The 72089-nt window shown below is 34.3% G+C and overlaps 3 protein-coding genes across 3 annotated transcripts; all 3 read left to right on the top strand.

Moving 5' to 3' along the window:
- Nucleotides 1-7609: 7609 nt before the first annotated feature.
- On the top strand, nt 7610-10860 carry LOC149418632 (glutathione S-transferase 1-like). The gene is made up of 5 exons (XM_089639133.1): nt 7610-7735; nt 8219-8277; nt 8910-9051; nt 9847-10040; nt 10740-10860. The coding sequence occupies exons 1-5, from the start codon at nt 7610-7612 to the stop codon at nt 10858-10860; spliced, it is 642 nt and encodes a 213-aa protein (XP_089495259.1).
- An 8701-nt stretch (nt 10861-19561) lies between these two features.
- On the top strand, nt 19562-38964 carry LOC149418631 (glutathione S-transferase 1-like). Its single transcript, XM_089638894.1, has 6 exons — nt 19562-19687; nt 24162-24302; nt 27100-27158; nt 29703-29844; nt 31845-32038; nt 38743-38964. The coding sequence occupies exons 2-6, from the start codon at nt 24162-24164 to the stop codon at nt 38861-38863; spliced, it is 657 nt and encodes a 218-aa protein (XP_089495020.1). The 5' UTR covers nt 19562-19687; the 3' UTR covers nt 38864-38964.
- Nucleotides 38965-42734: 3770 nt separating this feature from the next.
- On the top strand, nt 42735-62827 carry LOC149418630 (glutathione S-transferase 1-like). The gene is made up of 6 exons (XM_089638897.1): nt 42735-42793; nt 50937-51077; nt 55073-55131; nt 56716-56857; nt 60512-60705; nt 62604-62827. Exons 2-6 carry the CDS (start codon nt 50937-50939, stop codon nt 62722-62724), a joined length of 657 nt encoding a protein of 218 aa, XP_089495023.1. The 5' UTR covers nt 42735-42793; the 3' UTR covers nt 62725-62827.
- Nucleotides 62828-72089: the final 9262 nt, after the last annotated feature.

Below are 72089 nucleotides of genomic sequence, written 5' to 3'. Positions count from 1 at the left end.
CGCGCCTATAAACCATTCCAGTTATCCTAAACTGAACCCATGGTAGAATCGACGGTTATAGACGGCTTGAAACTGCTCTCGCAGTTCACGATCCGCACTCCTGTTCGACAACACTAAACAAAGGTAGGCTGACACACTAATCATAAATAATATACTTGAATTTATAGTCACTATGTCATTAATAAGATGCATAATTAAGTAGCTCAATAAGACACATATTCATATGCGTACGAGAATCGCCATTGATTTTGACAATTTGCGAATGTCGTTTATTTTAATTATTATTTATTGTTTTTTAACGCCCTTTACACATGAATAATAAAAAAATATAGAATACATACTTATCATAGATAACTAATTATGATTTCGAATCAATAACCAAACTGCCTCAGTAACAATCTTTTGTATTTTTAAATGATAAATTAAAGATGCCCATTGACTTGATGTAATTATTTCACTATAAGTATTCTGGGCAACGATAAATACATATGGTAGCTAATCCCAGAATTTTTGCATTGAAATAAATCCAGACTTTTAGTATTACGTAGTGGAATCGCTTATCAATTCAAGCAATCCTGGGCTATCAAATACATAATTTAGAAAATTATATTGAAATACTAAGTCAGTGAGTATCTTTCTGTCCAAAATTTAGGCATATTCATTTAATTTACTACAACGTTCAATGAAATTGCTGGAATACACATTTCAAGACACATGACATTATTTTAGATTTTTTTAAACATTATTATCGTTAGGATTTATTTCAGTGCAGAAATTCTAGGACTAACTACCATATGTATTCCTCTTTGCCCAGAATACTAATGAAAGGAAACAATTATACCATGTCAGTGGTCATCTTCAATTTATCTTCAAACAAATTTAAAATGTTGTTAATGAAGCAATTTAGTAATGTACAATAAATAATTTATATTCTTAATATTCATATGCAAAAGCCCCGAAAAATGGCGTTAATCAATAAATAAATAAATGAATATTGTAATATGGGTTCCAGGCGGGTGAATCTTATTCAAGTTGACTTCTAACAAAGGCAAAATATAACTGTTTAAGCACTTGAAGTGAAATGACACCAAACTGCGATATATAAATGCCATGTTTTTATTATTACTAAGGACAGGTTGTTTCGGAGAATTTGAACAATTCATCAAATTACAACGTTCATTTTCGGGTTATGTGAAAGTCCTATTCAAGTTATATTATTACATTATTATTATTATGTTTAATTAGGTTTAATTATGTTATGTTATTTTGGGCTTACATTAATTATGTCATTATAGGCTAGTTGCTTGAAAGAACTTAAATAATAACAGAACTTGAAAAAATCTTTCACAGAACTTGATTAACTATGAATTTGAAGAATTGTTCAAATTTTCCGAAACAACCTGTCCTTAATGTTATTGAAATTTTTAGTTTACCTGGCAATAAATAGCAACATGTGTAAGCCATTGTTAGTGATTTCCGTTATGTGGTCAACAAAAGGAAGATTTGATTGAAAAGTTATGACTAAGTCAGTCATAACTTTAAACATAACATAGTCTTTCGGACCTTAAATAAACGCCCGGGTTGCCGGCACTGAAACTGAAGTCTATAATTTGTGTTCATGTCTCAATAGCATTTTTATGAATGTTTTTTTTTAAATTATTTCTTTTTATTTAGGAAGCAAACAGTCGTACAGTAAAAAAATATAACTATAAACATTCATATATTCTAGACCAATTAAGTTCCATTGAGTTAAATGTTGATTTAGTATTTTTTACCTACACAACATATTAAATGGCAAAAAATAAACATAATAAAAAAATACATAAAATTAAAAACAAATAGAAAAAATACAACTTTTCGCATAGCTATACTATTCACTACGGGTGATAATAATGTAATTTTCACAACAAAAAAATCGAATAAAATAAAAGTATTTTAATTTATTAATTTATTAAACTAAATTTTATATGATATCAAGTTATGGTTGAAAATGTCTACATCTCTAGAGGCATTGTGAGTTTCACAGATACGTACTATTACAGAGTTTTGCGCGTATTTGTATTACAATGTGGTATTCTAAATAAATCGTTCGATCGGGTGTTTTGCTTGGGGCAACGAAATGCAATCCTTTCGTTAGATTCATCATATCTGTTAAGATATGATGAATCAACAAGACAGTTCACGATTTTGTGTAAGAATAATGCATCAGAGATTTTTCTGCGTTCATATAAAGTAACAGGGTGTTTCATAAATTTGTTCTGAATATTTTCAATGCGATCAATATATGTTTGATATTGAGGATTCCAAATTACTGAGGCGAATTCTAGTTGTGACCGTACATATGACATATTTAACAGAATTGGGGTGTGTGCTACCGTAAAAGGCTTTGTGATTCTATATTCGAAAAATCTGACTATTTGACATTTTTAGATATTATAATGATAAATATTTTGAGTAATTTAAAAAAAGTTAGGTTCTCAGCAAAAAGTATGATAAATACATCATGAAATACTTTTGTAAAATCATTTATAAACATGATTGGACCAATGTGTGAACCCTGTGGGACTCCATTTGTTGCATTTTTTTCTGACTGGGAGGATTTTATTCAAAAAAAGTTCTTATCTACTAGAAAGATAGCTCTTAAACCAGGCTAATATGTTGCTTCGTTTCCAAGCTTTTCTTTCCCTTTTAATTTCCAAATAAGAATTTTACGGAAAACTGTTTGAAGGCTTTTTCTAAAATCATTTTAAACAGAGTCTACTTGTTTTTTTTTTCTTTTAAAGCATTAGTTATAACATTTTGATAGGAAAGAGTACTTCTAACTGACATAAATCCAAACTGGTGAGGTAAAATTACATGTTATATGTGTGTAATTAGTGTGTCCAGTATAAGGCATTAAAAGAGTTTAGTCTGATTTTCCACTATTCAGGAACAATTCCACAAGATAAAGAGCTATTAAAAATTCTGGTTAATGGAAGAGCAATTACTTTGATAAATATTGAAGGGATATTAATGTTGCCTTATTATCGCGAACAACCGCAATCAAATTTGAGTTTTCCGCGATTGCGTTATTATTATAGACTCCAGATCAAAGATAACCTATTGTGGACTGCGGTGGACTGGGAATATCTTTGAATTAATAAAGCAATACATATCCATTTTGTATTGTCTGTTAGTAAGTGCCACTCAACAGTTTGGCATTTCATCTGTCTGTAAATTTGTTTATGTGTTCCGTTTCCGTTCTCGAAAATCTGCTGCATCCACTTTAAAAGTCAACCCCCACTCACAGCAATCCATGCTTTGACTAGGTGAACTTTGACTATGGTTCAGTAAAGATCCTTTTTAAAATCGTGGTGTTAATTTGGAATTTCTTGTTTTCAATATTTTTTTTTCAATATTCTGGTAAAAGAAAATTTTAAAAAAGAATAGTCACTAAGATAGTGACGTTTCTTCGGAAAAATTGCATAATAATTCGTAATTTGAAATAAAAAAGGTAAATAAACAATGTGCTTCATAATTAAGTTGGTAGGTATTTAAGTACCCACTTACAAATCACATGATCTGTGAAGAAATTTTGTGTTTTTTTTAAATAAGAGAAAATTAGCAATATTATATTTTGGACGAGAAGTTTCAACTCGCTAACCGAATATTGGTTTGTTCTAGAGAACATTATTTTAACGAAATTGACTTTTTATATAAAACTAATGTTAAGTATTGCTTTTTTCAACAGAAACTGTCAAATTTAAAAAAAAAATAAGAAAATTAATTTTATCTAGTACCTCACATCTTATTAAAAATGTCTTGTACTGGAAAAGATACGTTGATGATGTTTTGTGTATATGGACAGGGGGACTAAGCGTCAACTGAATTCCTTCCTCAAACTTATAAACTCTTTTCATAATAAGATTAAATTCACATTAGGAATAGGCATAAATTCAACCTTAAATTTTTTAGACCTTACCTTATCGATCGTTAATAACAGAATTAATTTTAACATTTTTCGTAAACCCTCCTATACTGACGTTGTCATACACAGCACCTCCAATCACCCTATTTCACATAAGCACTCCGCATTCCATTCAATGGTCCATCGTTTAGTCACAATTCCAATGTCCGATAGTAATTTTGATAGTGAACTAAAACTAATTAAAAACATAGCAGTAAATAATGGCTATGAATCAAATTTTATAGATTTAATCTTAAATAAAAAGCTAAAACAAATAGCCATTAATCGCTTCCTCTTTGCTAGTCCTTGTCCTCAAATCAATGATAATAATATTAATTATCAATGGCGGCGAATTTTATTTATTAATCACTTTTCTACCTTAAGTGTAAAAAACCTTCCTTCTGAAGTCAAACCGGCCTTTTATACTAATAACAATATAGGTAAATTTCTAATTAATTCTAAAGATAAGGACGATAAATTAAGTCATTCGGGGATTTATAAATTAAATTGCAATAATTGTTCGGCTTTCTATATCGGTAAGACATCACGTAATGTTAATATTAGGATAAAGGAGCATCTTCGTTGCCTCAATAATAACGGGTTTTCCGAATTCGCAAATCATTTGATCGATAAAGATCATACATTCTGTCATAGCACCGGTGCTAACATCTTACATAAAAACGGGCATGGTAACAGACTAAACAACTTAGAGGCACTAGAAATTAAAAAAGCTGTAAAAACCAAAAGTCAGATACTTAATAATCAATTAGACATATCAAGTAGTCCAATATTAGGTCTGTTTCCAATAAACCCATAAAAAAATCCCAGTTCTCCTTACCTCCTTACCACCATGCCAGTTGATGCTTTGTTTCTCCCGATTTATTGATATAATCCATTAGTCTACATAATTATCTAGCGGTTTTTCCATTACTTGTGCACTTATGTTAATGTATTTTATGACCGTCTTTGTGTTGCTTATATTTGTATCATGTTGTCTCCCTCTATATTTTGTTATATATATACACACATTATGTACTTCTTGTTTAGTATTAATTTGTACCCTGATGATGCTTAAGTAAAGCGAAACCGGTCGGTTCTTAAATTAATAAATATCGTGGTTTTAAAACAAAAAAGTATTTTATTTTATTAAAAAAATTAAGAGTTTTTGTTCCAAATTCACAAAAAAACACATATTGTGTTCGTTTGTTCAATATCCGTAAGCAGAACAAAACAATACTAATAATTTACCATAAAATCTCCATTCCCTATTTTCTTTCGTTTTGGGTTGTTCCACATCCTTTTTGATCAATGACACCGAGTCGTTCACCTAGAACATTGTGGACCATAAATAAACCACTCACTAGATCGATAACTTCGGACTTTTTGTATGAAACAAATTGGACCTAAAAAACCATAGATATGGCAATATATAGACAACAAAACTCTAATTCGGAGCCTACTTATTATACTATACACAAATGAAAAACTCTGAAAGTTTATTCCATAGATTTTCAGAGTGTATTATTGAGTATATAGTTAGGCAATTTTATAACGTCACAATATTTCGGTTCCAATTTTCGATCGGAGTTATACCACCCTTGTGGACGAGGAACAAAGCAATACTCAGTTCTTGTCACAAAAAAAAGTATTCAGTTTGTTCTATGTCAATAATATTGTTGTACGTCCACAAAAGTGGAAAATAGTATGGCGTTATATGGATTGGAAATATAAAATGACGCAATAAAATCAAAACGGCGTCGTACAAACATCGTGTTAATTTAGTATTTATGAAATATATTGATGAAAATAAAGATATCCTAACAGAAAATATTCTTAACCAAACGATAGTGATAGCGATGATCAAAACATGTTCTTTCCCGCAACTTGTTAAAATGATCTAAAATCAAAAGAAATTATTTTCAGGTGGCAAAATTGTTCACAGAACTACTAGTAATATAACGTTTTTATTTTCTCTGTTTTTGTAACTGTAAAGTACACTTCACCACTTCCATAAATATAAATATTTTTCAAATACCAAATGTTATTTCATAAAATTATTTTTAAATTTTTTCAGGGCCTTTTACGATATTTTTAAAATACAAACAGAAAACGCGATATTCTCTTTTTCTAACACTGTTTGAATCATATTTTTATGCTAAAAAATTTCATTTTCTTTTTTAATCTAAATAATGTCAGGAATCACTGGTCAAAGTACGGTAAGTCAAGTACGTCCCTTAACACCCTGTATATCTCTCAAAAAGACTCAAAGGGTTAAAACGGGCTTTTTGTAATTCAGTTTTTCACTAAACTCTTATGAGGTCTGCCGGGCTAATGTGTAATAACATAATGCATAATTGTTGTTTAAGCTTTTGACATGCATTTATCTGGAATATTATTTGATAGGAGGTGATCACTTATCAAAACACTTTCCCGATAAACTAATGGGCACTTACAAATAATTTAAAAAGTATAGATACTTATCTCACTTATCTACAACACAATTCCACTCTCATTCAAATCAATTTTATAACATTTAAATCTCAAATAAAAAGCTGGAAATATAACATATGAGAAGATTTGAATTAGAAAATATTTATACTGACACCAAATGTAAACTGATGCCGAAACCACTCAACTGCACTAAAACACCATGTAATAATATATTTATAATTATTTCAGGAAAAAAACACTAAACAGGTGTCACAGGATTACAGGGACATACTTTAAACAGTCATTCCTGACATTGGGGTTAAAAATTTTGGTCGACGGTGAATTTTTCAAATGTTTTTTTTGTTTTTGTTTTAATAAAATATATATAAAATCAGCAGGAATTGGACAGCTAGACTAAACATGAGAGGTCGGCGGTTACTCGACTTAGTGACCAGTGACGTGGAAGAATTTTACAATAATAATTGCTTTAAAAAAAAAAAAAAAAAACTCACTGGAGACTGATTTTTAGTATTTGTACTTTGTATTTCTGTATTATATTATTATTTTTCAAGAAATAATTATTAGCCTGAAACACTCATCCACATTGAAAAATCTCCTGATAAAAGATACATGACGCCAACGGGACTTGAACCCGTGTCCTTTCGATTTCCGGTTCGTGTGGATGAGTGTTTCAGGCTAATAATTATTGCTTAAAAAATAATTGTTACCCTTTGTGCTATGCATAAAAAAATCTTGTCTTAAACATTAATTTACCAAAAAAAAAAAAATTTGTATTATATTATTTTAAATATTTTTTTTTTATAATATTCATTACAATTTAGGCAAGGAAGCTTTTGACTGTCCAACTAGGAAGTTTCCCGTTTTAGGACAGTCAAATTATCCTAGAGGAATTCAGGATTTAAGAATAGAGAAAATAAGTATGTAAAAGCGAAGATTCAACTAGACGTTCGTGATGAATAATTATCAAATTACATTTTTATTAATATTTCGGAATCAGTCCTGCCTAGATCTAATAACCATTTTGTAATTTTTGGACCAAAGGATGACAATTCACACAGTTTCAGCTGTGAGGGGATTTTTTTGTATATTTTAGGATATGAGAATAGTTTTTGATAAGTCGCTTTGTTGCTTGGTGGAACGGAACGGTCATTATTACTTCTGGTTTGATGTTTGTCTTCGGCTTAAAATTAAAGTAATATTTATGTTCAATAGATGGCACCCACGTTGTACGTAAGCGAAACTAGCCCTCCTTCTCGGGCTGTTATGATGGTGGCTGCGGCCCTCAACGTGGAAGTCGACCTCTTCAAGAAGGAGAACTTGAACCCTGAGTTCGTAAAGGTATTTTGTTTGCCGCCATTATTATTTTACTATGATATATATTTATTTAAATTAAAATAGTACATTTGTACGGTGGTACATAATATATTATAGCAATGAAGTTAATAACTAAGTTCATTTGGTATTTAAAATTACAAATTAAACTACACAAAATTTAAGAATTTAAGATAACACATTTTCCTCTTCTTTTATATTGATCGGAAAATCTTCACCGCTCTATACAGGATGAAACAACACCTACCCCAAAAATTTTGACCAGCGATTTCCAAGCATATTTGGTGTAAAAACATGATTTTTTTTTCAACAAATTTTTTATTTATTTAGAAACAAGTTCTGTTGTGTAATTATTATTACGCGTGACTAATATTTCACAATCTGAAGGCGTTATCAAACTGTCGTAATGAATAATATAAAAAAAGTTGTGTACATTAACTTATATTATAAGATTTAATTTCTTTATAAATAAATAATTTTCGCTTCCAGAAAAATCCAGAGCACACCATCCCCATGCTGGAAGATGGAGACTTTTTACTTGGAGACAGGTATTAATATATATAATAACAATATATTAGCCCTTTCATACCAAATTTCAATCTAAAAATAATACCGCCCAAGAGCAATTATAATTTATACAGCTAACCATCAATTTTGGATGCCTCCCTTCGAAAGCTCAGATATGAATGCAATTTCCCCACACTATAAAACAGAGCACAAAGTTATTGCTCAAATCTCATGATGTAATACTTATTAATTTATCTCGCGCGTTTATATTAAAATCGATGATAAACTTGCAAGAGATTTCCTTACATTAATAAATCAATGCTATAAATAATATATTCGTATATTATTTACGGCGAAATTCAAAACAATTGGGTCAAAGTCTATATGAGATTTCGAAAAACCATCCCCATCCTCTTTTGCCCCCACTTAAAACAGAATTTTAAAACTTCTTGATGAAATTTTGCACACTTCGCGTTCAATATATGAGTCCCTCCCATCCCACAAAGTTTACTCTTTACATATTAATTAAATAACCCCACGACCTGCAGCTGCTAGCCGAGAGCCTTACCCAGGGACCACGGAAGCCCATTATAATTTAGTAGTTCTATAGATTACAGTACATGCTTATGAGATTTATGAAAAATAATATATTACTTTCTCGTGTGTTTTGCAGTCACGCTATCGTAGCATACCTGTCCAATGCCTACGCCAAGGACGACTCGCTGTACCCCAAGGACGCCAAGAAGCGTGCCGTCGTCGATAGCAGACTGCACTTCGACAACAGCACTCTCTTCCCCCGCTTCAAGACCATTATCGTAAGTATAAATAAAGACTGCACTTTTCTAATAAGTGGCATGCAAATTAGCAGCATGTTTCTGACATATTGCATGTACTTCTCATATGTGAACTGTCATAAATAAATATTTTTGCATTACATTCGATTACAGATAAATTCTCCATTTTTGAACGTAGGTACGCGTATTTTGTTTCAAAACAAAATACTGTTTTTCAAATCAGATTTCTTTCAAATTTTACTATTACAAATCGACATACAACAAAATTTGGTATTCCAAAAACATTTGCAAACCTTGATAAATATTTTTGAAATACTAAATATTGTTTCGTAAATGACTTAGTCCTAGTGAGGTTGATTTTTATGAGAAATAACATGATTTATGTACAGTGAGATGCAATAAATATATATAATATGCAAACTGAAAGCGCTATATTCTCTCTATCTAACACTGTTTAAATCATTATAATTCACCGTAATACGAAATGAGATAGCTTAACTTTTATGAAATCAGGCTGGAAGATATATCTCCCAAAAAGGCTTTACGGGTGTTTGTTGTCTGTGAAGAATATCTCCCGAAACGCCCAGGGGGGTTTAAAGTAGTGTGGCTGTTTTCTACACATCTTTAATGGTAGATTTTGTGTTCAGTCATTATTTCAATACGCATTTATTTGATTATTTTAAGAAGAGAGGGAGGATGTTCAGCTGAACAAGGAAAAAACTATCATAAAAATATAGTGAGCACAATATATTTTTTTTCCTTTTTTGAACTGACTCACAACTACCCTCATGTTTAATAGTGAATATCTTCTTGCAGCGTCCATTATTGTTCTTGGGAGAGACAGATATTCCCAAGGGGAAGGTGGAAGACATTGTGGAGGCCTACTGTATTTTGGAAGCGTTCCTGGATACCAACAAGTGGATTGCTGGTGATCAGCCCTCCATCGCAGACTATTGCTGTATCACCTCAGTCGGGTCCCTCGACATACTCATTCCTGTCAGCAATACAGAGTAAGAACCTACAACCGTCCTATTGTGTTGACCGGACAAATGCCTCGAATTAAGCTAACAAACTATCTTCTGCAGTAGCGTTTTTTATCGGAGGTAATCTCTGCGCCAAGCAATTGCCTGCACAGTTTTTATAGAGGGGAATAGCAAATGTACCGTCAGTCACGGTCACCTCATGCATTCCTTTGACCCTTTCTCGCAGACGAGTGCAGCTGCTTTAGGGAAGCGAGTGTTCGTTTCTTCTGGACTCTTCCCTCGATCAGTCCGGAAGAAGCAAAGTGTGTTTGTTTCTTGAGAGGCTAAATGCGGATCGAATAAATGTATGGTTTTATTCGTAACCGATGGCGATCGAATTCGTTATGCTTTCTTATAAATCTGCAAATAATTGCTTGTCACAGGGAATATATTCTGGTGTGGAATTACTGGACGATGCTGTTAAAAAGGCGCTCGAATACACTATTAGCCACAATCGATTTCGTCCAAGTGTTTTTCCTTTTTGACTGATTGATCCAATTATTTATTCAATTATTGGTTCTATGCAGGCATATGATGTAGGGTGCGCTGTGCCAATCTGCGACAGCCTGGACGAGAGTATATTACTCACTATTACTTATGCAGTAAAGGGCCGTTAATTCGTTTACTGTTATATATATACACATAGTTTATTGTTATATTTTAAATCACTTTTATTTCCTTTTCCAGGTACCCTAAATTGGCAGCTTGGATCAAGAGATGTTACGGTCTTCCTTTCTACATGGAGCTGAATGTGCCTGCAGAGAACAAAATGCGGGATTTGGTAGAGAGTAAAACAAACAGAACCTAACTAACTAACTAACATACCTATTTGGTCGATGTATCATACATATTTATTGTATAATTTCAATCTAACAACATCAACCAATCAGAACAAACAAATAAAATATAACACTTTTTTTTAAAAAAGAATTAAAATTCTTATAAAAAACCAAAATAAGAATTCTGGCTCCCTTATCAGGTACAAAAGTTCCTCTTTCCTGATAAGGTATACATGACCAATAATTTTCCCTAAATATAATATCTCTAAAAATATATTCGTATAATGTAACCCATATTCTTTATATTACGATAGAAGTTTTTTAAAGCCATCTACAAATGTTTTAAAATTCATTTGATATTCATATTAAAGTTAGGCTTTTTACTTACCAAGTAACATAAAAATTACAGTTTATATATATATATATATATATATATATATTGTAATGTTTCTGCATTGTAGCGGGAATCGAACCCTGGTTTATAAGCGGTCCTGTAATTGTAATGACTGATTCGGTTGGACAATAAAAATGTTGGACAATCTCCTTGATTGTCCAACAGGAATTTCTAAGTTACCACGTGATCTAGATCGGTTACTTATTTTTGTAGAAATTGTTGAATTGAAATGGTCTTTATGAATTTGTAACAGTGCATTCTTTTTAAAAATTTTGATTAAGCTAAGAACCCTAAACGAGTCAAACAGCTCCGTGGTTGGAAATATCGATGGTTTTCTTAGGATGACTTTCAAAATTAACCTCTGAACCTTTTCTACAGGTGAAAGGTTAGTTTTGAAAGTCCCTCCCCAACCGATTATACCATATTGTAATATGGATTGGGCAAGAGAAAAATATATAATTTTAATCATATTATATGAAAGGATGTTTCTCAATCTAATGAATAAGTAAATAAGTTTTCTTACTCTGGTTGCCGTATTTTGGACTTGTTCGTTCCATTTTAATTGTCTATCTACTATGATACCCAGATACTTTATACTATTTTTGCATATTATTGGTAAACAATTTACATTACCGCATTCTTTTTTATTTTCACATTGTGATGAATGGATTTTAATGGTAATATTGTTTTCAAAATTTTTTTCCTGCAAAGAGAATGGGATGAAATATGTTTTCTCGGTATTTAGTGAGAGACAATTTAGGTCGAACCATGTTTTGAGTATGTTTATATTGATATTGGCTATCCTCATTGTTTCCTCCCATGATTTTCCTTTTGTGATAACTACAGTGTCGTCTGCGTAAAATATGATATCTCCAACAATGGGAAGAGTGAACATTTGATTTACATATATAATTAAAAGGATTGGACCGATGACAGTTCCTTGCGGTATGCCAAAAGATGAGGTTTTGGGTTCACTAAGGGTATTATTGATTTTGACATATTGGAATCTCTCTTTTAGGTAACTTTGGAACCATGATAGTACTATTCCGTCCAATCCAATTTGTTTTAGTTTCTCAGTGAGTTTTGAGTGTGATATGCTATCAAATGCTTTGCGGAGATCAATGAAGATTCCAAGACACTTTACTCTCCATTATCTAATTTTTGCATTATTTTTGATGTCAATTTAGCAATCGCATCCTGTGTGCTGAGATTGTCCCTAAATCCGAACTGGTTTGGGCTCATTATCTTCTTATCTTTTATGTAGTTGTTGAGTTGTTTTTTTAACAATTTTTTCATAGATTTTTGCTATATTTGATGTGAGTGCTGTGGGACGGTAGTTAGAAGTGTTTTTTTCGTCACCAGTTTTAAAAAGAGGGGTCACAAGAGTCTTCTTATAGATGTTCGGGAATATGCCCTTCTTCAGACTAACATTTATTATATGAGCAATTGGTTTGCTGATTATCTCACGTACAGTTTTTAATGTTTTTACAGTTATGTTGTCGTAGCCAGGGCTCGCTGATCCTCGTAGACTTATTATAGCGTTTTCAACTTCTTTATCAGTTACTGAAGCAAATGTGTGGAAACCTTCTTCAAAAGTTGGGTTTAGCTCTGGTTGTTGAGTTTGTTTTTTGTCTAGGATAATATTACTAGCAAGATTAGCGCCGACATTAACAAAATAATCGTTAAAGATATCACCACAAAGTTTTGGGTTTTTTTCTGTGTCAGTATTGATTCCTTGATGAGTAACTTCTTTTGGAAATTTTTGTTTTATGCTTTTGTTGGTTATTGTTTTGATAATTTTCCAGAACTCTTTGCTGTCTTGACCAGCATTTTTTAATTTATCACGAAAATACTTTTCTTTAGTCAGTCTAATTAAAAGCGTAAGTTTGTTTCGATATTTCTTGAAGAAAGTAGCGATTTTTTCGTCGTTAGGGAATTTTTTAGACTTTTTAGACTATAAAATAATATATGACGTGTATGGGACATTAAATTACATGACGACATTTGGTAAATCAAAATTGAATTTACGTGAATAAACGGACCCTGTAATTTGAGGGAGACATTTTTTTTATTGATTCTTTTTTTCCTTGAAGTGGTGAATCATTTAAATTTACTGGATTTAAAGTTATTGAAATTTTAGAACGGCGTCATTGCGCCTCATAATTTTTACCTCACATGGGTGTTTGAAATGTTATCTGGCTACTATAGACCTTGCATTTTCTCGGTAGGGTAAAATATTTTACCTCAAAAACCCTACTAAAATTGCATGTTTTGGAGCATTCTGAGGAAGGCGTGTTCTACAACCCAGACCCCGAAACCTTGGGATACCGTGCCACCGGCACATTTTCACGTTTTTTTTTCAAAATACAAAAATAGATGTAATTTCTAATGAATGTTACGTGCAACATCAATAACAGATTCTGAATCACTAAATATCGTCTAAATAGCCAACCTAACTCTTCACCCGGACTCCTCAGACAAGGAACTGACCACAACTAAGGAACTGCCTCAATATTTACGTTGTTTCCCCACCACTTTCTACCAGATGAAATACGGCTTATAACTTCTATTGGCCCAAAACCCACAGCCAATCACAGCATACTGATATAACTAGTAAATAAAATAATAGCCTGAAAACCAACATCTATCTGTATTTTCCTGACTTAGAAAAAATGTTGAGCATTAAAGATAATGGTCGAGGTGAGTTGAACTGACTGGGATAGCACTATTTTTGCAATCCTGGCTGAAAAATATAGCATTCAATAAAAAAATACCTAACTAGACCAGTCAGTGACTGAGTCGGCATTGCGTTTAGGTCCCACCCAGGCGTAGTGTTTTCAATTTCTTTGCTGGCTAAGTCCTCCATCACAACACAAGCAACATTTTCCGCTTACTGTGGTGGTAGTAGGAGATTTTCAAATATTGTCAGATTATTCGTAACCCGGAAATATTTGTCTTTCTTAAAAAAAAACATTTTTATATCAGCTCAAAAATCTCCACTAAAGGAGTAATAACTCACCTAAAAATCAAGCCTCCACGTTGAAATATTTACCAGTGTTTTATTTAGTAGTACATTCAGTTTTTCCCTGTTTAAAATCAGGTATTTAAAATTAGTGTATTTAAATATAAAGTGTATTAAAATATACCAGTGTATTTAAAATCAGTTGCCCAGTAGTAACTCATATTTCAATCCAGATCTCGAATTTATTTTCTGTCTGCGATTGACTTAGATTCACTTCTCTTCTCTGCATAACTCCCTGAAAAGTTCTTTGCGTAACAATTGTCATCGTTTGTGAAATACAGGGTTTTCCAATAAGAGGTGTTATTTTGATATTCAATCGTAAAAGATCAATGGTTTCGTTGCTTGTGTGGCACGTAGTGCCGTCTTGTTGAAAGTAATCGTTGTCTAAATTAATACCATCCAATTCCGGCCATAAAAATTCATTAATCATCTCTCGATAGCGCAATCCATTCACCGTAACTGTTGCTCCAGCCTCATTTTCGAAAAAGTAAGGTCCAATGACTCCGCCGGACCATACACCGCACCAAACAGTCACACGTTGAGGATAGAGAGGCTTTTCAACAATAACTCTTGGGTTTTCCGAGCCCCAGATAAAAAATGACAGCTTCAAAAGTAACATCTACTGAAATAGCGGGCTATTCAAAATAACACCTCTTATTGGAAAACACTTTACATTATTTATACAAATGCCACCAATCGTCTCGTACATATAGCAAACTGAATTTAGTATATTTTGTAATTCTGTGTTTGTCTCACAAACTCTTTAAAAAAAATTACGAGGTCGATAAAATACTTTGGACTTTATTATTGATAGACGCAATTATATACGTAAATGTTAAATTTGAGATGTGTCACTGCTCCAACTTACATTCGTGCGAGGAATCTCGTTAGCTTACTACTTAGCGAGACACATATGTATATGTATGATATAGTGGACATGTATGTACCATGAAATTATGCTATTCTTACTACCATGCTCCATACTATACAGGGTGTATCGGCACGTACCCGACAAACTTTAACCAGCTATTCCTTAGCATATTTGGAGTAAAAAATCTTATGTGCACTTTGCTGTCCGGTAACGTTTTTTTTAAATAAAAAAATTATTATTCATATTTTCACCACATGTCACCACTGTTTTATCCTTTGTCAAAGTTTGAAAACCCATCTGGCAAATATTTTATTCGAATTCCGTTGAATAATGCCCGTGTGTACCTATATTGGCGCACTTTTACAATCACAACGAAATGGCAAGGGAACAGTCGTCTCATTTTTAACTATTATCATTTAGTGTGTGCGAAAGAGCGAAGACGCTTTTTGACATACTTGCTTATAACAGCTGTTGAACACGAAACGCAATGCCAATGACAGTGATGTAGTGTGGAAATTTTTTTTTTTTTGTTTTTAATTGAAAAAAAAAATGCTACCGGACAGCAAAGTGCTCATAACATTTTTTACTCCAAATGTGCTAAGGAATAGCTGGTTAAAGTTTGTCGGGTTAGTGCCGATACACCCTGTATAATAAGCCAACAACTTAAACTGGTTGAGAACTAGACTGAAAATGTTAGTCAATAAAACAGATGCAGAACCTTGCGTCTTATTTATTTGATATTATAGAAAAAACAGTAGGGACATTGGTTTACAGTGATGAAATAATTTACTGAAATTAAGTATTTCATGTAGGATATCGATTATATGTTTTCTTTTAATGTTTTGTATGTGGCGTGTATATCAGAGTAGAGAGGTCAAGTATGGAGGTTTTTTTCATAATATCTTTTTGCGCCATATTTTTTACTTTCGTTTTACACTTTTAGGGGTCAATTTTTTTTTTTTATTCTTATATATAATTTTTAGAAATTCAGGTGATTGTAAAGTTTTCTCGAAAGTCCGTTTACGGGTTAGATGTTCAAATATTGATGAATAGTGCACTTTTTTGGAACAAAGGCTTCAATAAATCACTTAATTCTGAGAAAATAAAAAAGAGTTGCTTAAAAATCACATTGTCATTTAATTTTAATTTTATAGAGAAAGGGACCACCAGCAATAGAAAAATGAAAAAAAAAAGTTTAACACTTTGCATTCACAGTTTTTTTGGTTTAAAATTATAATTCAATAGTTTTGGCCAACTTTCACGATAAAATACCCCACTGTGCGCCGTACGAAACATTACTTTTGCGAAAAAATAGAAAATAATCATGAAACAGATTTGTCGCACCACCAGCGCGATAATTTCTCAATTGGTTAGACCTTGATACAGGACTGAGATAATACCCGTGGGATGGCCAACCAGCAAGAACAACTACCCTACTTTATCTCCATTGTGCAAAGCTAAGAGTATGTTCCATGGTGCAAACATTTTGGTGGCGGATACCCCATGCGTGCTTTCTATTAATTGCTTGTGACTGGTTTCTTTGATTTTGTGCTTAGGGCTTAAAGCCTTACTAATAAACAACCTACGATACATCAATGGTTGTTATTCAGTTGTGTAAAATTTAAAACACATTTATTAATAAGGCCCTTAGAGTACATATTGGATCTCACAGCGCTATCTGCCTCAATGAATATTGGAATATGTTGTAGGAAATAAATTTAATTCATGAATGGTGGAAGAAGCCGGGACGCCCGAGGAAGACATGGCACGATCAAGTAAATCATATACTTGAGTCGGACCACGTTAAGAGTCAGAATTATAGAAGAGTATGTATGATACGATTTATCTAATATGAATGAAGCAAGGAGTGTATGCCAAAACCGAGTTGCTCTCCGGCGTGATCGTTAGTTAGTTAATTTCATCCCTGGAATTGGTTATTTTTTAAATGAACCTATAACACGATAAATACATAAAAAAATAAAACAATTGGTCAAGACAAAGTATTTTTTTTACTGTAATACATCTATTTTTAATAATATGTATTTTTTTTTTTTCGTTTGTGTGATGTCTGTAAGAATGTGGATGAGTGCAAGCGAGATGAAATGCTTGCAAGATCTTATAAAAGGCGATGCACGTTAGTTGTGCGCCCTCTTCTGTTACAAGCAGCTCCCTGATAAATAAAAGTACGGTGCTGCCAAGGTTTGTTGTCTATGTGAGGATGTTGTGTCGGCGCTCTTTATTGGCAGCAGACACATGTCAGCGCTATATTGGCGGCAGACACATGCCTGAACGGATGAAGAACCTCGTGCTGGCACAGTTGGTCTAAATAACAAATGTAGATCCTAGGAAATAAATTGTACAGCGCCCTTGAGGTGATTTTTCACAAAAACGGCGCTCTACAAATTATCCAATTATTATTATTATTATTATTATTATTATAGATCACCTAAGAGTATTATTGCATACTACCCGACACGATATAATATAGGCACGATAATACTCCATACATTACAGTTTGTCTGAGGATTGAATTTTTCCTCACCGGGGAGTGACTAAAATAAGTGAACCATTCTATCACTTGAGCCAAATCCTGATTGGATTGTACCGAAATTTATGTCGTAAATTAACTGCTGTAAATTTGTATAATTAAATGTCATCCATTAATGCCACCAAAGTTTGAATGCATTGTCATCGATAACGAGTCTATCTGCCGAAATTAAGCTTGATCGGGTGTCGGGAAAGGGGTTAATTTCCATTTCCAAGATTGCGTTAATTTCAACTTCATTGGGTCATTTAATCACGAAAACAAAATTCAAATTTAAATTGATGTGTTAAAAAAGATAGTGGCCTACAAAATTGGAATATTACATTGTGTGTGATATAATATGAATTATGTAGACGCGTTAGTATCTTCTGGTGACATTTATATGGGATTCGCCGGCCTGATGAGACACTGGGTCACTGGAGCCAGGATGTGGCTAATGGCCTCCGCCAACACAGCAGTGACCGCAACTAACCAGCACCAAGCGCCACTCCTGAGCGAGCGCTGGGCCCAAGCTCACTCAAGGCCACGCCCTTCATAATTATTCTTAATCGCATATTTTTATTTATTTATAGATTTTCTTGTATGTCTAAAAGTTCTTTGGATTCATGTAATTATTGTTTATTCTATGTGTTGTTAGATTTTCTCGTATTTTTTTAAAATTGTTTTATTCACAGAATTACTGTTTATTTTTACGAATCTTCGGAATAACTTTTTAAATTTACAGGTCAACTCACCAGAGATCAAAGGGGAAAATAATTCACCGACTCCAGATATTTTCATATCAGAGGGTTCGGCTCGGTAGAACTCCTAACAGGGCCTATAAATCCTACTGATCCCTCAACATAAATATTTAAAAAATCTTTCGTTATCCTACATGTAAATATATATATATATATATATATATATATATATATATATATATATGTTCACATATCTATTATACAATACATAACTATTATATACATATGTTTGAAAAACGAATGAGCACTAGAGACTATTCACATATAAAATCTTTTAACATGCTATTAACCTGTTCAATTTTTACCTACTGACATAAGAAGCAGGCAAACCAAAATTTCCTTTAAAACTTCAATCATTGATACCCTCCAATAAACATATACATTATAAGTAATTCATAACATTTTTAATTGTGCCTACAACCGTGGTGACCGGATATTGACAACTCAACACACCTATAAAAAGTGTTCAAGAGAGTCATTAAAATTGATGAAACAAAAACCAGGTAAAATAGTAACATATGTAACTTATCTAACCTAGTTTTTTTTCATCATTTTTCATAACTTTCATAACATGTATGTTCATTTGACTAAAATTTCACCAGCTTTTTTCTTATCATTTATCCAATATACCTTTTTGTCAAACAGAAATTTAATTATTTATTTACTTAAAATTATGATAGCTTTGTCTTAATCTTCTACATTCATACTTGAATTGTATAATTTAAAAAAATGCTGATTTTATATTATCTGTCATTTTCATAACATTGTGTAAACAAAAGCCTAGCTTATAAACACTCTGTAAATTGCCATCTCAACACAGCCGTTTCACACCTATTAAGATGGCAATACATCATTATTGTAATTAAATGTAGTATTAAAATAATGAAATTAATAAAGAATTAAAAATCAATATGGTATACCTATATGGGACGTGTCGGATTGCACTAATCTCCCCACATCCTGGAATAAAACTTATTATTTTCATTATTAACAATTATTTTTGCAACATATTTAAGCATGTTTTATAAATTTTCCGCTTAGAAATAAATTATCCTCTAAATATAACATCTCAAACAGTTAGAGATAAACGGAGAGAAATAATTTATCTCGCATTTAGACCAACGGTTATCATCAACTGAACAGTGTACACCCATAGATAGGCAAGTGGAATCAACGGTTACATCACGATTCACGACGCTCGAAACTCTTCACTTCGACTAGTCATTCTGCTCAGAGCTCCAGCAGTTTGCGATCCACACTCCTGTTCGACATCACACAACAAAGGTAGGCTGAAACACTACTCATAAATAATATTCTCGTACTTGTAGTCAAGATACATATATTACTAAGTATAATTAAAATGCTCAACAAAATTCATATTATTATGCATACGAGAATCGCCAGGTAGCCATTGATTATATCTCTATGCAGTTACCACGTTCGATTAGCGAATTTTATGTATCTCGAACAAACCCATTGAAATTAACGTTTTCTGCGATTAGGTTATTATCATAGACTTCAGATCAAAGGTATATCGTGGATTGTGGTAAGCAAATTTATGTTTGAATCAAAAAAAATCAATTCATATATATTTTTATAGTTTTTAGGTAAGTACATTAACACATTAAGGCCCAGTATATCGGTTGATTTAAAACCAGGCTTGATTGGAATGTCAAGCTTAGCGCGGCTTTAAATATAATATAACGTATAGTTGCGCGAGAGGTTTTAATTGAATAGCCTTAAAGGTGTACCCTTCACCCCTTTACTTCCTGTCCCGTTTCCTGCTAATCCGGGCCAAACGACAAGGAATATTATCTTTTGCATTTTCGGTCACCGCGAAGAATCGTCGTGTCATTGTGACTACCAGCAAATGTTGAACTCGGCTGTGAATTTTTGGAATATCGCATCGTCAAGTGAAACATTTAACCCGCCTCAGTGAACATCACTGTTTTATATTAAGTGAACAAAGGGTCAAAAGGAATTGCCTTAATCATATTTGAACTGATCTGTGTAAAAGGAACCAGAAGACCAGACCGAAGGGGAGAGTCTTAGGCCTTTCCCAATCTTTCTTCTCCTGTAAACAATATAAGGCAAATTCAATTCGTCCGCAACCCCATCTCCGTACAACTGCGAGCGAAAGATTTGCGCACCACCAACGTGTACAGTAATATTACAAGTGTTATCTTTGATTTCAATGGATGAATTTATTTATTTATTCATAAAACAGTTTTTAACATAAAAAAAACATATTCTGCACATCTCACTAGGTCATTCCTGTATCAATATTTCTATGTAAAACATTCCTGTATTAATATTTTTATGTAAAACCAAATCACTGTCTACGAGTGTGGTACATCTGTGCTCTCTACTGTCATCGGGAGATCGAGAGATGTCAAAAAATCTATTGTTTTATGGGACATTAATTTGGAAGTTGATTTTTTGAGAAAGTTCCTCGTTTCAATTCTGAAAATGAAAAATCCCTTGATGCCTTAGTAAACTATTTGGCTATTTTTGATTAATTATCAATTAATAACATCAGCATTCCTCATCATGCGATGAATATAATAGTCCATACTGATAGAATCTGGCAATTTACATGTATTTCGGTTAAATTTCGTTTACGTAAAAAATGTCAAGTTTGACATTTGTTCCTGCTAGCACCTCGAAGTCTAAAATAAGAACTATTCAACGGCTTACCAAGGCGTAAGCGGCCGTTTTAGCCCACTTAAATTTGAGTGAGGAGTGTGGCACATAGCGAGGATACGGACCGATTTCTATATAGGGCCTTACTGTTTTTCAGTTTTATTTTTGTGAGTGTTTTTACGATATCTTTATAGGATTTTCACGGATTTTTTTTTTCGATATATCTGTTTAAGCCACTTTACTTTTATTTTATTTAGCATGATTCACTGAGCGTAGCGAAGTCATTTTTTAACTCGACAGCTTGGCATTTAATTTATCTATAAATTTGTTTGTGTGTTCCACAAACACATTCCTTTTTCGAAAATCTGCGGCATCCACTTTATTAAATAATTATAAGCAATAATTAGGCTACATTTATTTTTACACGGAAGATATTTTCAATTTGTATTGATATATCAGGTGACTAATTATTGCTTATAATTATTTGTTATCCCTTATGATATGCATAAAACCATGTCTTATAAACATTAGTTTATCATTAAAAAATAATCCACTTTATTATTAAAGCGAGCCATTCTTTAACTAGGTTGCTAACTTTTATTATTACGTCGGGTATGGATAATCAACACCCCTGCCGTAGGTCATCCCAAGTGGTTCGCTACGTTTGCTTACTTAGCAGGGGTGTCCGGGTTCATGGGGTGAGGTTTGTCTAGGTCTTGGTGGCGGATACGTTTACCCACCTACTGCGTGGCGGGTCGGATCGGGAGAGACTGGTTGAGAGAGACCTTTTGACCTCTCCAGCCGGGCTCTTTCTCGACCCATCGCCTTGCACTTCAGTAGGAGGGATGTTTATCACTCTTGGACGCAATGACCCTAAACGGAAAAAAGTTACGGAATATGAATATTCATTCGGACAAGGCCACCTGCGTGAACACGTGTTCAGATATATTCTGAATGACTAATATTTTATAAGGAAATGATCATGCAGTCACCTTTTAACGGTAGTTTGATAAAAAAAGCCGTTCTCATTTTTCTCAGTGAAGATTCCTACCACCCCTCTTTTTTTAAATTTTCATACACGTCAGCTAGTACTCGTATGTTAATAAAAGGTAGTAAAACATTGATTTGCTTGAAAAATATTTTAGTAAGGGATAAAAGTTGGAATTTCGAAAAAAAAAAATTTTAAATCTTTTTTCTTCTACCATCATTTAGAATCACTTCCCGAAGTTGGCGCACTTTACCACCGGACACCCTGTACAAAAATTGTTGTTACGCTTTTGACATGCGTTATTATCTGGAATATTATTCCGTGAGAGGTTATCAAAACTCTTTACCGATAAACTAATTTACATAATAATAATAACTTAGAGAATATTTTTTTGCCAAATAGTACAATGATATTATTGTGGTTATTTAAAAGAATATGAATTCTTATCTATAAAAATATTATTCAATTTAATTTCACCTTCCGAACACGCATCGAACACGCTTCAAAATATTATAAAATAATTACGAAATGAAATTTACAAAACTCCTGACATCTTACAAGGTGCAACCTCATCATAATAAAAACCAGGGGGTTTGACAACATTATAATGTCAGATAGGCGTAACTACAGAAGATTTTATACCGATCCATAAAGCACTTAATATGACATTGACGAAATCCGTCATCTATAAAAATACATCACAGTAAAAATATGATACTGAGAGTCGGAGACAAAAGCCTCTGCTTTTAGCGAGGCCTCCAAGGTGTCGGAGAAGCTGTCGCTGTGATAATGTCGTTCGTTATGCGAAATAACTAGATAATTGATCAATGGAGATGAACTAACTAATCCCTTAGAGAAAATAAATCGTATATACGATCCATGGATGATTGAAACGCGATCAATTGATTCTGTTCCAACTTGGAAACACAAAAGTAATTTTTTGTCAATTAATGTCAGATGGCTAAAAGTTAAAGTTAAAAATACTAATAAATTGACAATATCGAATTGAAATAATAACATTAATACAGATTGGCAGTCCGCGTGTACTTTTTCACACTAAAAAGGGAGTTAATTAAATTAATGAGGTCTTTATTCTCAACCCAGTGAATTGGTCAATGAGATATTTAGTCATATTATACGAAATATACAGGATTTTCCAATAAGAGGTGTTATTTTAAATAGCCCGCTATTTCGGTAGATGTTACTTTTAAAGGTGTCATTTTTTAACATTTGACAAGTAGAAACTACGCCATTAATAAAAATGGAACGATACACGCTTCAACAACGCATTCAAATTATTAAAATTTACTTGAGTGAATCAAATGCAAATCATCTTGAGTGATGAGGCCCATTTCCACCTCGGTGGCTTCGTCAACAAGCAAAATTGTCGCATCTGGGACTCGGAAAACCCAAGAGTTATTGTTGAAAAGCCTTTTTATCCTCAACGTGTGACTTTTTGGTGCGGTGGAGTCATTGGACCTTACTTTTTCAAAAATGAGGCTGGAGCAACAGTTACGGCAAATGGATTGCACTATCGAGATATAATTAATGATTTTTTATGAAAATTGGATGGTATTGAGACGACGCTACGTGCCACAAAAGCAACGAAACCATTGATCTTTTACGATTAAATATCAAAATAACACCTCTTATTGGAAAACCCTGTACAAAACAATTGTCTGAATTTCGTCTCTCCAAGTTCGAACGGATTTAATTGGTTGCATAAATGACGCCTTTCAATTCTACGAGCTTACAATCTTCCTCCGTTAGTTAATAAACTATTAATTTTGGATAAAGAACGATATAATTAAAAATAGTTGCTTATTTCAATAGTCACCCAAATTTAACTTTAACAGCCAAGGAGCCGCGTTAGATTTTGCGGGCTTTTTTAGTCTATTGTCGTAATTTCTTATCAATCGTTGACAGTGCTATGGAATATTGCTAACTGACATACGAGTAGATCACGAATTTAGTCAATATCGTATTGACACATGGCTTTATCGATAGACCTCCTACAACCTTGATATGATGACCATATTTAAGCGTGGAGCGATACACTGATTTTTAATATTTGTACACTTTGTTTTATATTATTATAAATAATTGAAGTATTATTATGTTCATCAGATGGCACCCAAGTTGTACGGAACGGAATCTAGCCCCCCTGCCCGGGCTGTGATGATGGTGGCTGCTGCCCTCAAGGTAGAGATCTTCAACGTAGAAATCGACCTCTCGAAGAAGGAGCACTTTAGTCCCGAGTTCGTCAAGGTATTATCATTTTATTAAAGCCTACCATACAAATACAGAATATTTCCCCCCCCTGTACCGCGAACTTTAGGGATTAAGAAATTATAACACTAGACACGACTCTAATAATGAAAAATACACTTTTATACTAATTTTCACACTTTTTTACTATGAATTAACTGATGTTTTGATTAGGCCTTTTTATTTAAAGACAGGCAAAATTGTACCTACCGAATCAGTTTCTCATCAGCGCAGGAGACAATAATGAATTCTTTACTGACATAATTCGAGTTCTACCTTTTACCGATTCTTGTTTGTCATTTACTTTTTAATATTTAGCTAATTAATTTTGTTGCTATTTTTGTCATTACTATGTTTTTATTTATTTAAAAACAAACAAGTATTGATATATTTAGCATAAACAGCAATTATTTACAATATTAGACCAATAATGTTCCCTTAATTCTAGTCGTTGATTCAATATTTGCACCTATACAATATGTTTATAAATAACAAAGAAATATAAGAAAAAACATTCCAATGAATTACAAAATGTTATAAAAACAATTAAAGACAGTTAGTAATAATACAGATTTATAATAAAAAACAATAAAATAAACTAAGATGATAGGATTATTTCATAAAATAAAAAATTAATCAAATAATTATCAGTTTAGCAAGTCACACTTGAAAATGTCTACATCTCGTAAGGCATTGTGAGTTTTACAGAAAAGTCATATTAAAGAGTTTCGCGCATATTTGGCTTTACAGTGTGATGTTCTAAATAAGTCGTTCGATCTGGTGTTGTGTTCAGGGCAACGAAATGCAATCTTTTCTAGCAGATATGATGAATCAACAAGACTGTTCACGATTTTGTATAAGAATAGGGCATCAGAAATTTTTCGGCGTTTATATAAAGCGGTAGTTTCAAACCGTTGATCGCTAAAGCGATACGATGGGTGTTTAATAAATTTGGATTGGATATTTTCAATACGATCAATGTATGTTTGATATTGAGGATTCCAAATGACTGAGGCAAACTCGAGTTGTGACCTTGCATATGACATATATAGCAGAATTAATGTGTGTGCTATAGTGAAAGGCTTTGTAATGCGTATAATAAATTCCAATTTTTTATAAGCTTTTTCTAAAATATGTTCAATATGGTCCTTAAATAACATTTTAGAATCTAGCAGTACTCCAAGATTTTTGATTGATTCTACTCGTTGTAGGGGTACATGGTTTAATTTGTTAGTATAATTAATTGGCTATTTTTTACGTGTAAATGTAATAACGTTACACTTTTCTTCAGTTAGATAAAGTTGATAGATATCGCAATATTGTTTAATTCTTCATCTTCTTGTAACAGGTTGCAGTCATCTGTGGAGTCAATAAGTTTATAGTGTAAAATAGGAAAGAAGAATGACTAATAGCACTTTTGTGTCGTTTATATATAATGTAAACAAGAGACGCCCTAAATGGGAACCTTGAGGTACCCATTGGAGTATTAAAACATGTTAGGGAATCATGCCTGTTTTATGTACTTAAATAATAAACGATTTACGTATAACTTAAAATATTACATTTGTACGGTGGAATTTAATATTAAATTGTTTAGTTATTTTTTTTTTAATTTGAACACTTTTTTCTCTTCTTTGTATATATTTTTTTCAATTTAAAAAAATGTCATCACACAGTAAAATTACATCTTCATGTTTTACTTCAAATATGCCCAGAAATCGACCGTTAGAATCCTTCGGGTACTTGCTGTTACACCTTGTATACAGTTTCGGACGAGAAAATACTCTAAAATAAAGCCATAATCTTAACTACGTAAGTGAAGCAGCCGTGCACAAAATATGCGACGCGCGGCCCTGGTGTATTGGACAGACCTGTGGTTGAATTCGCCAACAAATCTTTAAAATAAAGTGTGATTCTTAACGAAATAAGTGATGAAGTCGTGTGTAAACAATATTCGGCATGCGGCCTGGCGTAATGGATGGACCTACGGTTGACTTTTCTGTAGCAGGCCTAGAGAATCGATCTTTTCATCGGGTTTTATTTTAATTATTTCCGATGAACGTATTACTAAATTCTCAAATGTTTCTAGAGGCATCCCTCGGAATTTACGTTTTCATCGTCTAGAAAAATAAAATCTATTGCTTACCTCTAATTGTATAGTTGAAAAACGTTTATAAAGTTTTCAAACCGTTTTACATAAAATATTTCAAGGTTAAGTTCCTATTTTTTTAAATTATAAATATAAATTACTTTCATCCGTAGGCATCCCTCTGGAAACATTTGAGAATTTAGTAAAACGTTCATCAGAAATAATTAAAATGTGACCTTCGAGCAAACCTAAGATCGTGTTAATTAACAGGATTCTTCACTGATTCTAATATCTTCTTCTCACGAGTAGGTATGTCTTAACAGGTTTGTATTCGAATAGGAAACAAACAAACTTTTTTTAAAATTTATCTCTATCTTTGTTAATTAAATGTGAGGTGGATCAACTTAAATTGACTATCAATTCTCAATCAGTGGCATTTTGAATTTTCGTTATTAATTGTTGGGTTACTATGCCGTATTGCGGTTCCTCCTTATTTATCCAACGTTTCATCGCCCTGGTGCAAGAGCACCATTCAGAATTGAAACGTCTTTAGCCGTGTTTGGTGGCCAGATCTGAAAGGCCAGGTACTTTCCCACCTTTTCTTCCCCGTCTCGTCCCCCTTCCTATTATTTTCAGCCCGCAGCATTCCCAAATCGGGAATGACTTAGTCTCACTGACTTTCATAATAGTAAATCATTTTTCTTTCAGAAAAATCCAGAGCACACCATTCCCATACTAGAAGATGGAGACTTCTACATTGCAGACAGGTATTAACTTATTTCTAGTGGTTTTGTGTCTGAATGTGGTTATGGTGGTTTAGTGGTTTTAATTGTATCCGTCTACAAAATAACTTAAACAGGTTAATTAATTGGTCCACTCAAAAAACAATCATTTGATCAACTTAATGACAATAAACAACGACTTTTAGCATTTATGAATTAAAAAAATATTGAAATTTAATAATATTTACGTAAATAATAATTTACGATAAAATTTCTCATTTTTTATTTGACTTTTTACAACAAGTATGAGTAGACTTACATTTTATTGGTAATGATTTAAAAGATATGATATTAAAGCCTTTTTGTACCTAGCTTCTGTGCAGTTAAACAGATCCGCTACATCTGCGTACCTATTACTAACTTCATGTAATTTAGGTACAAGCGAGTGTTTGAAATGCTCAGTCTTAGAATTGTTACAATTAAACAGGGTTTTAGAACGAGTATCTCTTATGGGTACATGAAATTCAATGAGGTTAATTAAATCAAGGCTGTCTACACTACCATTTACAATTTTGAACATAAATATTAAGTCGGGATAAGAACACTCGATCTGAGTGTTTTAATAAATTATTTTTTTTCATTAAGGCGATGCACTGCGTTGTGTAATATTTTAAATCGAGCCGCTATCAATAACACCGCTTACGTAGATGGCTATAAGGTTTAAATTCCCGCTTAACACCATCCGCCTGTTTTAATTTATGCAAGAAAAAAACATGGCCAAAAAGTGCCTTTTATTTTATTATGTTCAGGGATAAATACTTAATTTTTTCCAATCATTTTATAAACAACTTAATTTTCCACATTATACAATAAAATCATAGCCGTAAATGGGTTCGTAAGTAGGAGATTTTGAACTTTAAAGCAGTTTTCATAGGCCTTATACATTATTTTTTTCTGGCCTTATAAAAAGACTTATCTAAAAAATACTCGATTATTTTAAAGGCCAAGATGTATTCTACTCGCAGTATTTGGAAAGCATCTGAAACATTTCTAGGCGACCAAATTTTCAAACCAAAAACACATGATTTTGCATTACTACGTAGTGCATCGCCTTAAGTGATACCATCCAATTAAGATTTGGATTAAGTGATAGAGTGGCTCACTCATTTTAGCCAGTCCCTGAGAATGAAGGTTCAATCCTCAGTCCAATCTAAAGAAATTTTTTTACTAACGAAACATACTGTTAAAAAATAGTTTCACATTTAATGGCGAACATAAAATAAACCAAACAGGCTCCATTCAAAGTCATTTTTGTCAGATTAGGAAGCAAGTACACGGAGAAAACTTACTGATATATAATATTGAAAATTTATTACTAACCTCTTCAAAAACGGGATTTCTGGCCTTTAAGAGTGTGTATAAACAGCGTAATTTTGTGCATACCTTTTAACATCAATTGGTGCAGACTATGGTTTCCGGCAGCGCACGATAATATTGTATTCCTTTGTACAGTAAACTATTTTGTGTAATGGTTTTGTCCTCTTTTGATAACGTAATTTCGTAAATATTAATATCATAATAGAAATCACAGTATTCAAGGCTCCGTAGTAAGCGTTGAAAGATGGATTGAAAGGGAGATATGTAAATACGTAAGTTAGAGGGAACGCACTAATATTAAAAAAAAACGATAATAATTAAGCAAAAAAGGTGAAAATATTTAATAAAACACGACTCGTTTGAAGTAGAGAAAAAATCTTTCGATAAATGATTAAGTTACATTTAAAGATGCTCTGTGAATTTTTTCATTTCTGTGATATATTAGATAACAGAATAAAACGTGTTTTTAATAATTTTCGGAGCCTTAATATTTAATAAGCACGAATTATTTAAAATGAGCGAAAATCTTTTGACATCTTAATTAAGTAACATTTAAAGAAAAACTAAGAATTTTTTCAAACCTATTAAATGTTGAATAACAGAACCAGATGTATTTTTGTGATTTTCGGAGCATGCTTTGCGATTTTTTTCTACCTAGGAAAATTCATGTAATTACTTTTCAACTCGGCATCAGAATAGAAATTAATTTAAAAAATAACATATGTTTTTGAGATTTTTTTTAATACTTAAAGTGTTCAAGAGTATGTAACATATATGACGGCAGAAAATAGGAATGCGTGTTCTTAACAACCTGTATATTTTATATGTGATGTTTGGTAATAAGTTGGGTTTTCAAGCGATAGATGGCACCAGTCATAAAGCTTACTCCAGAGTCCGACAGATGTCGCTAGAGTGTAGCAATTGCTTGTGGGATATTATTGCCAGACAACAAGCTTCCAGAAACAGCTATTACTAACCAATTACCAACCCTCGGGTAAGAACAGTGTAGCTAAATCCAGGCTAATTTATTGTAACGTAAATAAACGCAATTATTGTAAAGAACCTTTTACTTTTCACAAAAGTTCCCAACACAGAAATCTGCTAGTAAGCAGAGATATAACAGTATATTATACTAATGTCGCTCTATAGATTATAGTACAATTTTTTTAGAATTATTAAAAAATATATATTACTTCCATGTGTGTTTCGCAGTCACGCTATCGCAGCATATCTGTGCAACGCCTACGCCAAGGACGACTCGCTGTACCCCAAGGACCCCAAGAAACGAGCCATCATCGACAGTAGGCTGCACTTCGACAATAGCACCCTCTTTGCACGCTTCAAGAGCATTGTCGTGAGTACAAATAAAGATCGTTTTTTTCAAAGAAGTCGTTTGCAAAGTAACGGCACGTTTATTGACGTTTTCGGGCAATCACGGGGATGTAGAACAAGGTATAGTATTTTCGCAATCTATGAATATCTGGCTATGAACTTTCGTAACAATTAGTTTGTGATTACAATACAGATTTGTGCTTTACATTATTCTTTTAATTTTACATACGAAAACAGTGAGCATATTGTTGTGAATGAGGAATGCTTGGAGAAGGTGTATGAGTTTGTGTGTTTAGGAAGTATGTTCTAGAGAGAAGGGAAGGCTGACAGAGATATTAAAAGAAGGGTAAATGAAGGTAACTCCATCGATGGAGGCCTGAACGCATTTGGCGCTAACAAAAAAATATCCAAAGAAGCGAAGCTAGCAGTCCACAATGGAGTGCTGGTACCTACCTTGATGTATGGCAGTGAGGCATGGAACTGGCAGAGGAAATATGAATGTAGACTGAATGCTGTAGAAATGAGATCCCAGAGGCGTATATGTGGTAAAACTTCGTATGATCGTGTGAGAAATGTGGAGATCCGCACAGAATACAAGACTGATGTAAGCGTAATAAGTAAGGTTAAAAAAGGGGCACTTAGATGTGTTTGGGCATGTAGGGTGAATGAGCGAAGAAAGGAGTATATGACGCCAATGCGAATGGTAGCAGAAGCCGGGGACGCCCGAGGAAGACATGGAACGATCAAGTGAATCAGATACTTGAGTCGGAATAATAGAAGAGTATGTATGAGACGATGTATGAATGTGAATGAGGCAAGGAGCGTGTGTCGAGACCTAGTTGTTTGGCAGTCCGTTTTCTCTGCCTACCCCTGCTGATTAGTTAGTTTAGTTAGTTATTTATGTTATTTCACTAATAGTATCTCCACCTAGTAACAACGCGGACATTTTTAATTGGAGTGTTAATATCTATGCGCATACCAATAATAGTTTCATCCATGTAATAAATATGAACGCTCTGTAAATTAAAATCATTAAAACACAATTTGCATTAGATAGAAAAAAGCCAGCCCATGAAAAAACTAATTTTTATTAAAATTGGAATGGAATCTCACATACGTATAATAACTTCAGACTTTAGATAACAAACTACAGTTTGTTTGGTTATGTCGATATAAATAATACCTCTCATCAGAAAAGTGCTTCTTTCACCGAATATGTTTGGACTTTGGACTGGAGGCTTTCTGCAGAACTAGGTGCTCTCATTACAGACAAAATTGCCGTTTTAAAACACAGTTATTTCCAAATAAAATTCTGCTTTTAATAGCAGATTAAAGACTCTGATCTGCAGATTTTTATTATTAAAAAACGACATAAACGGAATTAATAATATTAAAATTTTGAACGCAAACATCGATAATGTTTTTGAAGTCGCTTACCGATGTTTTTTTATGAAAACTGTAATTACCACTTTACAAAAAACTAAAAATTATAACATTTAATTAGATAAAGGTATTATAAAAGTTATTTTCACTTTGTCATTTCACTTTTTATTGTTTGATTTAAAAACATTTATTAAAAAAATTTCATGCCTTGACAAATGTTTTTAAATGCTAAATTTTGTTTCATAAAATTATTTCAAAGTTTTCGAGAGCATCTATGGTAATTTTTTGTATTCAAACTGAAAGCGCGGTATTCTCTACTTCTAACACCGTTTAAATCATTATAATATCACTGTAATACAAATTGAGATAGCATAACTTTTGTTAGATCGTATCAGGCTGGAAGGTATATCTCCCAAAAAGAGTATACGGTTGTCTGTGAAGAATATCTCCCAAAAGTGCCCATGGGGTTAAAAGTAGTACATTGTTAATGGTTGATTTTGTGAGCAGCCATAATTTCAATACCCATTTATTTGACTATCATAAAAATATGATGACCACAATTTATAACACATATTTATTTTCCTTTTGTAGAATGCCTAACAACTACGCTCATATTTAATAGTGACTATCTCCTTACAGCGTCCATTGATCTACTTTGGAGAGACAGACATCCCCCAGGCTAAGTTGGATGATGTTGTTGAGGCCTACGGCATTTTAGAAGCGTTCCTGGACACCAACAAGTGGATTGCTGGTGATCAGCCCTCCATCGCAGACTATTGCTGCATCACCTCTGTCGGATCCCTCGACATGCTCATTCCTGTCAGCAAGACAGAGTAAGAACCTACGACCTAAAAGTATTATCATGTTAACCGGACAAATGCGTTGGATTTCCACCCAGATAGAACACGACGCTCCTTGATCTATCTGTTCCATCAAATAAATAATTAAGCAGACAAAAGGGCAATATAAAATGCATTTTGTCAATTTATGGTCAATTCTGGCCCTCCCATAAAAGGATCAGCACTTTTTACAGCATCACTATTTCCAATATTATAATTCCAACTTTATGCTAAAGTTGCGTTATTGATCGGAGACTAGAAATTGCCTGAGCATTTTTATAGAGAGGTATAGCAAATGTACTGTCAGTCACGGTTCGCCTCATACATTACTTTGACCCTTTCCCGCAAATGAGTGCAGCTGCTATGGGGAAGCATATATACTTCGTTCCTTCTGGACGCTTCCCTCGATCCGGCCTGGGGTCCATCCAGAGGGGGCAAAGGGGCACAAGGGCAAAGTTTGTTTTTTTAGTAGCCACATGCGTTGGCGATTGAAGAAATGTATGATTGGTAAGTGATTGATAGTGACGCAGTTTGAGTTTCAGTGGAAGCAAAATAGTTATTACTATTCGGGAATTACGGTCACAGGAGCTTAACTACAAAAACTGGTGTTTTGACTTAAGCTTGGTTTAGGTAATGCCATAATCATAATTGTTAGTTACACGAATCTATATCTCGTGCATTCAGCCAATTAAGAGATACAATTGGGCATATGAGCATTCCAAACATTATTTAATAAAAAAAAAAAAATAATAACAGTAGTGCAATGCAATACATTCCATATTTGAAATAATATACATAATTAGAGTTAGAAAAATAATAATAATATATAGGTGATACCGATAGTCACAAAAAAACGGAATTTAAGTGAAATAAAACAAAACATAAAATATAAACACAAAAATGAGTGTGAGCAGCCGTTTATGGAGGATATTTGCACATCTCCCGTCTCCAGAGGGCCATCAGAGGGGACTCCATCCAGGCAAACATGGCAGTGATGATTTTGTTACTTGATTGGCGTAGTCTGCGCCATAAGCTTCCCATGTGATGGCGAAGAAGCGCTCTGAAAGAGTACTCGTCCTTCCAGGAACATTTCCGTGGGGCTGTAGTATCTCGGTAGGCGGAATAGTTATTGTAAGCGACTTTTAGTTTATGCCATTGGGATGCAGCGTAATCCACCCACAGTTCTGACGTGTACAGCAAAGTGTAAAATGCGTTGAAAGTATTTTTTTCACGTTTGTAATATCGTACCTTCTTTGCCTTTCCATATTCTCGATGTCGTTATTATTATTATAACATCATTATAGGAAACTGGGTGATGCCGTCAAAAGGGCAATCGAATGCACTATTAGTCATAATCGATTTCGTACACCTGTTTTCCCCTTTTGAAAAATGTATTTGTCCCGCCTCTTTTTCTTTGTAATTACTACAAATGAGATTGTGAGGTGATTGTTGTATGAGATCACCTTATACAAAATATAGGTATTACGAAAGTAATATATTCAGAAAGTAATCGGATCACAAACAGACCGCACGTCAAATTTCGCTCTTCAGAAATCACCTTAATTAAACCTTACAAAACTCAATTATCCATGCAATTCATCGTTAAACGTGTTCCTAAAAATCAGTAAAGTGAATTTTCTACTTTAGTGAATTATAAACATTCGGTTTTATTCTCATTCTAAGTGTTTTAATACATTGTGTTGTGACAGAAGTGTTGTTGCCCAAAACAAAAAATTATCATCCGATTCACCAAATAATAATATACAAGAGTGAGCCAGTTAATATTACTCTTATTTGTCAAGTAGCCGTAACCGGTCCGTGGTCTAGCGGTAAGAGCGTTCGGATAGCTAGCGGCATATATTGCACTCGCACAGACATCTGAAGGACCCCGGAACGATCCCAACTGCCGCCAAAGATTTTTATTTTTATTTCTTTTTCCTTGTAAACTGAAATCATTAACAAGAAAGAGAACGGAATAAACTCGAAAAAAAATCGAACTACAATGAACTGTGAAGCATGCTTGAACATCATTTCCAAAAATGACCATGCACTTACGTGCGCCATCTGCAATATTGCCTTTCATAATAACTGCCTAAATATCTCCGATACCAACTTTAAAAGAATGGCATCTAAAAATAAACAAACATGGAAATGCCCAAAATGTAAAAGCCGGCCGAGCTCACCTGCTCCGTCGGCATCAACATTAGGTTCAGAAGCCGATGTATTATTTGATCGCCTCACTAAACATTTCGACAACAAAATAAGTGAAATAAAAAAAATGTTTGAGGAAGAAATCAGCGATCTTAAGAAAAGCAGTAATTTTATTTGCAACCAGTATGATGACCTGATCACACGCTTTAAAGATTTGGAGGAGGGCCTCAAAGGTATAACATTCTTAAAAGAAGAGAATGAAAAAAAAAATACAAGAATCTCATCCTTGGAAAGCCGTCTTGCAGATCTAGAGCAAGTGAAGCTCTCCGACAGCTTGGAAATGGCGGGCGTGGAATTGCGGCCGGGAGAACAAGCCTCGGAAGCAGTACTTCGAGTAGCCAACTCACTGGGACTGCCCTTACAACCACAAGATATACGCATGGTGACCAGGACTCAAGATCGAAGACAAAACACCCCGGACAAACTCCACATCACCCTCTATAGTCAAAATATAAGGGAATCTATGCTCTCAAAAAAAAACGCGGCCAAAACCATATACTCAAATTCTCCCATTTTCATCAGCGAGGTGCTGTCACCGTACTTTAAGGAACTTCTATGGAAAACTAAGCAGACGGCTAAAGAAACCCACTACCAATACGTGTGGTTTAAATCAAATAAATTGCTTGTCCGCAAAGCAACTGGGGATAAAATCATCCAAATAAAACACGAAAATGACCTAAAAAAAATGGGGTAACAAACTTAGACGACTAATCCACCTGAATCCAAGTAAATTAAATGTATTGCTAATTATTTAATATGGCAGAATTACTAAATACTATCCACTCAACTAGCACTCACTCACATTATTCAACCAATAATACAAAACTATGCGATTCTTTATTTAGCACCCCAGGCACCCTTACTATATTAAATCAAAACATAAGATCCCTAAACAAAAACTACGACGAACTAGACATACTATTGTCCTCCTTTAAAATAGACTTCAATATTATTATATTAACAGAATGCTGGATCCCAACCTCTTTTACTGTAAAATACAAAAAAAACTACTCCTCATATTTCACAACAAAATACAAAAACCAAAATGATGGAGTTGTTGTTTACATAAAAGATAATCTTAACGCTTCTGTCTCAGAATTCACCCTAGAAAACTCAAACTGTTTACAAATAATCGCTCACCCAGATACGTGCATACTCGCTATTTACAGATCACCTTCATCACACAACATTACACCCTTTCTAATAGCTCTCGACTCTCACATAAAAAAAATTACCCACTTCAAAAACATCATCGTAACTGGTGACATAAACATAAATATACTCCCACAAGGCCATCCCCAGAATATCGAATACCAACTGATGCTCCTGGAACATGGCATAATAAGCGCCATCAACACTCCAACCAGAGTTACCAGAGACTCGGAATCATGTTTAGATCACTTAATGATCAAATCCAAAAACAAATTCTGTAGCGTAGTTTTCGAATCCACAATCACAGATCACTACACAACAATGATAGGACTGACCACACAGGCATTGAACCCAACAACTCAAAACAACATCACAAAATTTGAAACTGACTACGTGAACCTAAAACATTGCCTAGAAAACCAAACGTGGGAACACCTTAAAAAAATTAACAACACTGAAGAAGCCTGGAATTACCTTATTACATACCTACAAACGCTCATCACTCAAAACACCACAAAAACATTCAAATCCTTCACGCACCGCAAAATAAGACTCAAAAAATGGATTACCCAAAGCATAATAAATAGCATTAAAAAACGGGACAAACTGCACAAACAAGTCAAACACAACCCAAATGATACTTTTCTGAACTCTTTCTATAAAAGGTACAGAAATACTTGCTCTCTAATTATACGAAAAGCCAAAGAATTATATTACAGAAACAAACTGGTAACTGCTAACTTTGACCCGAAAAGCGTTTGGTCTATTCTGAGGGAAAGTACAAATACACAAAAAAACAAAGATGATGAAATAAAAAAAATACTTATCAACGACGAAGAAGTCGACTTCCACAAAAATCCTACACTTATCCTGAACTACATAAACAGACATTACACAAATATTGGAGCTAGCCTAGCCGAAAATATAAAACAAAAATCGTCTAGTAACGATAATCAAGAAACTCAAAAAATTCCGACTCAGTGCACACACAAAAATAGTGACAGTCTATTCAAATTACATAGAGTAACTCTGGAAGACACCAACAAATTAATACATTCCCTAAAGAATAATACAACATCAGGTCCCGACGGAATAGACTCTAAAACAATAATTACACTAAGCCAACAACTACTTACTCCACTAACATACGTTATTAATCTTAGCCTGAAAGAAGGAATTTTTCCGAGCATCCTAAAAAAAGGTTTGGTTATTCCTATTCATAAATCAGGACCTAAAAATAATGTAAACAACTTTCGACCCATTACACTATTAAACACATTGTCAAAAATTCTTGAAAAAGCAATAAAAGAACAGCTGCAACAATATCTGGAAAACATGCAAATACTCTCAGTTAACCAACATGGCTTTAGAAAAAATAGGAACACAGAAAACGCAATTGCCACTGTAACCGAGTTTATTACACATAATTTAGATGCAAAAAAAAAAGTTATTTCAATCTATTTAGACTTATCTAAAGCCTTCGATACAATTTCGCACAAAAAACTTTTCAAGAAGCTAAAAAACATTGGCATAAATGGAGTAGAATTTGAATTAATGAAAAGTTTCATGTCTGACAGAACACAACAAGTTAAAATTGATAACAAGACAAGTGAACCACTCTTAATCACATACGGAGTCCCACAGGGGAGTGTCCTTGGTCCATTAATATTCCTCATATACATAAACGAATTATGTGACATTGAAATTGATGGTAAACTCGTGACCTTCGCTGATGATACAGTTCTTCTGTGTCAAGCAGCCACATGGAAAGATTTATTCATAACAGCTGAAAAAAGTTTGTCTATTGTCATAAAATGGCTAAACAGAAATACTCTTACCGTTAACACAATCAAAACAAAATATATCACACACAGTATTACACAAAGAGGTCAACCTCCGTCTAACTTGGACTTGTTTTTGCATGAATGTAAACAAACATCATCCAATTGCCAATGCGAACACATTGAAAGGGTTAAACAAATAAAGTACCTAGGAGTTATTATTGATGCATACTTACAATGGACTGACCACATTACTTTTATTACCAATAAACTAAAACGAGTCTTACACCTAATAAAATCCATTAAAAACATTTTCCCACTAACAATACTCAGATCAATATATTTTGCACTGTGTCAATCCATTGCCACTTATGGAATATTAGCTTGGGGAAGCGCTACAAACACAACAATTGACCCAATTCAAAAAGTTCAAAAGGCAATAATAAAACTCATACTGCAAGTACCATTCTACACAGACTCAACCAAAATCTTCAAAACACTAGACGTCATGTCAATAAGACAACTTTACGCCAAAACTGCTCTCCTACACCTCATCCATAATAATCTTCATATTACAAATCAAGCAAAAGCCATAATAAAAACCAGGTCCTCAACAAATAAAACACTGAACATTCCAATAACACACACCACACACGGTCAAAGACACTTTCAATACTACGCAACCAAACTTTTTAACAGTATGCCCATTACTTTGAAACAATTATTGACTACAAACACATCTACAAACTTTCTCAAAAAACATATCATAGCCTGGATAAAAAATCAAGATATTCACTTTATTCAAAAGATTATAATTCCAAACCAAACATAACCAAAATATAACAAGTTAAATTAAATATTATACACGTTCATCAAGAATTATCCACAAATTCATACACTCACATATAAAAGTGTGTTTTCATGTTTCAATATATGTCTGTGAAAAAAAAAAATAATAATAATAACTTTCTACCATAACACATAAATACCTGTCACCCTTAACCACAAACACGTTAACACCTCAGCACAGGTTCTCCTAGTGAGGTGCTCACGTTACATATAATATCACACACACACACAGTTTTACCTTAATCAACCTATGTTCTTCATTTTTTATACCTTTTTTCTTCATTTTTTATACCTTTTTTCTGTACTTTTTTTTCTCTGTACTGCAATATAAACCACTGTAATAATTTGTAAAACGTGTATTCAAGAATGGACATAAATAAAATAAAAAAAAAAAATACTCTATTTTAGTCTTTAATTTTGTATTAGACTATTATATAGTCTTTACTTTTATTACTTTATACTTGTAGTACTGTAGTCCTAAAACAATACAAAATTATGTGAGCACCGCACAAGTAATACATAATAGGACGCGCTGTGGTGCTGGGCGACAGCCTGGATAAGAGTATTCTCAGATTCTTACTTACTATTAAGTAATAGTGAGTAAAAATCCGCCGAGTGCAAATTGTGCATAAGAATGCAATATGAAGGGATGTTAATTCAATAGTTTATGGTTATACTATAAATCACGTTTATGTCTGTCTCCAGGTACCCTAAATTGGCAGCTTGGATCAAGAGATGTAACGATCTTCCTTTCTACAAGGAGCTGAATGCTCCCGGAGAGAGCAAACTGCGGGATTTGGTCGAGAGCAAAACTAACCGAACCTAAATACCTAACCAACGTAACTACTTCAAATTTTGTACCGAATTGTTTATCGAAGTTCATGTGAACTATAAAAATAATCAATAAAACAGACCCAAAAACAATAATGTATCTATTTATTTGTTTTCATACAGATTTTTTACAGATTGTTCAAATCAATTTATTTGAGCTAAAATTATCAAAAAAGGGTTAAAAGAGAAAGAAAAATATTCCACAATATTTTTTTTTTGTTTGTTTTTTTTTTATTTTCATATAAATTTAATACCAGGCCATGGCCGTAAGATGGCGTTCGTACGTGGGCTATATTACAATGTAATAAAATAACCATAACAATAAATGTTGAACATAGGACTCTTAATTTAGACATATCTGATATCTGGTATCATGCTGCCCTCCTTAAAAATCCATCTGCTATCCTGCCATCATATAAAAAGTATATGTATTGAACAAAAAATCAAGAAATTTATGGCAAAAAAAAAAATAAAACCTTATAATGCAGGATTTGTCACATTTAGTTAGAAGACAAAATTAATTCTTGCAGGACCGTCAAACAACTCGGTTTAGGCACACGGTGGCCTGGGCCGAGCCCGATGATTTATACCCCCCTGAACCCCCTTCACGGCGGCCCTGTCTATGGGCATGAATTCCGGGCCCCCCTAGGCTCGTGCCCACAGGTTGAAGACGAAACTGCAAGGGAGGGGTCAGAGCTCAAAAATTTCAAGTTCACTATTTACATTTTTCGTTAATAAGAACCATTTTTTTTTTTAATTTTATAAAAGCAAAAGGTAATCGATTTTTTTTATTTTTGATTTTTCATATACGACCACTTGTTGGTTTAAGCCATTTATCTTTTTAATTTTTTTATTCAAGTAAATTATTTATGTTGGGTAATTTTTGAGCCCGGAAAATTTTATTCTTTTGTAAAAAAAATCTTCTGGAAAAAATGGGAAAATTAGTGGGTATATCAGGCGGGAAATTTTTTGAAATAGATTATCTTTTTGATAATATGTGAAGTTTGTAATTTATTTTGCACGGAAAATTCGTAGGAAAGTGTGATGGGAATTTTTTACTATAACATTAATCATTATGATTTTAAAATTCGAATTTTTTATGTTACAAAATTGAAAAATGGGAAAAAAAATTGCCGGGAAAATGAGTCGGGAAATTGAGTAAACATTTTTGACACTGAGAAATTCCAAGTTTATTAAAATTTATTTTTGGCATTTTCATGGGATGCCATTTGAAAACTGAAAAGAGAAAACTTTATTCTTCGTTTCCATTTGCGAAGTTATGAAAAGATTTTGCAAATATTGATGAAAAGTTCACTCTTTATAATATAGGCTTCAATAAATATTTTAATGCCCAGCTACTGGAAAAATTCATTGCACACCTAACGCTCGAGATCTTCCATAGCTACGATCACTCTAAAAACAGTTCATCTCCGCTTCATATGGTGTTGACCATCGACTTGGATGATTCGCCGTCGACTACATCCACTGACGCGGTGTCGATCTTCGGCCTGGGGAATTCGCCACCGATCATGTTCACTAACTGCGTTTAGCATCGGTTCGGAGTCTTCACTACGACTTCACTGACTTCAATAAACGCTGTGATTACCACAACATCTTTCATTTGTCTCCTTACCATCCCCAAAGTCATTTAAATTTAATTTTATAAAGAAATGGACCGCTAGCAATTTAAAAATTGAACACTTTTTAAAAATGATTAATCTTTTTACATTTAGGGCAGGCACAATTTGCTTTAAAAAAAATTATCAAAAAACGCTTTTGTTGAATTTCACGCGCGATGAGGGAAAACATATATGAAATCATGCCTCCAAAATATACTTTATTATGAATCAACTAATTCCATCAATAACCCTCTCTAGACACAAGTTTTTCTTAATTAGGGAGGTGTTAATTAAATAAAAAAATTATTTACATAAGTGTAGCTATACCAATGAACGAAAAACAAAAAAAAACAAGAACAAATTCGGCCAACTTTCACGGTAAAATACTCCACTGTGCGCCGTACAAAAAAATGGAAAATAACCACCAGCGCGATAATTTCCAATTTCCCAATTGGTTTGACCTTGACACAGAACGGAGATACCCCCGAGATGGCCAACCAGCAAGAAGAACTACTCTGCTTTATCTCTATCGAGCAAATATTTTTTTTATCCGGATATCAATTTGAGAGGCGGGTTTGGGTACCATACCGCCCCGGGAACCATCTACTGGATAACCAACACCACTGTCATAGGTCACCCCAGGTGGTTCGCTACGTTTGTGATTTAGCAGGGGTGCCCGGGTTCATTGGGTGAGCTGTGTTAAGGATGCCATATCGGGATAGGCTGGTTTGGGGAGACCCTTTGACCTCTCCAAGTGGTCTCTCTTGACATATCACCTTGCGCCGACGATGGAAGGATAAATCATTCGTTCGTCACCCCTGGACATACTGATCTTTGGATTCCTACCCACCCCTTATACCTTTTTACCTTCCCAGAACTTTCTACCCTTCCCCGGTTGTCACAATGCATTGTCATCGATAACTAATCTATCTGTCAGCTAGTGGGTTAATTTCCACTTCATTTTTTTTTTAAATTTATTTCATCAAAAAATTACAGAATATATATAATATATCATTAGTAAGTTATATGTCAGTTAGAAACAATGAAATTGTTGAAAGAATAATGTTACAATAATACAGCAGTTTCTAATATAAGAAAAAAATAGATATGAATGTAAGAGTGTTATATAGAAATGGCATAATATACTATATATTAGGTTGTGCATAACCTGCCTCACTAGGCGAACCTGTATTGAGGCAGAATTTTTAGTTAATTATTTCTCCATTTTGTCTATGGTTTGCTTATATGTAAATGTTTAATATGGGTTCTGATACAGCAATCCATTATTTTAGGTTACATTATTGTTTACATATTGAAGATACAAATACAACAAGTTTAAACACAATACATACTATAATAACTCACTGTGATAAGGCATTTGGTTACTTTTCATTATTTTTTGCATTTACACAATACGTATATAGTAAATTTTTGCACCGTACATACTGCAATAACTGTCAATGATAAGGCGTTTGGGTGAGGGCACCAGTATAGGCTCGATCATTTGAATAAATCCAAATTTTAACATTTTTTTTTAAACTCTTTCTGTGTTTGACTCACTTTAATATTTTCCGGGAGCATGTTGAATATCTTTGTGGCAAAGTAGCCAAAGCTACGTTGACCAAAGGTGGAAGAAAGTGCTGGAACTTGCAACATGTCTTTGTTCGAATTACGCGTAAATCTAAAGTTACTTTTTTTTCGTAAAGCACGTGTTTGTTTTTAAAGAGATGCATGAGGATAGTTTTTACATAGATCTGTCGAACATCAAATACTCTCATTATGTTGAAAATTAAGTTACTGTTTGCAGTTTGAGGAAGTTTGAGAATAATTTTCATAATTGTTTTCTGCGCCTTTTCAACAGGATCTAGAGCTGATGAAGTACCCCCTCCCCATGCAATGATACCATACTCAATGATAGATTGGTCATTCATTCATACATTCAATCAGCAAAACAAAATCGAAATTTAAATAGATGTTTTTAAAAAAATAGCATCCAAAAAATATGAGAAAATTATATTTACATGTTTATTTTGTGCGTGCTGGGGACATTTATATTCATTATTAGCCATTATTGTTGTTACACGTTTTATAAATGTTTAGAAATAAATTATCTTCTCAATATTACATCTCAAACAAACAGCGTTAATGATAAATGTATTTAAATAATTTATCGCGAATATAGACCAACGGTTGTGATCTACTGAATCCATAGAGAGCCAAGTGAAACTCTTCACTTCGACTTGCAATTCTGCTCAGAGCTCTCGCAGTTCGCGATCCGTACTCCTGTTCGACATATCACAACAAAGGTAGGCTGACACACTAATCATATATAATATACTCGTACTTGTAGTCATTATGTCGTTAATAAGATGCAAATATTCACAACAAGATACTTATTCATATGCGTACAAGAATCTACAGGTAGCCATTAATTGTAAGTAATTTTCGCAGCGATTAAATTAATATTATAGACTCCAAATCAAAGGCAACCTCTCGTGGATTGTCATAAACAACTTTTTATTTGAATAAAAGAAAATCAATACATATACATTCAATTTTTTTTGTCCTTATGTAAGTACAACAATTGTTTCTACGTCATCTTTTTTGGTTTTTCATACGGGTTTTGTTTGTTTTATTATCAATTTAATTCAGGGATGTGGAGAGGTTAGTGCAATCCCGCACGTCACATATAGATATAAATATTGATTATATAATAGATATGTGAATATAACTTATTTTTTTACATTCTGAAATTAAAAAAATTCTGAAAATTTCGCAAAAATATAATACAGTATTTATGCGAATAAAACAATTTTCAAGAAATACAGGAGAATATAATAATATATAAAAATAATACAATTAAGAATAATTATGTAGAGCGTGGTCTTGAGACTCGAGTGAGCTTGGGGCCAGCGCTCAATCAGGAGTAGCGCTTGGTGCAATTAGGCTGCGGTCACCACCGTGTTGGCGGAGGCCATTAGCCGCATCCTGACTCCAGTGACCCGGTGTCTCATCAGTCCTAGTTCCGTAAACATTGATGATGCCCTGCTGTATCTTCTTTATCCAAATATGATTCTGCAAGCGTCGTTGTATTGGATTCGGAGTCTTTTCATCGAGCAAGTTCAAAATTCACACCATGTCTCAATTATTTCTACTAGTACAAAATTCATTGAACAATGTTTTTTTAAACATTATTGCTGCATTTGTAAAATTTGTTCTCCTTTGTTGTTAAATATCGCCAACTTCCGATAGGTCTTAATTAATTAAGCCACTTTACTTTTATTTTATATGGTAAGTAACATTATTGAGTGATCGTAGCGTAAGTCTTGTTTTAACTCAATCGTTCATTTCATCTAAATATAAATTTGTTTGTGTGTTCCACTTCAGTTAACTTTGACAATGGTTCAGTAAAGATTCTTTATTCAAATGTGAAATCGTCGTGTTTATTTGTTCTTTCTTGTTGTCTTTTTTTTCAATATTATGCTACCTACCTGACTGACGAAAGATTGAGAAAAGTTTCATCAGATGTTTCTTTGGACAAATTGTATAATATTTCCTTATTGAAATTGTGTAGATTGGTGAAAAGAGTTGGGAAAGCCCGAGGAATACTTGGAACCATCAAGTGAAACAATTACTTTAAAAACTTTTCAATTCTATACAATAATATTATTTCTACCTTTATAATGAACTCAGTTTTCTGATAATTTTTAGGCAACAATCATTAGCCTGAAACACCTACATAATTTGAAAAAATCTTCCGGGAAAAAATACAAGCCACTTATGGGAATCGAACCCGCAGCCTTCTGACTACCGGTCAGGTGCTCTATCAATTGCGCTACGTCGACTTATTCAAAACCCAATAAATTATTTAGTATGTACTATCATTTTTCATTCAACAATGGTTGTTTATTAATCATATTATTTAATATTTAACAAATACTTATGTTTGATAAAATGAGGCGTACATGACGAAAGAAGAAGGGGTATAAGGAGAATGTATTACCTGGAAGTGAATGGTAGAAGAATTCTGATACGCCCAAGGAAGACATGGCACGATCAAGTGAAACAAATATATTTAAAAAAATAGCTTTTCAATTCTTTACAATAATGTTATTACCACCTAAAAAATGCACCCAGTTTTCAGTTGCACTAGAATTCTCAATCTCAAAACTTCATTCAAAAGCATTTACAACACCGTGCAAAGACGGATAAACGTCATAAAACATTTAGACTTGTGTTTGTTAGATCAGAAATGATAAAACAAAAAAAGTGTCACGGAATTTAGTCGCTAGTAAAGAGTTAAAATGGTTAATTTGTATGATTTATTTTTTGGGTATGGTAGGTAACGTTCCGGACAGCATTACAGTGTCCATTGGGCAGATGTGTAATGATTAAATATCTGCTCTGAATGCTACCGGAAACGCTGGCTAAAGAGGGAGGTAGCGCAACATGGCATAATAGCCCAAAAATAAATCACTCTAATACTTCTGGCAGTGAAATACTCAAATCATATAGCGTTATTCGTGGTTCAGTTTTTCATTAACCTTTAGTAAGATCTACCGACTCAATATGAAGGTGATAACAAAATATGTATACAATTATTATTATTGTTGTTCACGGTTATGAGTTATGACATGCATTTATCTGGAATATTATTTCATAAGAGGTTATCACTTATCCAAACTCTTATCTCTTATACTGGTTATTAGCCAAACAGTAAAATGATATTATTGAAATTATTACAAAATATATAGATACTTATATAAAAATTTTATTGACTTTAGTTTCACCTTCCGAACACCCTTTATAATCTTATAAAAGTAGCACGAAATCTACTGGAGAGAAATTTACAAGACACTTGACATCGCACAACAGTTTAGGGGGCGGGTTTGGGTACCGTCCCCGGGAACCATTTATTTGATAATCAACTCTGCCTTGGGTCACCCCAAGTGTTTCGCTACGGCCGATAATTTAGCAGGGGTGCCCGGGCTCATCGGGTGAGGTGTGTTCCCATCAGCTGCGTGGCGTGCCAGATCAGATGCTAGTTTGAGGAGACCCTTTAACCTCTCCAACTGGTCTTTCTTGACCCATCGCCTTGAGCTGCAGCTGGAAGGATAGAACATTCGTCCGTCACTCCTGGACACGCTGATCCCTACATTCCTACCCACACCTCATTCTTTTTTCATTCCCAGATCTACCTCTCCTTCATTTCCTTTAAAATGACCCTACACACAGCATCCTAAAAGATGAGCCTATCTCATCTTTTAGGATGCTGTGTGTAGGGTAAGACTGTAAAACTCAAATCGTAATAAAATCCAGGTCCACAACAAATATTAAAGTCCAGATGATACCACCATAACGCACATTTCACACAGGCAAAGACAATTTAAGTAGGTGGGTACCTCATAATTTTAATATTATTTCGTTGGTTTGTATAGCGCCGTTTTTGTAAAAAATCGCTTCAGGAGCGCTGTACGATTTTTATTTTCAATGCTGTATCTTATTATAACAAACTATAGACAATGTATTAGAAGTAAACCAACAACAGTTTACAGGTTGCATCCACTATTTCATCGACCAATCATACAATCTGCATATAGGTATCTTTTAACAAAAAGAAGAGTGTCTGTGGTTGATTTTATTTATAATATATAAATCTATAGTTTTATTCCGAGACTGATAAAATTTTATACACAACCGTCATAACAGGGGAAGGCCACTGTATACATGAGATTTAAAAAAACCACCTCAACCCCTTTACCCACAACTTAATACTGATACTTGATGCTTCCTCAACATAAATGGAAAATTACAATATCCATGTGATTTCAGAAAACTTTGTAAAAGCCCGGGCAACGCGGAGGACTTTAGCTAGTGGGTGAATAAATGTACAATTGGTATTATTATTAAAATCGCAACAAATCGAAAAGACATCTCTGTTTTTGAATTTCATCTAATATTTTTAAAAGAGAGTTTTTGGTCGCTAGTGAAGAGGCCTATTATAAGCAATTTAACAATTATTTTTTAAAAAAGCAACCCGTTTTTTACTGTTTAACAAAGTTAAAAAAAAAAACAATTTTGGTTTGACTGAGGATTGAATCTGACTACCCAGGAAATGAAGTTGACAAATCTACCAAACTCGCCAAATGCCGATCGGGTACGTCCGACATTAATTTCCTATATAACTGCTGTAATTTCATCCAATTCAGATAAATGCGCTTATGCGTGTGCGTACACGTAAATAGTAACGGGTCTATCTGTCGAGTTTCAGCTCAATCGAATGTCGGGAAGTGGGTTAATTTCTTCTTCCAAGATTAGCATTCATTCATTCCCGACAACAAAAGGGAAATTCAAATAAATGTACATATTTAAAAATAATATAAATTATGTAAATGAACGAGGTACCTATCTACATATTACTTATCTACAAAAAAACATTAGTGGAGTGAAATTGTTAAAATAAGATAAAAAAAAGTTATTTTGATACAGTTTCCAAGTCATTATTTATCTTGTTTTAATAGTTTTCTTCTGCAGAATAATATACATATCAATCATAATTATAGTAGAGATTAAATAAACATCTCTACAGTGATATTATTGCAGGGAGCCAGAAGAGGAAATAAACCCCCGTGTTTTATTATTCGGCTATTAAAATATTTTCGTTTTCAATCCTGATTATTTCTGAAAAAAACACATCCTTTTTATAGATGGATGACATGTAATAAAAAAATCGGGAAGCAACAATTTTTTTTTGCTTTTTTTTTGACGTTGTTCCCAACATTTAGATTGATCAATCTGAGCCTCCAATCAGTCAAGGTTAAATAGCTTCAGTAACGCTCGATTTGCCTGTTTTTAAACACCTTAATCGTCGATAATGTTAAGTGTCCCCGCCCACTTTCATAGACAGTAAAATGACATCAATGTAAAAACTTTCAATGTTAGTTTTATATTGAGGAGTTAATATTTTACTTATTATTAATACAGATAATTTATTTTAAATACCGTAATACATAAACCAAAATTTTATATTTTTTAACAAACGCATGTAAATACATTAAAAATAAAGCACTGGCTTGACTTTTACTAATGCTGCGCAAAGCGCGAAAATACACTAATACAAATTTGACGTTTGATGTTTCTCTTCCGTGTGTCAACATAAAACTAAGCAACTTGGACAAAATACAAATCAAAAAGTAGCAAGAACTACACACAGAATGAGAAAATGAATATTATAAAGTTTACTATTTAATATTTAGAGTAATAAATAATAGTGAAATTAATTAATAAAGAACCAAATGACGTTCAAGATTTCGCTGTTATTTTTCACTATGTTGACACTTTTGATAACTAACCCTTTTACTGAGCCAGAGGTTAATCCAGCTGTTTGGTTCGTCTAGCTTGGTAGGAGAGTTGCATTGGGAAGAGCGTAATTATGCAATTGAGGATTGGAAATTTGAGAACAGTTGATCAGTAGGATTGGGAACAACGGCCGTTAGTGATTCAGTTATTGGGCTAAGTGGATTATTTTAACCATTCAAATTGATATGGAAGGCACTTCTAGACGTGTTATTCTTTATTCTATGGCCGTCGTACTGACTCGACCAGCTTCGTGGCTGCACTGAGATCGAAGGAGACTGGCTAGACCAAACTCGTTCACAAACTAGCGGAGGAGAGTTTAGTGTTTGGGTTTACACTTGTAAGTTGAATTTACGACTTTCGTAAATTTTTGATAAGTTACTCATAGGAGCGATTACATATGCATCCAACTTATCGTAAATAATGCTCACGGAAGTTGTTAGGAAGTTTAATTAACGAACTTCTCACAGAGACCGCTACACCAGTAATTCTATTTTTGGTAAGATGACTTCCTGACAACGCGTTGCCGCCGACTTTGACAGCTGTCAGTTAGTAATATTTGATAACAGGGATTTGTTTATTTACGGTTAGATCATGGATCCCATATAGTACCCATTTCCGCACACAACGGATTGCCGCTGCGATAATATGCACAATTTTGTCAAACAAAAACGTAAGGGGCCGCAGAGTGTGTTGGATTAGGAGTTGGCTTCAAAGAAGAAGTACTGATGGGGCTTTCGTTCGTTTAACGGCAGAATTAAGAATTGAGGGTCAACAAAAATTCTTTAATTTTATCCAAATTATAGCAACTGACTTCTAATACATATTGGAAATGATAGGACCGCTAATTATAAAAGAATGACACTCGTTTTCGGAATGCTATTTCACCAGCTGAAAATTAATGAGATTCCTGAGGCGTATGTGTGTAACACCATGTACGATCGTGTGAGATAGATTGCCTTATTGCCTTAAACCTTAGATGGTTTGGGCATGTAGAGCGAATGAGCGAAGAAAGGAGTGTAAGAAGAATATACGATGCAAATGTGAATGGTAGCAGAAGTCGGGGACGCCCGAGGAAGACATGGCATGACCAAGTAAATCAGATACTTGAGTCGGGCCATGTCAAGAGTCAGAATAATAGAAGAGTATGTATTAGACGATGTATGAATGTGAATGAGGTAAGAAGTGTGTGCCAAGACCGAGTTGTTTGGCGGTCCGTCCCCTCAGCCTACCCCTGCGGGGAAACGGCGTGATGGTTAGTTAGTTAGAAAAATTAATTGTGACTCTTCGATTTTTGGCGTGAGGTAATGTTTTCTATGTATTCTTATATTGCATTTTTGTATGCATTCATTGGAGATATTAATTTGTTGTGAAGTTTGATAGCTGATCCATCAGTTCGTAAAGTCGAATACTAGAATCATTATCACACATTTACAAAGGCATTTTTTAAACATGACATTGTGTGATAAATAATGTTGGTAGTCTCCATAGATTATTGCATTTTATTATTTCATAAAGCTGGTCATGACGATAAGCGATAAGTAAACAAGTCCCGAAAAGCAACGGCATTAAGCCGAATCTTACTCTCGGTGTTGCATATTTCTGTTTTACCATCCCGACAGTGACGTCAAAACTTACTGTAAGCATCTCAACTTATCAATCTGTTTTGATAAGCTGTGAGAGAGCCGTAAATTCCCGCGTGAGCGATTAGACCTGTCAAAAACATACGTAAAAAAAACTTCTGTAACTTGGTATAAATTTAAAATTACGGTAAGTGACCTATGGTGTCGTTTACATTAGTAAATTTGTCGTAAGTCACTTACGTGAGCAACTTACAGGAAAAAACTTACAAGTGTAAAGGTAGCCAAACTAGAGAATACATAAAGAAAAACGAGTATTTCTAACTAACTAACCATCACGCCGTTTCCCCGCAGGGGTAGGCAGAGAGGACGGACCAGCAAACAACTCGGTCTTGGAACACACTTCTTGCCTCATTCACATTCATACATCGTCTCATACATACTCTTCTATTATTCTGACTCTTGACATGGCCCGACTCGAGTATCTGATTCACTTGATCGTGCCATGTCTTCCTCGGGCGTCCCCGACACATCCTCCTTACACTCCTATCTTCGCTCATTCGCTCTACATGCCCAAAACATCTAAGCGTCCCTTTCTTAATCTTACTCATTACGCTTACATCAGCCTTGCACTCTTTGCGGATCTCCACATTCCTCACACGATCAAACATGGTTTTACCACACATACGCCTCAGGGATCTCATTTCAACAGCATTCAATCTACCTTCATCCTTTCTTTGCCAGTTCCATGCTTTACTTCCATACATCAAGGTAGGTACCAAATATATTAAAAATCTCTTCAAATTATTGGTAATCGCGTTAAAAACGGGAATGCAGGCCGTTTCCTTTTAATTTAATTTTAAACGTTTAAACAATTCCTAAAATATCGGAACACATATTTATGCACTGGGTTGTTTCGGAGAATTTGAACAATTCTTCAAATTTCGAAGTCAATTTTCCAGTTTTGTGAAAGATTTTTCCGAGTTCTGTTATTATTTCAGTTCTGTCAAGCAACCAGTCTACAATGATATAGTAACAGAACTTAAGTAGGACTTCCACAAAGCCGGAAAATGAACGTTGAAATTTGATGAATTGTTCAAATTCTCCGAAACAATTAACTTTGCCTTAATAATATACGTTGACGAAATGCGGAAATATTAGGATTTTAATAAACACGTCTTCCGACATCGTGATAATACATTAGTATTTTACTAAAAGTTAAAAGTTAAAGAAAAAGTACAAATACAAATTATCAACACATATTAAATTTTTGTACTTTTTCTTCGTGTACATGCAACTCCCACCGCTTCGGCGGCGCTCTGGAGAGGGACGTGCGCAAAAATTCGGTCAATCTTCCGTCCTAGCGAGCAGATGGACGTTAATATAAATTTAATTTCGGCAGCTTGTTGCTATCGTCCACCACCCAGATTTGATGACCATTTTTAAGCGTGGGGCGATAAACTGATTTGTAGTAGTATCTGTACTCTTTGAAGTATTTATTTATGTTTAATAGATGGCACCCAAGTTGTACGTAACGGAAACTAGCCCCCCTGCCCGGGCTGTCATGATGGTGGCTGCGGCCCTCAAGGTAGAGGTCGTCAACGTGGAAGTCGACCTCTTCAACTTTGAGAACTCGGGTCCAGAGTTCGTCAAGGTATTTTATTAACCGCAATTATTATTTTATTATGATATTTATTTATTTAACTGAAAGTAGTAGGTACCTACAGCTAAACACTGTATGTACCTACATAGGTTACTTAATACACGGGGAAAACATCCCGATAAAAACTACTGCTGATTTATTAAAAATATTTTCAAATTATTCGTATTATGTTAAAAATGGGATTGTAGGCCATTAACGAATGAATTGATAGGTAACCTAAATTTTTTAAATTAAAACATCATGATGTCCGAACACGTGTTCGTAAAAGTCCTCATTTTTTTCACTTCGTCCTTATAGATGAACACGTATTCCGATATTATTATGAATTTATCAAAACTTTATGAGGAAGCGGCTTTCCGTCCCGTTTTTCACAGAATGACTAATATTTAGAAGAGATTTTCAATATGTGCTGATACAAAATCACATAATATAATAGTATAGCAATAAAGTTACAAACTAGATATATTTGTAATTGTAAAAAGCATTCACTTTGTGGCTCATCATAATTTATAATAAAAACACATAAATTTATTTTTGACCACGATAGTTTTATTTTCACTCTAATCATAAATCCCTTTCAATGGCGTAAAATCTTATACATATCCAATTTTTCTTCACTTAGTACAAAAAATTTGCCTACCCACATTAAACCCGCATTCTATACTGATAACAACTTGGGAAAAATACTAAAGATAAAGATCACAAATTTAGCCACTCAGGCATTTACCAACTATGTTGCAATGATTGTCCATCGTTCTACATAGGTAAGACAACTAGAAATATAAATATTAGAATCACGGAACATTTAAGATGTTAAAATAACAATAATTTTTCGGAGTTTGCCAATCATCTCATTTCCACCGATCATACTTTTAGTAAAGATACAGGGGTTAAAATTCTTCACCGTAGTAATAAAGGCAAAAAATTAGATAATTTAGAAGCACTTGAAATCAGAAAATCCCTCAATAATAACTCCAGTATAATAAATAACCAAATTAATCTGTCTTATAGTCCTATTCTTGACATATTTCTAGTTAACCGCTCTGTTCTTCCTGGAATTCCCGTAATTACCCCTTCCACTTTGTCCACATCTCCCTCAAACACTTAACATTTTTGTATTTATGTGTCAATATTTTGTGTAGTAGATCAGTTTTTAAATATTCTCCTGACGAAGGAAGGGATCTTCCGAAACCGGTAGAGTGAAAATAAAACTATCGTGGTCAAAAACAAATTTATGTGTTTTTATTATAGATATATTTGATAACTTCTTTTTAAATTTGAACTCATTTTCCTCTTCATTTATATTGGACAGTATAAAGAAGTTCTTCACCACTCTATACAGGGTGTAACAGAACGTATCCTAGTGATTTTATATTGGACAGTATAAGGAAGTTCTTCACCACTCTATACAGGGTGTAACAGAACGTATCCTAGTGATTTTATATTGGACAGTATAAGGAAGTTCTTCACCACTCTATACAGGGTGTAACAGAACGTATCCTAGTGATTTTATATTGGACAGTTTAAGGAAGTTCTTCACCACTCTATACAGGGTGTAACAGAACGTATCCTAGTGATTTTATATTGGACAGTATAAGGAAGTTCTTCACCACTATATACAGGGTGTAACAGAACGTATCCTAGTGATTTTATATTGGACAGTTTAAGGAAGTTCTTCACCACTCTATACAGGGTGTAACAGAACGTATCCTAGTGATTTTATATTGGACAGTATAAGGAAGTTCTTCACCACTATATACAGGGTGTAACAGAACGTATCCTAGTGATTTTTATATTGGACAGTATAAGGAAGTTCTTCACCACTCTATACAGGGTGTAACAGAACGTATCCTAGTGATTTTATATTGGACAGTATAAGGAAGTTCTTCACCACTCTATACAGGGTGTAACAGAACGTATCCTAGTGATTTTATATTGGACAGTATAAGGAAGTTCTTCACCACTCTATACAGGGTGTAACAGAACGTATCCTAGTGATTTTATATTGGACAGTATAAGGAAGTTCTTCACCACTCTATACAGGGTGTAACAGAACGTATCCTAGTGATTTTATATTGGACAGTATAAGGAAGTTCTTCACCACTCTATACAGGGTGTAACAGAACGTATCCTAGTGATTTTATATTGGACAGTATAAGGAAGTTCTTCACCACTCTATACAGGGTGTAACAGAACGTATCCTAGTGATTTTATATTGGACAGTATAAGGAAGTTCTTCACCACTCTATACAGGGTGTAACAGAACGTATCCTAGTGATTTTATATTGGACAGTATAAGGAAGTTCTTCACCACTCTATACAGGGTGTAACAGAACGTATCCTAGTGATTTTATATTGGACAGTATAAGGAAGTTCTTCACCACTCTATACAGGGTGTAACAGAACGTATCCTAGTGATTTTATATTGGACAGTATAAGGAAGTTCTTCACCACTCTATACAGGGTGTAACAGAACGTATCCTAGTGATTTTATATTGGACAGTATAAGGAAGTTCTTCACCACTCTATACAGGGTGTAACAGAACGTATCCTAGTGATTTTATATTGGACAGTATAAGGAAGTTCTTCACCACTCTATACAGGGTGTAACAGAACGTATCCTAGTGATTTTATATTGGACAGTATAAGGAAGTTCTTCACCACTCTATACAGGGTGTAACAGAACGTATCCTAGTGATTTTATATTGGACAGTATAAGGAAGTTCTTCACCACTCTATACAGGGTGTAACAGAACGTATCCTAGTGATTTTATATTGGACAGTATAAGGAAGTTCTTCACCACTCTATACAGGGTGTAACAGAACGTATCCTAGTGATTTTATATTGGACAGTATAAGGAAGTTCTTCACCACTCTATACAGGGTGTAACAGAACGTATCCTAGTGATTTTATATTGGACAGTATAAGGAAGTTCTTCACCACTCTATACAGGGTGTAACAGAACGTATCCTAGTGATTTTATATTGGACAGTATAAGGAAGTTCTTCACCACTCTATACAGGGTGTAACAGAACGTATCCTAGTGATTTTATATTGGACAGTATAAGGAAGTTCTTCACCACTCTATACAGGGTGTAACAGAACGTATCCTAGTGATTTTATATTGGACAGTATAAGAAAGTTCTTCACCACTCTATACAGGGTGTAACAGAACGTATCCTAGTGATTTTATATTGGACAGTATAAGGAAGTTCTTCACCACTCTATACAGGGTGTAACAGAACGTATCCTAGTGATTTTATATTGGACAGTATAAGGAAGTTCTTCACCACTCTATACAGGGTGTAACAGAACGTATCCTAGTGATTTTATATTGGACAGTATAAGGAAGTTCTTCACCACTCTATACAGGGTGTAACAGAACGTATCCTAGTGATTTTAACCAGCGATTTCTGAGCATATTTTGTGTAAAAAACATACATTTAATTTTTTCATACGATTCTATCTTTTTTTCAATTAAAAACAAGTAATATTTGTTTCTATCACACGTCGCCACTGATCACACTGTTACGCGTCACTAAGGTATCACGTGATACGCGTTCTCTCTCCTCTGTTACCGTGCTGCAGAAACGAGACGGATTGCGAGTTGAACCCAACTACCAAATCTCTAAATAGTATAAAACAAAGTTACTATTCGCGCCTGTCTTTTTGTGCGCTTAGTTCTTCTAATTTTGATATGGTATTCACTATCATTTAAAGAATTTATTCCGGAAGGTTTTTTTACGTAATACATGCGTATCATATTTATACAAAGTAGAGAAAAGTCGATGTTTTGTAATCAAATCGTAAAAAACTATTTTTGAACGCTTACATTGCTAACGCTGGCTCATAATAATTTACTACGGAATTGTATATCTTAAAAAGTGTATAAAAAAATGTATTCTGTCTGTTTTTCACTCCTATGTATTGAATTAGGAAACTTATTGCGCTAGTTTTTTATACAAATAAATCATTTTCGTTTCAGAAAAATCCAGAGCACACCATTCCCATACTGGAAGATGGAGACTTTTTACTTGGAGACAGGTATTAAAATCTTTATATTGGTTTTTTTTATCTTAAAGCTTTATGTACCTATGTAAAATAATTTTTTTTAAATGATTAAAATTTTCAACCACTAGGTAATGGTGGTACTACACGCTTGCATACGCTTGTCGAAATGCTTGGCAAGCATGGGCAAGTCAGATGTTAGTAATTCTTATTCGAAGTATGATACAGTTAAAAATGACCGAGGGGAATAGGGTCCCATTAGCTCAGTTGGTAGAGCACTGTCACGGAAAGACAAGGGTCCTGGGTTCGTGTCCCAGATGTGACCGTTTCCTTTTCTGATTTTTCTGTTTCAGATTTTCGTTTAGAAATCACTAATATTGTCTTCAATATTTAAATATTACAATTTGAGGTTTTACTCAATAAAGTCATTCCGAAAAATAAAAAATGATATATTACAAAAAAAATATCTTAAAAGAATAAAAAAAATCATAGTACACATATCATACACAACCGAACTAATAATTACATATACATTGCTTACTACCGTGATTCTTTTAATATGAAAACAGCTTATTTACATAAAATTTTAAAATGGTGGCTTCAGCACGGGTTAAACACACAGTGAGGCTCACATTACAAAATAATATTTTAGAAATAAAAGAGATGTTTCATGATTTTAGATGTTTAAATAAAAAATAAAAATAAATTCTCAGTTAAGTAGCACTTAAAGAACAACTGCAATTTTTGCATGCATATAAAATGTTGAACAATAGAACCAGATGTGTTTTTATAACTTTCGGAGCATTCCTTGGGATTTTTTCTACCGAGGGAATTTCATAAAATAACTTTTTCAACTCGGCATCAGAATAGAAGTTATCTTCTATAATACCTACATATTTTTTGAGAGCTTACAACATAAAGCGTTCAAGGGAATGTTATACGTCGGTATAAATTAGAAATTAGTCATAACATCCTGAATATAGTATAGTCGTTCTATAGATTATAGTACGCACTTGTGAGGATTATTAAAAATAATATACAGGGTTTTCCAATAAGAGGTGTTATTTTGAATAGCCCGCTATTTCGGTAGATGTTACTTTTGAAGCTGTCATTTTTTGACATTTGACAAGTAGAAATTATGTCATTGATAAAAAACGATACACGCTTCAACAACGCATTGAAATTATTAAAATTCACTTGAGTGAATCAAATGCGAATCATTTTGAGTGATGAGGCCCATTTCCACCTCGGTGGCTTCGTCAACAAGCAAAATTGTCGCATCTGGGGCTCGGAAAACCCAAGAGTTATTGTTGAAAAGCCTCTCTATCCTCAACGTGTGACTGTTTGGTGCGGTTTATGGTCCGGCGGAGTCATTGGACCTTACGTTTTCGAAAATGAGGCTGGAGCAACAGTTACGGTGAATGGATTGCGCTATCGAGAGATGATTAATGAATTTTTATGGCCGGAATTGGATGGTATTGATCTGGACAACGTTTATTTTCAACAAGACGGCGCTACGTACCACACAAGCAACGAAACCATTGATCTTTTACGGTTGAATATCAAAATAACACCTCTTATTGGAAATCCCTGTATATTACTTCCACGTGTGTTTTGCAGTCACGCTATCGCAGCGTACCTGTCCAATGCCTACGCCAAGGACGACTCGCTGTACCCCAAGGACGCCAAGAAGCGTGCCGTCATCGATAGCAGGCTGCACTTCGACAACAGCACCCTATTCCCCCGCTTTAAGAGCATTGTCGTGAGTAGAAATAAAGATTTCACCTTACTAAGAAGTCGCCTGCAAATTAACAGTACGTTAATTTGACCTTTTTTGGTATTTGGACAAACCATCCAGAATGCCTGATGATGACCTTTCGTAAAAAATAAGCAAATGTAATCTTTACAGTAGTCTTTATTTTAATATATAATCTATATCACGACACAATTTTAAAAAGTTTAAAGAAATAAAAAAAGTAAATAAAATTAATATGAATGAATACATCTGTACCCGAGAAGCATACGGATGCAAGTCCAAAATTTGAAGAAATGAGTTTTTGATGAAGACATGAAGTAAATTATCATGTTCATTAGTGGCAGAAAGATGCAAGCCCTATCTTGAATATTTATGGTATTTTCAAAAATATTATAAGGATGCAAGAACCATTAGCACATTCACACCGTAGAAGCATAAAGATGTACATTGGACTTGCATCTTTCTGCCTCTAACATTACTACGCTTTCCATTGAAGTAAACATTCGAATGTAGACTCAAGTCCATTTTGCGTCCTTCTGCCTCTAATTTCTATGTTTTCTGTGGAACTAAACAGAACAATCCCAGTGCTCTCATCATTATTTATTGCATTCCTGCAATAAATAATGATGAAAAAGAGTATTTCCGTGTATGAATGTATGACGAGGCTCAAGAAACAGAATTCTTCTTAAAAGACTGACGGAAACATAGGTGGTGATATTATTATTGAAGACCTGACCATGTCACTAATTTTTTTATTTACTTACATTTACCTTACCTCATCATTATACTACTGAATGGACTATATAGGGATGGAAAACAGGTGGCAAATGAAGTAGCTTCTTGCCTCTTAAAGTGGATATACAGCGATATGGGGAATAATCTTGAAGAAATAACCGTATGGTCTGACAACTGTGCAGGTCAAAATAGAAATATAACAATAGCCATATCCTACGTATGGCAGGTTTTATAAAAAATAAAAACCTCAAGATCATTCATCTTAAAATTTTATTACCTGGAAGTAGACTCTGTCCATTCAGCGATAGAAAGGGCAAAAAAAAACTACCCAATTCCAAATATTTTACCGCACGAAAAAAAAAATTAACGGGAACAATTCATCAGATATTGCAAAACTAATAATCAGTACATTGTACACTCAATGAACTTAGAAAATTTCAAATATTTAAATTCCCTTTAAAACTGGTTCACAATCACCTTTTGTATATCGAAAGAAGAATATGAATGGTAAGGGTTTCCTAATATTAACGGTATTATGGCTACGAGCTGACGTAAATGTGTCGGGGATGCTACTGTATAAAAATGGTTTTCAGGAAACTGAATTTAAATATTATTATATTAGAAGAAAAAGGAGAGGTGTTTTGAGCGGTGACCGGATAAATCATCAAAATGATAATTCATGATAATTTCCCATTTTTAAAGTTATATAAAGTCATGAAAAGTGATGGTAAAGTGAAGAACAAAATCTCTATTAACTGGGTTAAGTGGGTTAGGTTAGGTTTAATTTATTTTTTTCATCGTTTCTAATGACTTTATATCACTTTTTAAAGGTGTGTTGAATTGTCGATTTATCATGGAACCGTTTTGAGCACCCCGGAGGTATTGCCCCAGGTAAATACAATTCCAATCGCATTAAATACACCAAATTTTGGTGGCCCACAAAAGATGTTACAGTGGGTACCAGAGCCACTGCACTTTTTTTACACTTATTTTTTTTAATCTTTTTTTTCTCTGTCAGATGACGAAGATATGGAAAATACCAATAATTTGTAAAAATAATTATAATTAAATAAAACAATATATAAATAAAAATATATTTATATATACCGGTTATATAGTTATTATTTTACTTCCAAATGAAATTTCAACATTGATCTATTTTATTTATATTTATATTTACCTATAAATATCTATTTATAAATAAAATTGATATTTATATTTACTAGGTAAATATAAATATCTATTTTATTTATAGGGAAATATAAATATAAATAAAATAGATATTTATATTTAACTGTTATATAGTTATTATTTTACTTCCAAGTGAAGTTTTCAACATTGATCCCTTTATAATATACCATGTGTCATACCAAAATATTCAATATCATTTTGAAGCAGAAGGACTCAAGTCCACCATGCTTTTTTTTAAACATTTTTTTAGGCTTTGTATATAAAATATTTTATTTTATTTTCTCATTTTCGATACAAAATTAATTGATTCAATAGGATAAAAAATAAAAATCAATTATCATGAATATCCGCAGAAGTTATGAGACCAAACTTACAGAAAAAAACGTATTTTCGCTCTCCTGAACATTTAGCTTTTTGGACTTGCATCCGTATGCTTCTCGGGTACAGACATAAAATCAATATATTTGACGTGGACAGATCTATGATGATTTAAAAGTTTAAATAAGAAACTGCAGTTTGTTTGGTAATGTCGATACGAATAATTCCCAATATCAAAAATGTGATATATTGACATATTGAATTATTTGGCAGGTTGGGAATAAGCCGACTTAATTATTGGTTCATAGCACCTGACCGGCAATCCGAAGGTGCTGGTTCAATTCCCGTCGGTGGCATTTATTTTTACTCGGTAGATATTTTCAATTTGTGTGCATTTTTCAGGCGAGTAATTATTGCTTTAAATAATTTGTTATAAATAAATATTAATCAAAAGTGGTCTTAGAGTACTTCCTTGAGTTACACCAAATTTGATAAATGCTAGATCGGTTATAATATCGTTAAGGCGATGCCATACGTAGTAATGCAAAATCATGTGTTTTTGGTTTGAAAATTTGGTCGCCTAGAAATGTTTCAGATGCTTTAATTAAATACTGCGAGTAGAATACATCTTGGCCTTTGAAATAATCGCGCATTTTTTAGATAAGTCTTTTTATAAGACCAGAAAAAAATAATGTTTAAGGCCTATGAAAACTGCTTTAAAGTTCAAAATCTCCTACTTACGAACCCATTTTCGGTTATAATTTTATTTTATTGTGTGGCAAATTAAATTATTTATAAAATGATCGGAAAAAATTAAATATTTATGCCTGAAAATCCACAAAATAAAATAAAAGGCACTTTTTGGCCATGTTTTTTTTCTTGCATAAATCAAAACAGGCGGATGGTGTTAAGCGGGAATTTAAACCTTATCGCCATCTACGTAAGGGTTGTTATTGATAGCGGCTCAAATTAAAATATTACACGACGTAGTGCATCGCCTTAATAAGAACCATCAGGCTCCTGTTTTCTAAATAACTAACCAAAAATTTGAATAGCTGGCCTTGAATACCAATGCGCTGTAGTTTTTTTAGAATTTTAGTGATAGTGTCATTGTTATTTGAGATAGTGTCAAGCGCTTTGGCTAGATCCAGGAAAAGCGCAATGCATTTAATTCCTCTATCGATGTTATTAGAGATATTTTTTGTCAAGTTGGCAATGACATTTTCAGTTCCTAAACCTGGACGGAAGCCGTATTGTCTATTGGAAAGAATATTATTGTTTTCGAGAAATAGGCTGAGCCGATTCTTTGAAATTTTCTCAATAATTTTCAATTTAAAATTGATCAAAAAAACCGGCTGGTAGTTGTGTATCTGATCACAACTACTCTGATATTTACTAGTGAATATCTTTTTACAGCGTCCATTGCTATACTATGGAAAGACAGACATTCCCCAGGCTAAGCTGAACGACGTTGTGGAGGCCTACGGCATTTTGGAAGCGTTCCTGGACACCAACAAGTGGGTAGCTGGTAATCAACCCTCCATCGCAGACTATTGCTGCATCACTTCCGTTGGGTCCCTAGACATGCTCATTCCTATCAGCAATACAAAGTAAGAACCGACAACCTACAAGTCTTAAAATGCAATATATCAATTTCTTGGAATGAATGGTGAATTCGGGCCCTCCCATGAAAGGATCAGAATCAAGAGATCTCTGCGACAAGCGATTGTCTTCGCATTTTTTATAGAAGGGTATAGCGAATATACTGTCAGTCACGGGTGACAATACTTCCTTTTGATCCTTTCCCGCAAATAAGTGCAGCTGCTTTAGATATGCTTCTTCCTTCGTACATTCGTTTTGCTTTTTTATGAGTGCGCAGATAATTGCTTGGCGCGCGGAATATATTTTGTCAGTGAAGTAGTTTGAGTTACTAGACGCAAAATATTATGTGCTGTATAATTATTATTATTTCATTATAAGGAACTGGGTGATGCCGCTAAAAGGGCGTTCGAATGCACTATTACTTATGCAATGTGAAGGGCTGATAATTCAATAGTTTATTGTTATGCTCTAAATCAGGGGTGTCAAAGATACGGCCCGCGGGCCGCATGCGGCCCTCGGACCCTGTCAATACGGCCCGCGACACTCAGGTCCCATCATTACGGCTCGCTACCACGTGACAATATTATGTCGCGGAGGACAGAACCGCACTCTTTCATTGTAGATTTTAACTACGGATGGCGCTCCTGCCATGGTTGGCAAACATTCGGGTGTTGTGACTAAATTAAAACAGAAAATATCAGAAAATTTTGTGGGAATTCACTGCATCATTCACCAGGAATCACTCGCATCCAAATATTTAAAAATGGACCATGTCATGCAACCGGTAATTAAAATAGTAAATTTTATAAGGAGCAGAGGTCTAAATCACAGGCAGTTCAGGCAATTTTTACAAGATTTGGACGAAAAGTATTCCGATGTACCTTATTTCACGGAAGTTCGTTGGCTCAGTCGAGGGGCAGTTTTGGAAAGATTTTTTGAGTTACGTGACCCTATTCAAGCTTTCATGTTAGAAAAAGGCAAGCCAATTGATTATGACAACGACTGGTGGCTTGATTGTGCTTTTTTGGTAGATATGACAAAACACATGAATGACCTCAATATAAAGTTACAGGGTAAAGACTTGATCGTCACTCAAATGTATTCGCATTTACAAGCCTTCGAAACAAAATTAAGACTGTGGGAAATTCACATAAAAAACCAAACACTCGATCATTTCCCTCACGTGAAATCATTTGGCACAGTGAACCAGACAAAATTGGATGAGTATTCTCAACTTTTGCTGAATCTGATCACAGAATTTAACAGTCGTTTTGAAGATTTTCGCAAAATGCATAAAATGGAATTCCCACTTTTCAACAATCCATTTACTTTTGATGCTGCACTGGCACCAATTCATTTGCAAATGGAATTGATAGATCTCCAATGCGACAGCATTGTAAAGGATAAATTTAAGGAAGTTAATATTACTTAAAATATTGTGTATAAAAATACACAATATTTCAAGAGTTTGAATAACTATCCAAGTATAAGAAATCATGCGGCACGTATCCTGTGTATGTTTGGTAGTACGTATTTATGCGAGCAGATGTTTTCCGTTATGAAAATAAATAAAAACAAACATCGCTCACGGCTTACGGATGAAAATCTCCAATCGGTTCTAAAAGTAACTACGACGAATATGACACCCGACATCAATGAACTTGTCAAAAACAAGAGAAGTCAGGTGTCCGGCTCAAGATAATTTACCTTGTTACCCTTCTTTTTAACTTACTGAATTTATAATAAATAGGTATCTAACTAAATAAAGATTTTAACAATTAAGTATGGGTTTTATTTTTTAAATATTGGTCCGGCCCGCTTACACAGGCCAAATGTTATAAACGGCCCTTAAGAATATCCAGTTTGACACCCCTGCTCTAAATCATTGTTTTATGTCTGTCTCCAGGTACCCTAAATTGGCAGCTTGGATCAAGAGATGTCACGGTCTTCCTTTCTACATGGAGCTGAATGCGCCAGGAGAGAGCAAACTGCGCGTTTTGGTCGAGAGTAAAACAAAGCGAACCTAGATACCTAACCAAAATAACATCAAATAAGTGAACAACTTCCACTTTTGTTCTAAATTGTTTACAAAAGTTCATGTGAACTAGAAAAATAATCAATAAAATTGTCCCAGAAACCATAATGTCTGTATTTATTTGTTTTTGTATGGGGTTTTTTACAGATTGTTCACAAGTGAGTGATAAAAATTGAATTTCAGTTGAAAGATTCATAAAAAATGATAAATTTGAAAGAAAGAAGAGAAAGAAAATAAAATAGCAGAATAAAGTGTACAATATTATATACGAAGCAAACCTTGTCCTAAACTTCATATAAGTTGTAACTCCGGATTTGTCTCACAAACTCTTTAAATCAAAAGCCCGGGATTGATCACAAAACACTTGGGACATTATTTGTGATGGATAACAATAAGCTCTGGTCACAGGTGGTAGGAACGATTCTTGCCTCGACCTTCGGGTTTTAATTAATAATTTTTTTAGTCTGAATCCCTGCATTATCGACCACTATGCGACATCTATGGGTAACCTCTTACTAATATCTAGGATGTCACCGTACATTTACGTCCCTACTCAATATTGCTATGTCTTTCCCCCTGCACTCGATTTCCTTGTGGAGCCTTACCTACATCAAGTAAAAAGAAAGAAGACGTTTGCAGTAGCAATTATTGTTATATATTGAGAAGAATTATGTTTTTGAATTGAAGCGTTAATCACTAAGATTTGTTTAAACCCCTTTATCACGCAAAGGCCATTTATAAGATTTTGATATATGCAAACATATTTTAGTTCCCTTATTAAATGCATATCGCAGAATGTATGATTTAGAACTTGCCAGCTTGAACAATTTCGACAAATTACCTGCCCTCCACACCAGCGACAAAATTCTATATATTTCTCTATTATTTATTTAGAATTTGGTAAAAATATGTAGTACTTTATGTTGGTGTTCAAGCGGGCGATTCTGAGAGTATTTGTCACTCCGGAATGAGGTAAACGTTTCAGAGGGACGTCAAAATAAAATCAATGTGTTTATTATACAGTATTGTCGGTATTGTCGCGACAGAAGACCGTATCGCATCGCTATGTCGTGTAACTCATGTAATATAATTATAAACGAGTGTCTTACGTTCATTCAAAACAAGGCAGACACTCTGGATGAGATTGCAATTACACAATTATGCATCTCTACTTACTCCGAAGAGGAAATAAAGGAGGCGAAAACTATCCTGTTTAAAAAGCTTCCGGATAAACGTACTTTGCGGAAAGGAGATGGCAGAATCAGCCGAGACCTCCAGGACATCCTGAGATCATTGAAGGAGACCGATCCTGATAAGCTACCAGTGTTCGCTGCTAAACAGTTGCATAAATTGCATCCCTTCAACTTCGACAGCATAGACGTGTCCAAACTCCTTAAGGAACTCAATGCACTGAAAACGGAAATAACTCATATAAAAACCGAAATAAAAGATTCATCGACCACAAAAAATGAATACATAAAACTAGAACTGGCACTAATAAGAGAGCAAATTGCAAATATTCAGGTCCCAAACAAACAAAGTGACTTAACTGGGAATTCGGAAGTAATTATTAACCACTTAACGGTGGGTAAGCCACGATTTCCAGATAGTAAACAAATACCGACGGGCAGCGCATCCTGCTTATCGACTGGTTCTAGCAATGCACTGTCAACCACACACACAAAGACAATGAACGAACACACTCCAAATAGTCCAGTGCAGCCGGGAATGAACTTCGCACGTCATGCTTTAAAACAAAATAATAAACAGGTATCGCGTGACTACGGCCCGCGGCCTCGGCCTCCTGCGGAAGATGAGAGAGGATTTACATTAGTAACTAGAAAACCCAAACGCAACTTGAGAGGAAAAGCAACCTCAACGACACTGAAGTCGGCAGATTTAATTACGTCAATTTATATTTCAAGGTTTACATTGGAAACTACCGAGGACGACGTAAAAACCTACGTACCTTGCAGATAATGGTCTCGAAAATACTAAGATCGAAAAAATTAAGCCTTACCGTCCCACGCCATTTAACACCTTTAAACTTTCTGTAAAAGCAACTGAAGGGCCGAAATACCTGGTGGAAGAACTATGGCCGGAAGGAATTGTATTCCGTAAATATATAGAATCACGTACATCAACCAAAAATCAAAATGACAACCGATAAATTAAGAATTATTTCGATTAATTGCAGATCGGTCCGTAGCTCCGAAAAATTTATTCACGATCTCTGCGAATCATGACATTATACTAGTCCAAGAAACGTGGCTACTCCCAACCGAGATTGAATTTTTGTCTAATATTCACCCGCATCGAAATAGCTTGGGCACCTCTGCCGTCAATATAGCTAACGGTCTCCTACTCGGTAGGCCGTACGGCGGACTGGGGATAATTTACAAGCAAAATTTAAGGGTTACCACAATCCCGACGGACAATTGTCGTATGGCCGGAATCGAGGTGAGTCTGAATACTGAAAATTTAACCATCTTCACGATATATATGCCGACTTGCTTAACTGACAACTTTCTGGAGTTTACCAACTGCCTCCTTACAATCGATCATTGACGACAAAGATTATATCAATTCAATTATTATCGGAGACTTCAACGCTAATCCCGACTCACTCTTTGGAATAGAGCTAAAATCTTTTTGTCAAGAATTCGAATACATTTGTGCCGACACCGAAATTTTACCTGAGAATTCTTACACATACGTCAGTGACGCGCATAGTACTACCAGGTGGTTAGACCACTGTCTAGTTACGAAAAATATTTACAAACAAATTATCGAGATGAAAATACATTACGATGTTGATTGGACTGACCACCGACCCCTCGAACTAACTTTAAATACGAATGGAATAGTAACATCGAAAGTATTTTCATCTATATTAAGGGATCCAGCATTATGGAATCCGAAAAATATACGTAATATCGGAATTTATAACTCATGTTCGCAAACTTATCTAGCTAAAATCAAGCCAAAAAATACATCTCTTGAGGATGGTGGCAACCCTGAACGTGCCAAAATAAAACACCTCTAAGGATTTATAGTACAAGCATTACGATACAGTGCCGCTAGTATATTTAGAAATACCACTTCACCAAAATATAAGCAAGTTTGTGGATGGAATGAATTTGTCGCAGACAAATACGAAAAATCAAGACAAGCGATGCTCACCTGGATTGATAATGGGAGACCGCACAGTGGTCCCATCGCGGAGGATAGAAGGACAAAGCGTACCGCCTTCAAAACAGCTCTAAAACAATGCCAAAAGAATTCGACACAACTCCAGATGGATAAAATAGCAGCGGACTTAGATAATCGGGACTTCAAATCATTTTGGAACAAGTCTAATAAAATGTTGAACATGCGTTCCAAAGTCTCGTGCAACATAAACGGAGAAACAAATCCTGAAGTAATTGCCAATATTTTCAAAAAACATTTCGTGACCGTCTCCTCAAACGAAACGCATTTGAATGCCTATGATGACATTGACCCCATAGTCACTGCAAACATGGTGAAAACCGCCATTAAAAACATGAAATCCGGAACATCAGCAGGACATGACGCCTTAAGTATCGAACACGTCAAACATGCAGGGGTAGCGATTTTGAAACTACTGGCAACATTGTTTACCGATATCGTAAAGAGTGGTTATCTACCCAAAGAGATGACAAAGACAATCATAATACCGATAGTAAAATCTAAACTGACTGACATAACATTACAGGAAAATTACAGACCGATATCCATCGCCACCGCCACCGCCAGAATATTTGAACGAGTTCTCTTAGATCAAGTCGGACCCCAATTGAAAACGAAAGACAATTAGATGGGTTTTAAAACAGAATGCTCCACGGACTCAGCCATATTCTGCGTAAAACGGACGCTGGAATAATATAGGAAGAGAAAAACAACAACTTTTGCATGCTTTCTGGACCTAAGTAAGGTATTCGACAGAGTTTCCCACCCCCTACTATGGAAAAAACTAAAGGAAAGAGGGATACCATGGAAAGTGGTAAAAATTCTCGAATCATGGCACCGTCAACAGGAAAACCCTGTAAAGTAGAAAGATGGATTCTCAGAATCCTATTTCTTGAAAAGCGGGGTCGGACAGGGAGGATGTATGTCCCCAGTACTGTTTAACTTATACATGGACGAATTAACCCACAGGTTAAACAATGGGGACTGCCACATCGGAGGTCTATGTGTTAACAATATGAGCTACGCAGATGATATGGTTCTGATGGCACCGTCAATACGGGGATTAAGAATTCTCCTGAAAATCTGTGAAGAATTTGCTCACGAAACCAATATGATCTATAATGCGAAAAAAACAGCACTGTTGGTCATAAAACACGGGGAAGGCCCAAAAAACATTCCCCCAGTCTTTTTGAATGGTGAGATTCTGAAAACAGTAGAAACCACAAAATATTTAGGACATATAATCAACAACAAGTTAACGTATGATGAAGATATTGACAGGGAGAGGCGTGTACTGAGTATAAAATGCAACATGCTCAGTAGAAGATTTCGGCTCTGTAGTCCACGAGTGAAAAGGACGCTCTTCTTAGCCTTTTGCACCACCCTGTACACATGCGAGCTCTGGGCTAATTTCAAGAAAAGAACAATGGAAAGGCTTCGGGTGCAATATAACAACGCTTACCGATTGATGTTCGGACTCCCCAGGCACTGCAGTGCCTCCTCGATGTTTACAGAAGGGCGAGTTCCAGGATTTACAGCTCTGTTAAGAACTAGGATTGCAAGACTGAGGGAAAGGATAAACCATTCCAGAAACATTATTATCATAGAATCCCGTCTGACTTCAGGATCGAGCATTGAAGACCATTGGAGAAAGATACTTGCTCCCACAATCTTAGATCCGATGGATTCCCGTGCTTCTCTGCTTTAATCTAATTTCTATTTAATTTTTTAATTTTTTAATCTCTTTTTATTTATTTTTTAATATATGTAAATACTGTTTGTACTTATATTCTCTATGGGATGTGAGGGATTGCACTAACCTCCCCACATCCTGGAATAAAGAATTTATTATTATTATAAAATTTCCTAAACGAATTTGATTATATATATATTATCTAACAATATGTAGTGTGGGGTACTCTAATGGAAGTTTTCTTAATGCAATCCAGCAATAAATATAAAATGTAATATTATAGTCTTTTTATCAATACTTTAAATAATTTTGTTGCATTATGCAGTCACTTTACACATTAAACTTCGCTTTGAAAATCATCACTTTACGTGAGGTATTGTCTTGAACTCGGTATGGTGTATCCGCATATCGGTCTTGTAGATGTTTGTACAGAATGCATTGAATAGCATTTGCGATAAAAATAGCAAAAAGACATAATTTTTTTCGTGCAAAAATAAATGTCTTGTCTGGTAACGAAACTAAATATTTACATAAAACATGCAGTTCTTAAAAATTACAAAAATCATGGTGATAAAATAGCAATACGAAAATGCTGGTTCATGCTTACCAACACATTCCAATACAAGCGTTATTATTCAAAGATAATGGTTCATAATAAATAAATATTAATGTTTGCATGACATTGTCAATTTTTAAATTAAACAATAATTAGCGTCTTAGATAGTAATAATAATAATAAGCATGAATTGCGAATGTTTAAAAACATGCTGTACATACGTACTTCTATCTATCAGGCGCGGTCCGTCCATACATGCTGTGGATGCTCCGCATCCCTTGCATTTTAGAGTAAGAAGATTTGGACTTCTAACTGTAAACAGCAATACCGGACAGCAAAGTGCCCATAACATTTTTTACTCCAAATGTGCTAAGGAATAGCTGGTTAAAGTTTGTCGGGTACGTGCCGATACACCCTGTATAGTTATATAAGGAAGTATGGAAGAATACAAAAATAATGCTTGGAGTTACTATATCAGACCAGCTCAAGTATCGGGGATCCATAGAAGCCCGAGTAAATCAGGCCTCCAAAAAGTTGGGCGTCTTGTACAGGGCTAGGAGATTCTTCAACAGTGACCAGCTGCTGACCCTGTACAAGTCTCAAGTCCGCCCAACTATTGAATTTGGGAGCCACCTTTGGGCTGGTGCCCCAAAATACTTGATAAACCTGCTTGAGTCTGTGCAAAGGAGAGCGATCCGTCTGATTGACAATCCGTTGTTAACAGACCGATTGCCTTCTCTGATGCATAGACGCAATGTAGGCATGCTGTGTCTGTTCTACAGGTATTTCAATGGAGCCTGCTCCAAGGAGCTAGCAGCATTGATTCCTGATGCACCGGTGCACGCGCGCGAAACTCGACGGACACGAACTGAACACCCGTTCACGGTTGACGTTGGCTTCATGAGAACGGGCCGTTTTTACGACTCGTTTTTGTGTAAGTCGGCTCGTATGTGGAACGAGCTACCGGCATCTGTTTTTCCTCCCTCCTATAATCCGAGCCTCTTCAAGGCCCGCATTAACAAATCCCTTCCTACAGCCCCTACCTTACTCCGCCTCACAACGCCGCCCAACCGGGTGGTGACATAGTTCCCCTGTCTGTGCACTGCACAGGCAGGGACACTCTTGTGAGGTGTCACATAAAAAAAAAAATATATATATATATATATATAAAAATAGTATGAAAGTATAGAACATAAATAACGTTTGTTATAATAGCATAATATTTTTTAGTTGTTGTAAGTAAAGTGCTTACATTTTTAGATACATAATACAATAGTATATTGAGGAAATCTGTGATTGGTTTCTCAGTTAGGTAAATTATACAGTATTAATGAACCACATTGTAATCTGTTGATTTCCCTAAAGTAAAATAGATACATAAAAAATAATATAATAATATTTCTACAGCGACCATAATGTGATTTTTTTTACAAAAACGGCACTGTAAAAAATCATACAAATATTATTATATAAGACATCGTGCATGTTATCGTCCCGTTTCTGTGTAGTACTCACAACGAACGACATACTGATGTGTGGAAGCAATCTGTAAAACGTATCCAAGAATGCTAGAACGTACGTTCTTTCCGCGCATGCGTATTGAGACCCGCAAGCCAATATCTTCGTCAACTTTATACGACATTAACGACAGCATCCAACGTACAAAAACCGTATTTAATTCTCATATGTATAATGCACAGAATCGTATACTCTATTACTAATCTATTGGATTGTATGCGCGCGCTGCTTTGACAGTTTGCTTTGAGCTTGAATACTGTAGTCGAATTCTTATTGAATTTGTTATTATTGACCTGCGATTTCCTTTTTAATCATAATTTAAATAAATAAAAATGAATACCCAAAATAAGATTGATAGTTCGACAACGTGTTCTAAATGATAATAGTGAATTGTATGGTTGTATAATTGAATCATATGCGAAAAAGTTTCGTGTCTCGGCCATTTGCGGAAAAAAAACTTTTTCTGGATACTGGAAATATTGAGTTATGGAGCTTAATGGATTTATGGAGATAATTTTAGACGGTACCTAATTGTATCTTGTTCGTGAGCTAGCGTCTAGGTGTGCATATTTGATATCAAGTACGTTGTGAGTACGAGTAAAAACATTTGATGCCCAGCATCCCTTCTACAAAAAGTCACCGACCGCCACTGCTATATATCTATATTGTGTGATAGGTATCCAACCCATGCGTTCCAAAGTCTATTGTTTTACACATTTCTAAAGAACTATCTATTGTGTGTTCGAAAGCTTTTGAATTATATTACTGTTTTTAAATATTGCTAAATTTCTGTTTTCACATAAGTCAACCCAATTCTCCTGGTTTGTTGGTACTAAAACTCCGATTTATATGCCATAATATGATCAAAATAATAATAATTGGATAATATGTTTTAAACAATTATAATTACAATATTTAATATATATGCTCTATCTTATTACTAACGATTGATGACTTACTTGATGCACTAATTACATTCACAAGCTGATGCTCGTCAATCAACAATAACACATACAATGAATTGACCCGATAAGTGTAATGTCACCTAATATATTATTGAGTTTCAAATGATGATTTTACGACGTTATTATTGTATAAAGCTCAATCAAGTAGCAAATTCTTAAACAAAAATGTTACAAATTACTTAAAAATCATACCCGAATTTTTTCGGTCGCACCTACAAATTATAACTAATACCTAAGTTAATATTATTGAAAGCAAATCCTATAAGTATCAACGTTCAATGACAGACCTATTAATAACATTCATTTGAAATGCTTTCCGAACAAATTCAAAAAATAAAAAGTAAATAAACAACAGAGGTATTTAATTTATGTAAGATATTCATTTAAAGTGTAGTGACATTTGTTTAAAAGATATGTTTTTAGTGATGATTTAAATTTGAGTTTTTCGCTTATTTGTTTGATGCTTCGTGGAAGGTTGTTATATACTTTATTATTATATATTAATGGCCATGTAGTGTGGTACTTTTTGAAATATAGTTTTGTTTGCTTTTTAGATTAACTCTTAAACCCTACCTGGGGTACTGGAGTACCCCCCTGGTGTTTAAAATATCAACAATTTTAATAATATTGCACTGTTGCAAAAATCGCTCTAGCTAATCTACTCTCGATAATTGGCGCGTAAGTACGTCAGGAAGCCGTCACCGCCCGGCAAGTGCATCCGCGTCCACAGGTGTTCCGGGGTACCCCAGTACCCCGTGGTAGGAATACTGTTAGTTTTTCCTTCCAGTTATACTTGAATTACTGAAGGTATTTTTCGACATCTCTCTGGTAAGTTTACACATTATTTATGATTTACTTTACTTTGTGATAATGGTTATGGAGTACAGTGTTGATAGGGAGAGCCTGCGCCCAATAACGAGACATTCATGGACTAATAATGTGTTATGAATGTAATGACAGTGTATGCAGTGTAATGAGGTGTCTGTATTGTTTTCAAATATGGCATCCCAGACTCGAAGTCTTGGGGGGGAGGGTTAAATTGCAGCTGCTTTGTTGGTATCTGATGACGAAGAGCTCAACCTAAGAGAAGATTCAGAAGATGAGCCCGACGGTGTTATCGAGGATTTCCGGGACCATTCTGAAGTCGCACCTCGTGAAGACGGTGATCAAGATAGTGTGGAAGGAGATGAAGAGTATTTAGTGCCTGAAAATGACTGGGCTGGTATAAATAAAGACGGTAGGCGCTTGGTTGATTCTCCATTAGTTATGTATGGAAAAGGTCATAATAATCGACAAAAGTGGACTGGTGTTAAGCCTTCTCGCTCAAGAATGCCTCGCCGCAATATTTTGTTGCACCCACCTGGTAACGTCTTAACAGAAACCTGACATGTGACAATTGGTTCACGTCTATACCC

This window comes from Hesperophylax consimilis, chromosome 13, assembly GCF_061612785.1.
Source record: "Hesperophylax consimilis isolate HC1 chromosome 13, BYU_Hcon_1.0, whole genome shotgun sequence".
Taxonomy (NCBI): Eukaryota; Metazoa; Arthropoda; class Insecta; order Trichoptera; family Limnephilidae; genus Hesperophylax; species Hesperophylax consimilis.
This window is presented reverse-complemented; position numbering and strand designations above follow the sequence as displayed.

Coding starts and splice junctions, on each gene's coding strand:
- LOC149418632 (XM_089639133.1), top strand. CDS start 7,610: ATGGCACCCACGTTGTACGTAAGCGAAACTAGCCCTCCTTCTCGGGCT. Junction 8,278..8,909: donor GACTTTTTACTTGGAGACAG/GTATTAATATAT, acceptor TGTGTTTTGCAG/TCACGCTATCGTAGCATACC. Junction 9,052..9,846: donor CCCGCTTCAAGACCATTATC/GTAAGTATAAAT, acceptor ATCTTCTTGCAG/CGTCCATTATTGTTCTTGGG.
- LOC149418631 (XM_089638894.1), top strand. CDS start 24,162: ATGGCACCCAAGTTGTACGGAACGGAATCTAGCCCCCCTGCCCGGGCT. Junction 27,159..29,702: donor GACTTCTACATTGCAGACAG/GTATTAACTTAT, acceptor TGTGTTTCGCAG/TCACGCTATCGCAGCATATC. Junction 29,845..31,844: donor CACGCTTCAAGAGCATTGTC/GTGAGTACAAAT, acceptor ATCTCCTTACAG/CGTCCATTGATCTACTTTGG.
- LOC149418630 (XM_089638897.1), top strand. CDS start 50,937: ATGGCACCCAAGTTGTACGTAACGGAAACTAGCCCCCCTGCCCGGGCT. Junction 55,132..56,715: donor GACTTTTTACTTGGAGACAG/GTATTAAAATCT, acceptor TGTGTTTTGCAG/TCACGCTATCGCAGCGTACC. Junction 60,706..62,603: donor ATTCCTATCAGCAATACAAA/GTAAGAACCGAC, acceptor GTCTGTCTCCAG/GTACCCTAAATTGGCAGCTT.